Below are 65,595 nucleotides of genomic sequence, written 5' to 3'. Positions count from 1 at the left end.
TATCACAAAATTATAAAAATAGGAACCTGTGTACAATATAAGTGGGCGCTTTTCGTTATTAAACCAAAGATTTTTCTAAAATTAGTAGTGTTTTTTAAAAATAGAATTATGAAATTGGCAATCTTATAAACAAACACAGCATATGGGAGTAAACAAATGTGATTATAAAACATAAAGATAAACATAACACAAACATACTATGAACATAACATAAACATATCATAACATAACATGCACATAACATGAACATAACATATCATAAACATAAACCTACCATAAACATAACATGGGTGTAACATAAACATAACTTAACAAAAACAATACAGAGCTGGTAATAATGGGTAATTACAAAATTATAAAAATAGGAACCTGTGCACAATAGTAGTGGGCATTTTTTGTTATTTAAAAGAACAGATTTTTCCAAAATTAGAAGCATTATTTTTTTTAAAACAGTTCAATGATATGAATATAAACAAATACAATAAAAGAATCAAGAAAAATATACACATGCATAAAGAATAGTGTTTTAACTCAGTCAAAATATGCAGAGTTGGGATTAGTGAAAATAGATGAAAATAGGAACCTGAACAAGTGAATACAAATGAAAGTGAAAGAAATTTGGTTTATATTTATTATTATGGTCAGATATTAAGGCCATTTTTATAAATAAATTTTGCCAACAAATGGTAAATTTCAGGAGTGTTTAAACTAAGAAGGCAGGGAATACTGGTAGGCAATTTAATATCAAGTTTTACCAATTCATGCATGAAGTTTGGAAATTGGTCATTGATAGGACACTCAAAAAAATTATGGTCCAGAGTATCCTCTGACCCACAATCACAGTACGGCGAACTGACTATGTGGAACCTGGCAAGATGGCTAAGACAACAAGTGTGACCCAGCCGCATTCGGGTTAAGGAAGAAATATATTTTTTAGGCATGGTAGTGTATTTGTGAAACCAGGGCTTAACAGGAATAGAAGGTTGAATTAATGAGTACTGGTGACCTTTTATCAGAGAAGATTTTTTCCATTCAGAAGACCATTGGAGTTGGTACTTAATTTTTAGAATAGGGAAATGGTCTCTAACCGGAATAGGGATATCACTTAACGGACCATGGGCAGTGGCTTCCTTAGCAATATGATCAGCCATGTCATTCCCAGTAATACCGAGGTGTCCCGGTATCCAGGCTAGGACCACTGATGCATGAACCAGTGACATGGAATGCAGTAGGTTCCTGATCGAGCAGATTAGAGAGTCGCTACTGGAATTGAGTGGGGATGCGCTTATTTTTTGTAGTGAGCTAAGCGAGTCTGAAAGGATGAGTGCGTTTTTAATATTTAATGATTTGACGAGTTGAAGAGCTTCTATGATAGCTATGCATTCAGCAGAGAAAATGGAGCATTCTTTGGGAAGTTTGTGTGGGAAACACAATTTTCTGTGAGGAACATAGACACTGGCCCCGCAATGGGAGTCCTGACTGAGTTTGGAGCCATCTGTGAAAAATCTTATGTAATTTGGCCAGTTGTTTTCAATAATTGTGTTAAATTCTGCATTATTTAATTGAGTTGAGTTACGTTAGCTTCTATGTTTGAATAAAATAATAAAAAGAAACGAATTTGGTGTCAAGAATGGTACAAGTTAAGGTACCGCTTTACCCATGAGCATTTGCAAAGTGTATTACAGGCTACAGCTATTTTTTGTCTGAATATCTTGTGCGGTATTCATACAAAAATATGTTTTCTCCATTGAAAATTCAGAAAATTATTTATTCTACAGTTTGATTATTAATGACCTTGAAAACCGCTGTCATAATTATTAAAAAATACTAAAATACTTCCAGAATTTTTAAATTAGATGGATTTCTACAAATTGAACACAAAAACAATAACTAAGTACCTATTTTATAACAATTTTATTCAATTTATATCATTGTTTATGATACGTGATATTTATTTGTCTATTGTCGTTTGTCTATTCCCACAAAAATATAAATTCGCATCAAGCCCCGCGGCCAGCACGTAGAATTGCGCAATGCTTGCAAGCAATACCTCCTAGAACAACTATCTAGGAGGTTTTGTTGCAAGCCAGCTTCGGTACACGGTCAAAATGCTTGTCACAAAGTGCCATAGACAATAAACTACGTGCTTGCGATCAAGCCGCTTGACCGTGTCCCAGTCCCATTTTTTAGACGTCATCGGTTATGTCATCGGCAATCGGTGGACAAAATTTCGATTGGTTTATTTATGATTTCTCCCTACTAAAGGCCGTGATTGGTTTATTTATGTAAAGGCCACTCCCGTTGATTTATGTCACTCCCTACACTTTATTTATGCCAATTTATGCTAAAGGCCGAAGTTATCAATCTAGTAATTGGTTAATTTATGCATCCAATTGTTTTTGCAATTCGTTAAATTCAATTTGAATTACGGCATTCTGTTCCAGGGTTTTTTTTGTCATTTTTTTTTCTAGAGTTAATATTTTATTTTTTAACTCTTCGATTTCTTTATTATATAAAACACTCCACTATTATAAACTTATTAAAATATAGATATTTAGATTTTAGCTACGACTTTTGTTTTATTTTGTGAAATTTCTAGAGAGCAATGAAAAACACGACAGCTGTCATTGAATATTATTGTTCTATTGATAATTGATTTTAATATTATTATTTTTAGTTACACAATGGGCTTAACTTCTGAGCTGTGCTGATTACGGAATATAAATTTGTCGGAGAATCTTGATTTGTGTAATTATAAAATGAGAAGATAAAACTAACATAAAATTGTACAGAACAGTTTTATAAATTCCCGATTGCTCTTCATATCACTAGAAAACATTAATAGAGAAATGTAAACCTCCAGCAAGAGTTAGATATTTACAGTTTTTTTTTATTCCAGCAGAACAGAGAGGAAAATAACTTAAGGCGATGCACTACGTAGTAATGCTGAATCACGTGTTTTTGGTTTGAATATTTATTTGGTCGCCTAGAAATGTTTCAGATGCTTTAATTAAATACTGCGAGTAGAATACATCTTGGCCTCTGAAATAATAGAGTATTTTTTAGATAAGTCTTTTTATAAGCCCAGAAAAAATAATGTATAAGGCCTATGGCCTGCTTTTAAGTTCAAAATCTCCTGCTTACGAACCAATTTTAGGTTATGGTTTTATTGTATAATGTGGCAAATTAAGTTATTTATAAAATGATCGAAAAACATTTAAATATTTGTGCCTGAACATTTACAAAATAAAATAAAAGGCACTTTTTGGCCATGTTTTTTTCTTGCATAAATCACAACAGGTGGATGGTGTTAAGCGGGAATTTAAGCCTTATCGCCATCTACGTAAGGTGTGTTATTGATAGCGGTTCGATTCAAATTATTACACGACGTAGTGCATCGCCTTAAATAGAATTTTAATGTTTACTTTGAAATTTGACGAATTGTTTCAATTCTGTAAAACAATCTGACATAAGAAAAAGTCGTTCGTGCCTAGATTTAGGCCTCCACTAAAGAAGAAAAAAACGTTAACTATGTCTGAAGCACGCGCTGTGAATTATTCAAATTTTGTGAAACAGCCCTTCCCAAGAAAAAGTCGTTTGTGCCTACATTTAGGCCTCCACTGAAGAAGAAAAAAACGTTAACTATGTCTGAAGCAGGCGCTGTGAATTATTCAAATTCTGTGAAACAGCCCGTCCCCAGAAAAAGTCATACGTGCCTACATTTAGGCCTCCACTAAGGAAGAAAAAAACGTCAATTATCTGTGAAGCAGGCGCTGACAATGTGTTTCAGCCAATATAGTTTGCGGACAGTGTAATTTATGGAGTTGATAAATACGGAATACGAGGTAGGTTCATACATTTATTTTGGTGGGTAAATAAATTATTCTTAATAGTTATCACTGCAGAGCACTGAACATGCACTGAAGCTGCAAATAATTCTACGTTCACCCGCTGATATCGAAGCAAACTTATTAGTGTGAAGCTGCAATGTTAATACTCACCGCATTCGAAGCTGCCACAGAAGTATTTTGGGGAGTATTTACAGCAGCGCGAGGAAAACATAATTTTTTAGGTACCTACAAATATTTTGACGAGGAACATGAAATAAAACACTTGGTAAAAATAAATTTCTTCTTTAATAGGTACCAAATAAAAGTAATCAATAGAGGGTAAGACACCATCACTTCGCTGGCAATATTCGAGTGAGATCATAAAAAGTGTATATCGTTCAATTTTTAAAATTTAAATTCATACATAATTTTTAAATAAAAAAGTAAATGAAATTAGTATAGCTACATAGAATAAATTATTAAATAATATTGCAAATTTTTTATACAATAATTTATTCTGCAAAAAATTATATTTGGACAATTGCAGAGCCGATAAACTTCTGTTTTTGTAGCCAAAATTGTCTCAACCATAAATTGAAATATGTATATAATTACCTATAAAATTTTATGCTTTGTGACTTTGTAGCTTTTTAAGCTCTTTAGCTCTGGGCTCAAATTTCGCAGGTTCACAACTGGCGTCAACATTTTCATTTATATTGATTTTTCCATATATGAAACTGAAATAAATTAAAATACAGTATATCGTTGTTGCGCTTGCAAAGACGGCTATGTGCCAGATTTCAGCAGAGTTATTTAGATCAATTTTTTATTTTTTAAATCAAGTTATCGGGCCCAATCTTCGGCTATGTGTTACCGTTATCACAAAGTTCATTCAAACATTGTTTGTTGATACATCTGAATACAAAAATATCACTTACAGACAGTTCAGCAAATATCTTTTGGGATATCTATATCACAAAATAGTAAAACTGCACCCATGACCTTTTATACTTATGTGTACCTCAAATTTGTGATCTTCTCCATATTATATTGGTGCATAACCGTCTTATGGAGAAAATGAATGGATAAATAAATAAAACTGGGAAGTTTTTGCTTCCCCTGTAAAATTTGGTAAAACTCTCATAGCCGGTCTTGCATTGCGCTTCGATGATATTTGCACCTTGTTCCGGAGTGGCTGATGCTCTGAGCATCACCCCGGTAACAGACCACCATTAAGAATTGAAACCTCGTACAAATTAGTAAGCAGATCTGAATGTAATAGGTATTTCCCAATCTCTTTCTCCTCCCCCACTTGCTACGTCCTTAAGACTTTGCCCAAATGGAGATTTCATAGTTGTTCTTGCTTACGGTGACTGGATAACTCATCAAAATGACAATTCAAAAAACTTTTAAAATGTGATATAAAATCATGAAAAGTGATGAAACAAAAATCTAGGTTAGGTTTATAGATTACCTTTTTTCATCACTTGTCAATACAATACTTTGTATCGCTTTTTAAAAGTGTGTTGTCATTGTGTTATCACGAAACCCTTGCTTACATCCGCAGTATATAGTTGTTGTCTAATGATGATGAAATAAATAAATAATAAAAACATGTATAAAAAAATCTTTATTACTTATATTGGTAATTATACAAAATGTTATCATTAATCTGCAATTGGTATTAATAATAATAATAATATGTAATGTATTTTAGGAGAGCAATTTATCATTATCATCTCCATTCGCACAGTTTTGTTCGGTTTATGGTTGTAGTAAACGTAAATACCCCTTGCAAGCTTTTGGTAGAGGACGGACCATCAAGATTGGAATACAACCATCTTTAGTAGTTTAAAATTAACATACACACATTTAAATAAATGTTACTCAACTTACACTGACGCAAAATACAACCATGAAAAAATCAACCCGTAAAAAAACAAAGTTTTTTTACTATTTACGAATATATTTTTTTTGGTTTGGAATTAGGTTACACAGACATTTATTTTGTATATTGACTGCTGTAATGTTATCCAATTTCAGAGATATGCGTATACGTGAAGACATATACACATACTGGTGTGCACGCATGATAGTCACCAAAAGTTGATAGTTTGCATTGCCATTGAAAACGAGTTTATCTACCGAGTTTCAGCTCGATCGGATGTCGGGAAGTGGTTTAATTTACACTTCCAAGATTTGTATCCATTGATCCACGAAAACAAAATCGAAATTCAAATATAGGTATTTAAAAAAATGCAAGTTCGACATGTTGATAATGGCATTATGCATGTCACCCTCTACCTAACCTACCCAACAGCATTCCTCTCCTTTTTGTATTACTTCTTCTGCTTTTATAAATCTGTTGGGTTGGGTTAGGTCAATACAGCCAAGCAAAAACTTGGGACTTTTTTTTCTATTGTATTTTGCATCTGTATAACAAGCAGGTACCGAATAAATAGTTGGAAGTACAATAGCACACAGTAAATTGATTCAACCATTTCACTATGAAATTGTAAATGAACAGAGAGAAGTTGATTTTATAAAATCATGAAGTAAACTTAAGTTAATAATATGTTGACGTAAAAAAGATTTGGTCTGTCTGTTATATTTCATATTAACGGTGTCTGGAAATTCATACTTCAAGCGCGAAACTTGTGAATGAATCTATATCACATTTTGAGTCGATTTTGCAGTGTAACTTTTTTGAATTGTGCTTACGTTTTCGAGTAAATGGAGTTGAAAGTTGAATTTTTTTAGGTCAAATTTGTAGGAAATCGGTCCGGATTTTCAAAACAAAGGAGAGTTAAAAAAAAAAAAGAAATCCTCAGATACTTGCACTACGAGTTTCCAGACACCGTGTAATTTGTTTGTTTATTATTTCATATCATAAAAGTATTGTAATTTGTATACTGAGTTCATAAAAACATTTTAAAGTAATAAAATATTTCATTTGGTTCGTAATTTTTTTTTTAACAATCTCTTTATTTACAAACCATGCATTCCCCTTCAAAATTCAACAAACATTTAATATGTAATATAATTTATAGATTTTTGGATTTATTACTAACAATAGATAATGCGCACTTGAGTGATTTTTCACAAAAACGACGCTATACAAATTATCCAATTATTATTATTATGTTTCGGTGTTCTAATAAAAAAAGATAAGGAATTCTAAAGAGATTTTTTTTTTGGATGAAATTAACAAAGCTCATTATTATTCGACTTATTTATCCCAATGAGTTTAATAAGAAAATTCCGACCACACACCATACACTTTAAAAATATTAATTCTGAAGAAAATTATGCTATATAAAATGATAATATAATGCTGCTGAAAGATTCGTCGTAACCTTTCACTCTTTCTCATAAATGACGCATTTAACAAAAGAGAGATAGCATGAGAGAGATGGTACAACCATAAATAAACCTTTCACTAGATCGATATCTTCGGGCTTTTTGTATGAAACAAATTGGTCCTAAAAAAACCATAGATATGCCAAAATATAGATAGAAAAATTATCATTTGGAGCCTACTTATTATACTATACACCAATGAAAAAAATGTGAAAGTTTATTCCATAAACTTTCAGAGTTTTTCATTGGTGGATAAAGTTGGGCAATTATACGACGTCACAATATTTTGGTTCCAATTTTCGATCGGAGTTATACCACCCCTTGGTACAACAGAGTACAGTGGCAAGGCCACTGAGAGCTCCAGACCAGGTCTACATGCTTTCCAATAATTCAATGGAAGTTATAAATAGAATACTGAACATTGATTATAGAACTAAGAATTTAAATATTTTTGTTGAGAGTTACCAGCTAAATAAAGATGAAGTCTAAGTAGCTACTTATTAAATGTGAAGGCAAGAACAATAAACATTGTCGTAACCCTATTACAAGTTTATTAAAAATAAATGCTTTTCAGAGTATAGCGTTCTTGCAATTGCATTTAGCTTTAAAGAATGCAAATGAATTTTTGATTATCATTTCACCCATTAGCCTAAATGCTTGTAATGAAAATGCTGTTAAACAAAGCTATGCATTAGACAGGGATAGAGTTAAGAAAAATAATTTAAAACTATATATAATGAAGGTTTTCTCTTAGCAAATAATGTACATATTTTCGATTAATTTGCTAAAAGCATTGATATAGAACAACCCAGATAGGGCTTTGAAAATTATTATCTTACTCCAGCCAGATATTAACTGTGTCTTGTGTTATTTTTTTTACCATAAAATAGATATTTTAAAACACAGCTCATTGCCTAAAATACATTGTGACTCGAAAATAGTTGGGTTGACTTAGAAATTCCAAACAGAAAAAGGTGTTCAAATTTCATTATGCCAGAGCGCACTGTTCAAGAGATTTTGCTGATATCTCTAGTTAATGATTTCACCTCAGGCAATCTATTCACCTGTCAGAAAGACGTGCCAATCTAGAAATCCTATGTCAATGGATTGCGAGTAGTAAGACAGCCCACAGATGAGAGACTTTAGTTGGTATTTCATCGCAGTCACCGTCTTTAAATTGAGTTTGCACACAAGAGATTTTAGTTGCGGCAACTATTTAATTGCATTCGCTATCTTCAAATTGTGTGCGCACACAACCGTCTTTGAAACTAAAATCTCATATATGCGGGCGCCATTATTAAACTAATAAAGCGAATAAACCAATAAGGACGGGTTGTTCCACAAGTTCTGTGAAGGTTCTATTCAAGTTCTGATATTATTTAATTATTGGCTAGTTGTTTTACAAAACTGAAATAATAACATAACTTAAATAGAGCCTTCACAGAATTTGAAAATCAACTTTGAAACTTGATGAATTGTTCAAATACTGTGAGACAACCCGTCCTAAACGTACACTGGGAAAATGAAATTTCATTTGTAAAAAATCGAATTTTAAAATTAATTAATCCTATTATCAAACATAAATTATTATTAAAAAATGTACAAAAAATAAATAAAATGCGTATGCTGTTGGGATCAAGGTCAATTCATCGATAACTTGATATGCCTATTCAAACTTCTGCAATTATTTTGGTAACATCCGCCTGTAAGATGCGCACAATGAAAATTAAGTAAAATAAGTATTTACCTTATAAAAACAACCACCAAAAAATATAATTAAAAGGCAAATATATTATATTTATGTACACATTTGAGTAAAATTAATATTTACAATATTTAATTACGAAAAAGAATACTTTAAACATCAATTTGTCAATTCACAATGAAATCAGATGCTCCGAAAATTTTTACAAAAAAAATAAGATATGGATTTAAATGATTTTGAACTAAAAATTAAGATGATTTTAATATTAAAAAAAAATAAATAGGTTAGAGAGAAAGAATGCATTGTTACATAATCTCTCGTAAGAAATAGGTAGAAAGGTTGAAGCACCATGTTTATCTGTCCTAACCAAAAATAATAATACATTGTTTTTTTTAAACCAAACCTATAGTTACAGACACAAACGTCTGTTGCCTGCAACACCTCGTGTCCAAGTGAAATTGTAATACATAGATATAAAGCCCATGGATAATGAAAGGGAAAATCAACCATCGTAGTATTAGCTCTAATACACGTCAAAGTAGATTTTCGCATTCACCAGCAAGTGACTTCAAACATTTCAAAGATATTTAATCTATAAAGGTTAGTATACTCACAAAAATATTTCCTTCAAACAATTATTTAAGCGTATTTTTCTTGATAATTACAAATTAAACCATTTTAGGACATATCTCACCGATTTGTATTTAAAATCACAAAAGTGTGTATATTTTTAACTAGATAATTAATCATTCCGAATGGAAATTTAGCAACGAGTTAAAGACAAACAGAGATTTAACATTTATACAAAACAGGTCGAAGCGTAATAAACTGGAAGGCATCAAAGCAAATTCATCGATAACTTTAAGACATTTATGTTTCGTGGAAGTTAAACTATTCAAGACGTATTATGTATAATTATCAACGTAATACGCCAACTAAGTAGTATGTGAAGGGCCGTGTAAACGTTCAAAGATATTTGTCAATTTTTACGTTTGCTCGTCACAGATTTGACAAACAAGGCCGAAGACGTTCGAACGAAGTTTGACAAACATCAGATTAACAGTTTTTGCAGGGGATTGTTGTATCCTGTCTGAAGTGTAGTGAAGAGTGAAGTATTTTGCATTTGTATGTTGTATGTAATTTTTTCACAAGCTCTTCACTGATGTTTGGACGGTGTATTTTTAATAAATTTGTAACTTTTTTCATAGCAGTGTTTTCTTTATTTTTATCCATATTATGTTCTTTAGATTTAAATAAAAAAGAAATTCTTTCTCGCTCAAATTAGACGATGTCGCAGTGCCCTCCACGGCGGTGTCAAAACACTTTTGTTTGACAAACATTCACGTAAACCTTCAAACATGGTCAAACTTGCCAACAATCAAAATTTCCGACAAACACATAGTTTGTTTGACACACACTTCAAACAAAGCCGCAGAAGTTCAAATAATTTGATCGTCTACAGGGCCCTTCAGACACATTGAAGATTTGAACTTCGTACTAAAAGAAATAATATTACTAGCCTATACAGACTCATATAAAAAATACATCAACGCCGCAATATGTTTTATGTTGGTTAGTTTTTGGATTCCGCTCTCTCATTCTTGAGTCAACGTTTCGGACAACCTAGCAATATCCATCATCAAGGTCGTTAAGTTGTGTTGAATTAGCCTTTCCGTTAACGAGACACATTTCAATCTTCGTTTCCTTTTAGTGGCATTCAATAAAAATTGACAAATCTGCCCTGATGATCGACAATGCGAAGAAGAGATAAAATGAAAAATAATCAACATAAGACTGTATTGGCCGTGGAAATCTTAAATAAATAAAATATTAACTTAAATACTTTTCAATTACGATGTCATGTTGTCGTAAGGCTCTCATTTACAAAACTGTGATACATATAACATTTCATAAAGTTGTAAACAGCAGATCACTTAGGCCCAGTTGTTTCACAGAAATTGAAATGGCCACTCAACGCCATTTTTATGACATTTGAAAGGTCCCCCTTAAACGCCGATTCTAGGTGCGTTTCAGCTTTGTATCAAATTGTAATAAGCTGACAAGCTTAACAACATGATAGCCGTACTCTTCAGCTGGTTAAATTTTGTTCAAAAGCTGAAACGGACTTAGAATCGGAATTTAACGGGAACCTTTAAACTTTCAAAAAAACCGTTAGATGACTTTGTCGCATGTGAATTTTTGCGAAACAACTGGGCATTATTAATATTTATGAAAATAGAATCGTTGAACAAGAAAATCTTTTATCTTTTTTCTTTATTGTAGGATTGCATGGGCATGCCGTGATATTTAAAAAAATCAGTATTCTAGAAAATAAGTTTTGTTTGGTATTTTTGGTTGACTTCTTCTAGGAGGTTTTTAAAAGAGACAAAAGTGATAATTTTTCCCACTTTTTTCTTTAGAAAAAAAATGCTAACCGCTTCATGCTTTTAAACGAGTCACGCTTGCGTGCTAAATGCGTTCCAATTTGTGCTAGCCCGAGTGACACTCGCCGGTTTCGACTTGCAGCGTTCTATTTTTAGCTAACACGAGTAACGCTCGTGAAAGTTAGCCATGTATTTTACTCAGTATGAATTTGCCTGCAGTTGAGATCGGTCGTGTTTTTGAGCTGCTTATTTCGTTCTTATTTATATTTAAATTGAAAAATGTATCAACTTTGAATAAAACATTTTTAAAAACCTGTTTTAAAAAAACTTTTTATTAAAAAAACCCTAGCATTAATTAAGTGGTTAAAATACCTGCCAAATATTTTCTTTTTAAAAATTACTTACTTACATAAAGTAAGTAATTTTGACTTACTTACTATTATAAGTAAGTCGAAATAGATGACTTACTATCATAAGTCATCTATTTTGACATCATCAAATGAGATGACTTATGGATAGTTCAAGATAATATCATAAGTCAGAAGAAATATCACAGCATGCTTGTGAGTTTGAAACAAAATTAATTATTTTGAATGAGGTACACGACAAAACAGACTTCCCGTTGTAAAATTTTCGCAAAACCGGAAAGCGGAAGACGATCCAGGAAGATTATCATCTTATTGTGTAAAAGATCAATGGCAAAATGTACATAAGTATTATGAATCTAAATTTGTCTCAAAAATATATACACATTTCGAGATTGTAGCATTACTAAAACAGCTTTACTGTGTGCCTCAAAATAGTTCTACAGAACTTAAAACCGAACACAAAACAAGTAGTAGGTACATACTTTTTATGGATACATAATATATTATTATAATGTCCAAAATTTATACAAACCATTTGCTGATGAAAGATTTTCATTAGTAGATTATTATTGCTGATTTTACAATCACAGTTTCAAGATAGCACCGATTCCATCGGAGCAGAAAACGGCACAACAAATGACACCAATCAATTGGCAATAAGTCACATCACACAAAGTGTCACTAGCCCTTTGAACACTGTCTTCGCCATCTTGCTTCATATTTTCAGTTTTCCTCTTCTTATTGTGCCTTTGCCTTTCGGAGTTTGATTTTAATACAATTGCTGGCAAGTTGTGAATCTACACCTCTTCCTGTATTGTGCCATTGTGAGTTTGCATTTCGAAATAATTTGCTTTTCATACATTTTTAAGGCATGAATTTGTATCCACCAAGAATCAACATGGATCTTTTCAAAGTCATGGCTCTCAATCCTCCTCAGAAAAGAGGAAGAAACGAAAGCTAGTAACTTTTATACGCTTCATCATACTTCATAGTAGGTATGATCACCCAAAGAGCAGTTTCTCTTGTGCCTTGAGATCAGGTCGCAATGGAAACAAGATATCCGCTTCCAGTTCAGGATAACGAAAACCCTCAGCCACGAGAATACAGAATGCCCATCAGAAGACCAACAGAGAAGAAAGAACAGCGGTGTCAGATCTAGCAATGGTCAATGCTTTCATATTGTTTCTCCTGTGCCTTGATATCAGACCGAAATAGAAACGAGATGAAATAGCCGAATCCAGTCCAAGAAGATGAAAACCCTTAGCCGTGAAGACAGGAGATGCCGGCAAGGTGTTCGATCTAGCAATGGTCAATGGCTTCTATGTAGCGCATGAGCCTATCCTAGGACTGCGGTTGCTGCTGGTCCCCGTTGGCCTGCTGGCTACGGTTCTGCTGCTGGGAGACCAGCTGCTGCAGCAGCATCTCCTCCATACCAGGCTTGATGGTGATCTGGTGGGCGGACCCGTTGTTGCTGTTGGCCATGGAGACTATGTGGTGCGGCACGCTGATCTGCACGGGGACGGGGATGTTGCTTGTGGGCACCTAGAGATTAAAAAAAATTAGAAGAAATTATAAATATGAAGGATACAATACAATTTATGAATCCTAATGTTGCAATTTTAATCTTATCAAATCTCAATGAACGTGTTTCGTTAGAGAAAAATGAATTGCTGAAGCATCAAATGATTATTTTATTCTGATCATAGACAAAAATTATGCAATTGTTGACATAATTGGTAAGCAATTATTTGCTTTGGTTTTTTAGAATTGTATTTAATTTGTTGTTCTGGGGATTTTTCTTCTTTTGTTTAGAATGATGGTGTATGTTTACAATTTGTACCATAATTGAACTGACTTTCATATTTATATTTCACACTTCTGTATCAATGTTGTAACTATTTTTTTTTTCACCACAACGCTCCTGCTGACAAACTAGTTGAAACAGATTAGCAATATTCACTTTTATTTTCCATACTAAACTATCACAATTTTGCTTGCTGTTAATAATATAATGTCAATTGGTCTAATTTTATACGATAAATAATAAGTAAAAAAAAAAAGTATAATTCCAACGTGAAATTGTAGCATGTTTGGAATAAGGAATTAGAGTCCATTAAAAAAAATAATTATAACCTTTTATCATGTAAGGAAGATCAGCGTACCTACACAAAACTGTTTGGTAACCTTTCCCTCTTATTTGCAAAGTACGCATGTAACAGAAAGAGATGCACAGAGAGGTGTTGGTATCATATTATACAAACTTAACACAAGTACATTCGTTCGACCAATCATGGAGCGTTTAATAATTTATTAACTCAAAGAATAGTAATATAAAAATGTATATTCAAACACACTGTGTTTTTTTAAAAATCTATATGCACATATTTTATAAAAGTCAAAATATGTTTCTTAATTAAACATAATCAACTCAAAGGCCAAGTGTTTTTCAGAAATTCACATGTGACAAAGTCATCAAATGGCGCTTTGTTTTTTTCACAGTTAAACGCCAATTCTGAGTATTTTTTCAGCTTTTGAACAAATTGTGATCACCAGAATTATTACCTTATTACTATTTGATAGAAAGCTAAAACACACCTAGAATCGGCTTTTAAAGGGGACTCTTCAAATGTCAAAAAAACAAAATAGCGCAGAATGGCCATTTCGTCTGACACGTTTTGTAAGCAATGCTCACAATATTTATTTAAAAAAGAAGTGAGCATTGCTTACGATACATGCATTTAAACAATAAAAGTGGTTAAAACTAAGGATGGATTGTTTTACAGAATTTTAATAATTCATAAAAATTATAAGTTCTGTGAAAGTCATACTTCAAGTTTTATTACTGTCCAAGTACTGTGAAACAATCGGCCCTTGACGAAATAATAACAGAACTTAAATTTTAGTCTTGAAATTTGATGAATTATTCAAATTCTAAGGACGGGTTGTTTCGCAGAATTTGAACAATTCTCAAAATCAAATTTCAAAGTTGATTTCAGTGAAGAATACCTTCAAGTTCTATTATTATATCATTATTGGCCAGGGGCTTCACAAAACTGAAATAATAACAGAGCTTTAATAGAACCTTCACAGAACTTGAAATCATTGTTGAAATTTGATGAATTGTTCAAATTCTGTGAAATGACTCATCCTAAGAAACAGCCTGTTCTAAGTGTTAATTAAAATGGTGCCACAAAATAAGTTTGCTGTGTTTGAAGTGAACATATTTTTCACCCAAATTCCTTATTTGAGTGCTGGAAGAACAAGACCAAAAATTGACAAATTGATTTCAAGATTAGTGTATAACATTTTTTATAAATAGTTGTTTAATGTGTGGTAACCGGATAAAGAACAACAGTGACAATACAGAACATGATAAAAAAAATAGGTCAGATTAGGTGTTTTTTTCCCTTCACTTCACTTTTCTCCTTTTCTTCAAAGTTCTGTTTTGTCATGGAACCATTTAAGTCACCTTAACATGTATAGTGATCTCCGACTCCAACATGCTGGGGTTGGGGGTGAGAGGGGGTGGGGGGGGTAGGCGCGCGCCGGGCGCCGCCGTACCCGGCACGTGCTGCTGCTGCTGCTGCTCCTCGCGTGCGCGGCGCGTGGCGTGCGAGCGCGCGTGTTTGCGCAGGTGGTCTTTGCGGTAGAATCCTGCATGAAATAATGGCATTGAATAAGTATTTTTTGTTTTAATGATGTTTTAAATAAATTACTAGTAAAGCGTTAAACCTATCTGTTTATCAAATAATGTTTTTTTTTTAAACTAACTCTAACCAACTTGCTGTTTCACAGGGGCAGGCAGGGAGGATGGACTGCCACACAACTGTCTTGGCCTTGCTTTATTTACATTCATACAATATTGCCGTGTTAAGTAAAAACACAGTGTCTTCTTTGAGAGTCTAAAGAAAAATGCTGTGTTTTTACTTACCATGGCAAAATACTCTAGTTATTTTGTACTCTTGACATGGCCTGACTTCTTCTTTTAAATACATCTATTTGAATTACACTTTCGTTTTTGTGACTGAATGAATGCAAACCTTGGATGTGGAAATTAACCCACTTCCCGGCATCAGATTGAGCTGAAACTCGGCAGATAAACTCGTTGTCGATGACAATGCATTGAATCAACTTTTAGTGGCAACATATATGACATTACAGCAGTTAACATACAACATGAATATCAGTCCTATCCAATCAGGATTTGGCGCGGTTTTTAGCGCAGTTGACTCCAGTCCCTGGGGAGGAAGGTTTAATCCTCAGTCAAACCATTTTATTTTTTTTAGTTTTAATCTGAGGAGAGCCGCAACAGAAAATCATCTGCATACACTCGATTGCTGGACGAAAATACGCAAGAGTAATGTCAAAACTACCTTGACGAGTTTTGCTCAAAAATCTGACTAAAATTTTTTTTTTTTTTTTTCTCCATTTTTTTCTGTTTACCAGATAATGTATCTTATTATTAAAATACATTTCATGTTTATACCGAAATGTGTTTCCCCAGAATAGCAAACTTTATTAAAAAAATTTAAAAACCCTCGAGAGTCTCCTGTCAGGGACAATAATTTTTTTTTTATAACAATATGTGGTTTTATTATTTCTACATAAACCTGAATATGTACGTGCTCTACACGAAAAACATTAATCATAAGTTATTTTCAAAGAAATAATGACCTTGTATACTACTTTCAAAACTCAAATATTTTCATTTTCGCGAAGTCATTTTACGAAACAAATTTTGACATTCGTAGACAATTTATTTCCTGAGCAGTCACAGAGGGCTACATTCATGCAATCAACAACAGAATCAACAGTGATATTAGCGAAAGCGATTCTGATTTTTTCCTGTGTACGAAAAGCATAAAGGTTAAAGTTACTTAGGAAAAAATTCGATAATGACACCAGCCAATAATTCTAATCTCGAATACCAATCAATTAGAGAGGGCACATGTGCGAGCGCAGAGCACAGTCTTAACAACTGGTTAAGTCAGGTAAGGCGGGATATTAATTATGTACCAATACAACCTGTATATAAGGGAATATACATACTATCCATTCCTGTTTCCATCCTTGTTCTCAACAGGAATGCTCGATTTCAATACATTAGAAGCCCGCAGAAAAATATTTTTAGGCAAACACTTTTTTAAGTTAATCTCTGGTACAATACACAATCTGCCTATGTTGAAAGAGGTTAACTTTTATGTCCCTGACAATTATACTCGAGGGAGATCCCATGCACTCTTATATGCTCCGAAAGCGAGGACTTCTGCATATCAGAACGCACCAATAAACAGAGCGACTCAACTGCTTAACGATTCTGCATTAGCCATCGACATTTTCAATGTCACCTACAGACAATTCAGTAACTATCTTAAAACACATGTCACAAAATAGTAAAACTGCCTGTGTAAACCTTTTAATTTGTAATCTTCTCCATAATATATTGGTGTATAACTGTTTTATGGAGAACATGAAAAAAAAAAAAAAATAAATAAACAAGTGTATAGCGTTTGGAGTGTGGCGCTCAGGGAATGGAAACAAGGCCTGCAATAGCCATTCCAAGCCAAGGTGTGAGCCACCACACTCAGACTGAATGACCTGGAAAAAAATGTCACAAACGATGCCTCCAGGAAACAGGGGCGCATCTACGTGAACTCTTCCGTCGTGGGGCCTTCAGAGAACCAAGGAGAAGTGGAGGGTAGAGATGAGGCCCTCTTCCCTCGTGGTGCTTTCAGGGAGCCAAGGGGGGTGGAGAGGAAAGATGAGACCTGGGAAGACACACTGTGGAACCAGAAGACAAAGCCTCATATACAATGACAATCCTGGTGAACTTTATAAAAGGGACCGGGTTACTGTTAAAGGAATACGGTTAAATAGGAGCTAGCACAATGGACCTATGACCTAAGTACTCGTGGGAACTATATGTATCGGCTCTATAATACAAATAAATACAAGTGTATGACAATCAGGTTATGAACTTACCCTTCCCGCATTCTTGGCATATCTCGGTCTTCTCTCCAGAGTGTATGACGTAGTGCAGGTTGAGGTGCTCCTTCCGCTTGAAGCCCTTCAGGCACACGGAGCACACAAAGGGTCTGTCGGGGTTGTGGCCCAGCTTGTGCCTTTCCAGGTGTTCTCTCCTCTTCAGCCTAAATACCCAAACAACAAAGTTACATATTATTTTTAGTAGTAAACATTTTACATCTGAATATGTGTAGATTTATGTACGGTTGTTTACGATAAAGAAAGATTACAAACAATTAATGAACTAAAATTAACAATGAAGCAATGCCTGTAATATGATTCCTAGTTGTGACCATTATCTTTTTATTTTTCTGTATCTAGTTCTGTTTCATTTAGATTTATTAGAGTTATCTTCTTCTTCAATAATATGTAACTACAATTTTAAAAAATATGTGAAATGCTTTTTTGTACTTACAAAGAACTTTCTTTCGGTGCCATTAAAAATGCATTGTATAAGAGAGTTTCAAAATGAATTGGTATTGACGTTATTGTTGCAGTGAAAGATTTTTTAGTTCACGTGTATCTATTAGGAACATGAAATTAAATTAGTTGCAATAATGCAGGGCTAACAACAAGAGAATCAATGATTTTAAAAAGATTTTTTTTAAATTTTCTCTTATGGTCTAAATGTGCGGTGTTCAACATAATATGGACAAGTACAATATAGGGAGTGCTTACCCCGCTCCGCATATGCCGCAGATATAGCGCCGTTCAATCTTGTGCCCCACGAGATGCTGCTCTAGCTGCTCCTTGTCGCAGTAGGCCATGTGGCATTCGGGGCAGCAGTAGAGCGTGGTGCCGTCCAGAGAGGTGGCTATCACCACCTGCCCGGGCTTCGGCTTCTTCGGCTTGGGTGGCTTCTTCTTGTACTTCTTCTTCTTCTTGGTCTTCATGGGGACCTCTCCTGCGCAAAGTAAAACATCATCAGTCATCTGTTATTAACAAACTTCATTCAGAATCACTAGTACTATACTAGATAGATATTGATAGATTTATTTAACACATCACTTAAAAGGAAGAGAGTCATGGCACCTCCCCGCTTCGCACAATTTGGTTTGTTCCCCTTTCCCTCATGGGCAATAGAGGCTCGTGACTTTTGAGTGTGAAGAGTGCTAAAATTTTGAAAAATTCAACAATATTGATGTTGTTTAGTTCAAAAGAATTTTTTTTTTTTTTTTTAAATTTGTATTGTGTATGAAGATTTTCAGGAAATTACAGTTTGGCCACGCGCCGCACTGATTTCCTGAAAATCTTCATACGAAAAACCGAATTATCGAACCGAACTCACGGCCAAAAGCATTTTTGTTGTTTGTTTTTGGGGTGTTATGCCGTGTTGCGCTAACTCCTTCTTTAGCCGACGTTTCGGACAGCGTTGCAGTGTATACGAAGATGTGTTCGGATCTACCGGATCTGCCCTGATGATGGACACTGCAATGCTGTCCGAAACGTCGGCTAAAGAAGGAGTTAGCGCAACACGGCATAACACCCCAAAAACAAACAACAAAAATTTTCAGTTATTTCTAGTACATCCAAAAGTCATGAGCCGCCACTGCTCATGGGTGGGTCTATTGTTTTTTGTGTCTATGGAATCCGACATGATGAATTATTGTAATCTGAAGGTGACATATTCATGTGAAATAAAATAATTTTTGGTTAGAGAGTACAAAAATGGCGCTACAAAGTCCCCCATTAAAAATGGAATATACATTGTTCTATGGGATTATTTATTGGACATACCTGTCTCGGTCTGCTGCAGCATGTCCTCCATACTGCTGTCCTTGAGGTCATCATCGCAGCCATCCTCCTCCATCCCGTCACCCTCCCCACCCGCACCCCCCTCCGACATCTCGCTGCCGCCCGCCCCGCTGCCGCTGCTGCTGCCCACGCTCACTGAGCCCCCCTGCGACACCTCGCGCTTTATGTTGTTCATGTCTGCGTTTAATCTGAAATTTAAGAACATTTATGAATACTTCTGTTGGGAGTACCACGGTTAATCTCGATTCCATACCCTACTGAAGAATACGTTGTTTGTAATTTGCTGAATCCGAGACAGAACATCAGCAATTCTGATGAGTAGAGAAATGACAACACAACGATGGCTCGTTTAGGGATGATTAGATGATCACCAGGTTAATTTATCCTTTGATTCGTGTTAGGTAGTAATAAATACTCGTGTGGTTAGAAAATATATACTATAAGTTATCTACGTAAAAGACAAGAGACAAAGCAGACATGCCCATTTATACATTCTGCATAATCTCGCTATCTCATGCGTACATGAATGTCTCTGTCATACCTTTAGACACACATTCCATACACTAACTAACCATCATGCCATTTCTCATCATGCAGGTCGGGAGGCAGAGAGGATAGACCGCTACACAACTCTATCTTGGCACACACTCCTGGTCTCATTCATACTCTTCTGTTAATCTCATTCTTGACAGTTCAATTTATCCCTATAAATTATACCTGAGGAACTGTTGGAGGGAGACTGGGATCTGGCCACCTGAACCTGAGACTCTGTTGATGTACTCTGCTAATTCCACTCCGGGAGCAATGGACCACTGGGGGGTAGACACGTTACTCTGAAAAATAATTATACATACATACTTATACTATTTCAATTACAGAAAAGATCAAATAGAATCGATCGGCTTTTGAAGGTTAGCCTCCTCTGCTATGGTAGATTTGATGATTGAAATAAGTATTGGTAAAAGGAACAATGGTCTAAAAAGGGCAGAGCAAGTACAATAAATCTGAAATGTAGTGACGCAAAGTAAGATGCACATAAAGTGTACTACCATTTCACATATCGTCAATGTCCAATACTGCGGAAGAACCATTTGTACAGGAAGGACTAAAAATTATCTAGGCATATAACATGCAAGCACCAATCGATGCGGCTATTACTGTTCAACTGAAAGCGCCAGACTCATGCGCGGTACTAGATATATACGTAGACGATATATTACGTACTTTTCTTTTGATTATCTTTAGCACAGTGATTTGATAAAACAGAACATGATAAATTAATAGGTTAGGTTTGATGTTCGTTTGTTATTTCTATTCACTTTTCTTCGATGTTCAGTTTTGTCATGAAACACTTTAGAACTATGCTGTTATTCACTCGAGCTATTTTTGGCACGTTATGGCAGGTTTGCAAAAATATTTTGAGCGATCACTTGTCATAATGTGCCAAATTTATAGAACCTAAAAATATGGGACAGACGGCAAAATCTAGGTGGATTCATTGGCTTTAAATCGTAGTTCATATGATTCCATATTAATATTTTGAGGAAAGATATTAATTAAATAATATGGTAAATGTACATATATATACAACCGATCGCTAGAGTGGATATGCATTATGCTAGTAACGGGATAGAACGCACTCTACTTTGGTATTCTACTACTAAAACTAACAATGTAAACTAGGCGTTAACTAGGGTTGGCCCTATGCGGGCAAAATTGCAGCAGTTTGCTCTAGGTGCCGAATTGCCAAGGCGCCGATAAAATGAAGCTACACAAAATATAAATATCATTGATTACAGTGATCACCTACCTAGGCGTCTATTGGTTTTGAAAAAAGGGCGCCACAATTTTACTAGCGCCAGGCACCGTTTGGCTCAGGGCCGACCCTGATTAAGTATTATTATGTATAAGATATTAAAATACAAGTCAAAATAATCTTACCTCCGTCGTGGCGGGTTCTTCTACATTAGGAATCTCCTGCTTTATTCTAAACTGCGCGGCCGGGGAGTTGTTGTTATTATTATTAATAATTATATTCTTCTTGCTGTCCTCGTTCATCATGTTGACCACCTGCTGTCCGGACATAATGGAGTTGATCTGGATGCCCTGGGAACCCGCGTTGTCTGTGTTGTTGCCCTGGGATTTGTTGTGTTGCTCAGTGGACAGGTGCGCGCTGAGCATTTGCTGCATGTCCTGCGGCTGGATTGCTGCCACCACTTGGATACCTGTGAACAAATTTAAGGTTAGTTTAAAATAATCACAATCATAGCCTACAATGGATACATATCCTGCAAAACCTAAGCTAGAAAATGGGGGCTTCAGCACAGGAAGAATGCCTAGTGAGGGTAACATCAGTAGGTGCTCTTCCTTAGCATGGCGGGCTAAATAATACTAGCCTTAATCTCATGAATCTTGAATCCTACCAACTGTGCCGATATTATTTAGAGGTTAGAGTGTAGGATTTATAAAATAGTCTTCAGGCCACAAAATGATACTAGGTAAAAGTGGAATATTGTGATGGTAATGTCTGAGCTGGAGGAGTTCTGAGTATCAAAGAGACTGAGCGAGCATGTACTACTGTATATAAAGCAATATCTATTGACATCTCACTCTAACTCTGCAGTAGTCAAACTAACAATATTACTATCCCATATATTGTGTATTAATAATTAAATTGAAATTAATAAAACGTCAGAAATAAAAGATAATTTCCATGTCAGGGTAGTCTGTATAAAATTAAAGGGTGCAGTATGTATTCCAGTAAAAATTAAACAATAATTTTAGTACTTTACAGAAATGCAGTTATTAAGGAAATACTAGTACATAACAGTGACTTGAAAATTCAACATTATTGTTGTTATTTACTCCAAAACCATATTGTATTTTTTTGGAAAATTATATATTTTGTATGAATATTTTCAGTAAATTTCAGTTTGGCAGTGTGTTGCTCCCATTTCCGAAATAAATACGTTTTCGGCTAAAACAAAATCAATAATGGCATTTAAAAAATATTTATCAGCACTCTAATACACCCAAAAGTCACGAACCGTCACTGGTACATATGTAATATCATTTGTTGACAGAAAACATAAGAACACATTTGTTTGGAAAGACAATTTAGTAACATTAATATTATTGGATTACTTACTAGTATCACCGCCATCTTTATTAATACAGGCCAAGTCGTAGAAATTGCACTGACACTTAAAGAGACCTGCTTTCAGACTTCTTGCACTCCGTTTAGCAGGGTTTAGTACTAAAATCTGCTAAACACAGAGCGAGAGTCCTAAAATAGGTCTATAACTGTCAGTGCAGTTTCTACAGCATGGCCTGTATTAATAAAGATGCTAGTATGTATTGTATAATATTGTATAATATTGTAACTGACATTGTAGTTGTTTAATTTTTTAACAATAATAAATTAAAAAATGGCGGAGATAAAATCAACTTAAGTATATACATAATATAAAAAGAAAGAATGTATTATTATAACATAAATAAAGAGCAATTTAGTCTTAAATAAGAAAATAAAGAAAAGATGAAACGTATTTTGTGAAGGTGCATTTCAACACAAAAAAATGTAAATCACTGATGTCAGAAGAGTTAGACATGCCCTGAAGTAAAATCTGGATGTCATTTCGACGAGCTGGAGGTAAACCACGTAATCCTTTCAGCACCAGGAGGGTTCTGCATGTCTCATATAAACTAGGACAACTTTCGTACATTGACTACTGACGAATGCACATCAAAAAAACCAGACTCTTCGCGGAAAAGTAAAGTTTCCTAAAGTAAGGTAACGGTTTTTAGCGCAGTCCGTCAGGCGTATTTACTGCGGTGAATAAATTATAACCATATATAAAAGATTCTGACTAAGTAATGTAACAAAATATTCAATTTGATTGGCCACAATAATATCGACTGTTGAAAGATAAGAGGGAATAACCAATATCTTGTGGCAAATATATACATAACCCTTTTCCAAAAGGAAATAATAAGTTTCAAATTCCATGAAGTAGGAAGTAAATTACATTTATAACTATGTAATACAAGATAAAGAGTTAATCCAGAAAATTTGTATTCCACGACAAGGCAAAAGGATTTAAAAAAGATACATCACAAAAATCTAAGATTACACCTCATGATTATATAAGCTTAAAATAAAAATATCATAAACAGAATTAAAATGTTTCAGTAAGATTTATGATTGTAGGCTAGTATGCACAATGTACGCAACGCATTAAGATATCCGGACAACTTACAATCCATACATTTTCTATGTAAGTAGATACTTCAGAAACATACTTGATACACGTAATGCAATCCTACACTTTCCACCCAACATTTGCAGTCCAGATCGGCGTGGGACGTATGAAAGAAAAATTGCATTGGTGAAAGCCTTTCAACAAGTTGATTTCACCTTTAAGGTTACACTTGATTTGGTTTTAGGCGTTTTTTGACATTTGTTGCTTGTTTTGTTGTTAAAATATGAAATGGACAACAAATTGAATTAACCTTTCCTGGAATAAGTTACGTAATTTTGGATGTGCTCTGGGGAGTGAGTTTTTTTTACATAAATAAAGATATATATTTTTTGATTAAATTTTATGATAGTATGCAAAATAAATAACAGCCGATATCTCTGTGGATAATGATGTAAAATGTTTAAAATTGGTGTTTTGTAAGTCACAGGAATATGCCCATAGATGGCAATACAATGCATATTTACAGAATATGCATCGAATATGAATATGCGACCCCTGTCGTCCATACTCCTTTGGCCAAAGTGTGTACCGTCGTTCATTCGCGTCCATACTCCCGGAAAGGTTAAGTAAGATGTTACAGAGTATTATAACGTGAAATCAATTGAATATCACAATACTAAGATTGAAATTTGCGTTGGGTGCCTAGGACAAGTGTGCATGTTGGCCTGGGAACGTACTAATGCACAGGTTAACTCTAACCTCTATTCTTTTCAGTCGACATTATACAAACTTTTCAGGGATCTTAAGAGATTAGTATAATAATATAAATATTACAATATAAAATACATACATAGGATAACATAAGGCTTGGTATTGCCAGCCTTTCCATGGGCATTCCTTTAAAGTAATGTAAAGTTTACTAACCGTTGGAAGTGGTGAATTGTTGTAACATACCTTCTGGTAAGCCGCTATTGCCTATAATCTGTACCCCCTCACTGCCGTCCTGTTGCGTATACGCTACAGTCACTACCGTTGTACCTGCCGAATGTCAATTCATAAATACATATTACTGCCATTATTAAAGAGATACTTAAGCAATTCTTCTGAAATAAATTTGCTGGAATACAATGCATAAATGATTGAATAAATGGGAAAGATATAAGAAATTTAATCTACAAAATTATCATATTGATACGAAAGTAACCGTATTACATAATTTCAAAGGTGAAATTATTCACGTTCCATGAACTCAAATTTGCTTAGAATTTAAGTGAGGTTTTCAAGTGACAAGCGATAAAGTAGGTACCTGCCTATAGTAATATTTTAACAGAAAATGAATTTAATTGGTCTTTTTTCAAAATAGGAATTATAAAATCCCATAGTTTTCACAGGTTTGCGGTAGCAATAAATTTCTATTTATATGAAGAAAATTGTCTGTGGTGGCCGGCGTTTGTTAGTTAGGTATTTACACAAATTTATAGTTTAATTACGAGATTGATGAACTTTGGCACACTTGACCATAAGGACAAGAGAAATGTTACTGTCTAAGTCTGATTTCGTAAAACTCTGTGTAAAGCCCTTCAGGGACTTCATCTAGTAATTAATACATTATTTTGGTAAGGGCAAACTTGAGATGATTTTTAAAAGTTTGAAGTTAAAACTTATTTTACAGCTATCTTTAGAGATATTTTTGGCCTAATAATTTTGTTTTTTACATTTTTGTCCTTTACATGCAATTGTTATTTGATTAATCAAAAAGTTAGTTCACCTAATTCTCCCTGTTGAAACGCCTGTATGGGGATCTGTGTCATCTGATATTTGGGTTGATTCATACCTCCCTGGGTATTCATATTGCCCATATTAGGGTTCATCACCTGAATCTGAACTGTCTGCTGGGGATCACCTGAAACACACCAATAAATCAGTTAAACATCATTCACAGAACTACTAGTTAGTCACAACTGTTAAAGAAATAAGGTGAAACAAGGGGTGGATTGATTTAATGAAAATAATTCATGTTCATTAAATCAATCCATCGGCATATCCAATTAATAAAACAAGTTTGCCAATTATTTTATTATCGGTTATTAATCAGAAGAAAATTTATTGCACTTGAAACAGAACATGACAATAAGGTAGTAAGTCACTGCAAGTTTTGCAAAATCAGCAAAAATACATTATTGATTACATTTCTACAACATGTGTCGCTTTCTCCTCACAACTCATAACAAGTTGAACTTCCGCAATTTGAACAAAGACTGTGTTCTAGAATGTGTTTGAAATGAGATGCTAATCAATCTGTTTGCATTTTATAAAATCTATGCATAACTTTCTATGAATTCATAAGTTCGCAAGTTTTTAACCCCAGGCTACATCTAATGCAGGAGAAAAAAGATCTATTTCATAGAACAAACTGGGTTGTTTCGGAGAATCTGAACAATTCATCAAATTTCAACGTTCATTTTCGAGTTCTGTGAAAGACTTGTTCAAGTTCTGTTTTTATATCATTGTAGGCTAGTTGCTTGACAAAACCGAAATAAAAAAAGAACTTGAAAAAATCTTTCACAGAACTTGAAAATGAACGTTGAAATTTGATGAATTGTTCAGATTCTCCGAAACAACCCGTCCTTAGAAAGGAATTGTTGTGCTATCACACTTGCACTATTCTATTTCGTTCACACATGCCCTATTCTATTTCAATCAAACTCTATTCTACGGTTGAATCTATGTATAAAGAATAGAACGAAAGTTGAAGTCGATTCAACATTCCTTAACCTCTCAGACAAAGACTTTTATTTACTATGTGTTCCTTTGCGAACTGTCAAAACGTGATAATTTTTGTGTTATTTACGAGTTTTGCTAGTTAAGCTTCATAACTCACGTTTTGGGAAACGTAGCCTCATTCTAAAAAATGTTTTGGAAAGATTATGAAATCCACTATCGCATTGTGTTGTTATACGTAAATATTTGCGTTTCTAAATATACATTTTATGAAAACGTCAAAAATATGTAAAAATCGCTTACCATTATTTCAAAGCCGTGAAAAATGTACTTTTTTCTGAGTATCATAAAGAAATAACACTTTATATGTGGAAGAAATATAATAAAAAACTATTAGTCACCTCAAAATATTAACCGTCCAAACTAAAATATTTTTAATAAATTATTTAGAAACGCAATAAATTATGAACGTACAAGATGACAGATCCAATCGGCTTAGATAATGCACCTCTACGTTCCATAGATATTCTTGAATACAGACGCATAGCGTTATTCATTATCGATAATCTGTTTTTTAAATCATGGCAATCCGTATACTAGTGATGGAAATAAATCGATTTTTGTAAAATCTCGCGCGTTTACGTGAAAAGACGTTCTAATGTCTTGACCGCTATTATCATATTTACGTCTTTTGACGTTCTAATGTTCTAAGTGGTTAAATCTGTTCTCACTGATCTATTTTATAGAATGGAAGAGGTGGGAATGCGCCATTACATTGCTATAAAATTGAAAGCTGTAGACATTGATATAGTAGGTAAGTACCTAAAAAAATTAGGGTATAGCTTTTCAGGAATATTTACATGTGTTCCATTTTTTAAATGCAGTATTCGAAATTTAATGAGTTTTTTTAAAATTATAGATTGCTCTTGAGTTTATGAAGAGGAGTTAGTTGGAGGGAAAATATATTGTGGAAATATGTGCAATCTGTGTACAGTGAAATACTATGGATAATAATGTAAAAATTGAATGGTTTAAAGGGTATATTGAGCTAACGGGACAGAGAGAATGTAGAAAGCAAGTAAAAATTTACCTGGCTTAGCGCCTGGCATGGTGATGGGCAGCGTGATGAGCTGCTGCTGCTGGTGCTGAAAGCCAGCGCCCCCCTCCACCGGCCGCAGGTAGTGTACACCCCCCTCCCCGCCTGATAGCACCCCCACCACCTGCAAACAAACAAATAATATCTATGTAACCTGTGGCATATTGACAGTTATATTTCTTAAAGACGCTGTAAAAAGGGCGGACAATTTTTGTGTATTTCCACTTTGTAATAAAATCCAAATCAATGGCATATTTCTGAATGTATCTGAAAACTAAAAACTGTTTTCGAAAAGTGATAAAATACGCTTCAAACTTTTATTAAAAAACATACAATTAATAAAACTCTTTATATTCAAATTTAGAAGATAACCACATAATAATTAAAATGTATTCCTCTATGAAATCAGAGGTTCGGACCGCAATTTGAGAAAGTTTTATGAAACTTGGTGAATTTTTTTAAAATTTTATATGAAATAACAAAAAAGTGAGGTGCCAACAATTGTGACAGTAATTTTAGTTCGATGTTATGAAAAAACGTAAGGTGAGCCATTTTTAAAACTTTATGTTCGCATTCAAAATTTTATTATTTCATAAAAATTGTATGTTAAATTCTAAAAATAAAATTTGAGTAATAACTTTCGAAAACCCTTTTTAGTTTCTGATACGTTCATAAATATTCCATTTATTTGGATTTTAGTGAGAAGCGGAAATAAACACAAATTCCCCGGATTTCTTACGGCTTCTTTATGAAACATAATGGTCAATATGTCATAGGCCTGAAGGTTAATAAACTGGGTTAATAAACTGTGAAAGTGTATTTCATCACCTTTCAAAAACTGTTTTTGGATATACATATTCAGAAATATTTCATTTATTTGGATTTTATTGGAAAGCAGAAATACTCTGACCTTCTGACCGAATAAGCCAGAGGCTTATTACATTGAATACAAGCTTTCAATTAACCCTGTCGTGCGACGAGTCGGTAAGCAATCGACATAAACTGAATGCCGCAAGACCCTGCACAGAAAATTAAGTTTGTTATTGTATAGAATTATATTAAAATTATAGTATAGAACTTTTCGTTTATATCGATTAACGGTAGAGGGCAAGAATTTGGGTAGTGATTAGAGTAGATTTACATAATTATTTCACTAGATAACTCGTTACACCTGCTTGCTATCTATTTTCGCCACTTGAACGCTATTACCCTTGGCCCAAAAATTCATCCATGTTTCAAAATAAAGTTAGTAAATATAAAAAATCAAATCCTGAGAGCTTCGCCAAGAAAGTCACCGTTTGACTGAATGATTGATGTGCACAATTTTGAAGTGACTGTAATTTCATAACACAAAAACATTTACCTTTGATTGAATCCATTTGATTCTGATGAACGTAGTTCGGTATGTCTTCATTAAACAATGATGTGAAACTATAATCAAATTGGACAAACATGGTGCAAGATATTTTGTTATAAAAATTGAAATTATAACATGCTTGTGCAAATAGTTTGTTGTGTAAACAAACATTCAAAAAAAACATTCAACAAACCAACATATCGTTAACCTAATTAGAATAACACTAATTATAAAACAATAAAAAAGTTTTTTTACTATAATATTTCAATTTTCGACCTGGTTGCACCATAAAAAACCGGTATACAAACTAAGCGGAATTGACTGTATGTTTATATTTATGTTAAAGGAATTAAAGTTTGATGCTTTACCTGTCCCATTTGTGTTCCATTGGAGGCGGCGGTGATGTTCTGAGCGAACTTGGCCGTGGTGAACTGATGCATGGCGGCCGCTGGGATTGAGCCGGCAAACTGACTACTGAACGGAGTGAAGTTCATCTTGCTCGAGTCCCTTTAACCGACTAGACCCAATGTCCCTTGCTGACACCCTGGAAAGATAAAAATATTAAGGTAAGAAAATAATTGATGTTTTAACTTTTATCCCCTTATTATGCCTCTGGTACAGTTGCGTGAGTGATTATTTACGTTTACGATGTACGATGTCGGCATGTAGCGAAGAAATTTTGAAATTTATAGATTTGTACCAAAATTAACCAATAATATGAAATATTATTCATTCCCCCAGATGTAAATAGTTGGCTTTTATAGGAGTAAGTTGAATTAAAGTTTTATTTCATAAAAAATCTTCTTATTAAGCGTGGCCAGCGATCCTAAAAGATTACCGAAATGACTATTTCCATAAAATAGTGCTATTTAATATTAATTTCGTGAATATTAATATATGCTTAAAATCCGTCATATTTGACATAACATGGCCAAGAGCATTGGCGCCAACTGCGTTCACACGTGTTGGCTCCAACATTGACCCAATGCGTTGGGCCGAAGTGTACAAGGGGCATTACATATTATGCGTCAATAACCCGTGTTTACAGCATTAGGGGCAAAAGAAAATAATTTTGACTGTCAATCTTAACTGCAGAGCACCTAGGATATGATAACTGGATTATGTGTGAATTTGGGCTCCGCTAGCTGCTTCACTGAATATTGTAACCTTATTAAATTGTGCAGGAAGTAATATACTACAAACGGGCGAAAACACGTTCCCGTCAGAGAAAAGGGATTTTGCTTTAAACCGCCATATCTTTGAAAATAACACACTTATTTTAATGATTTTTTTTCTTTACATAGATGTCACCACACTCCAACTATAAAAGTACCGTATAAAATTAAAGCCTACTTTGTAATACAAAAAAAATGGATTTTCTCTTTTGCACAAATCTTTACAAAAAAAAAGAACGATTTCCGCTACTCCAGTGCCATAACTGCAACGATTTATTTACCCAATCTGAATTAGTGTAGTTTCCTTTTGATTAAATATTTTAAGTGGGAGACTTATATCAAATTTTTCATGCATATCGATTATGGTTGGGACCCTTACAAAAAGGTTGGTGCACAATATTCATATAGAATTATCGGACAGCAACACCTTTACAGCCATTTAAGTAGGACCGGATTAAAAGGTAGAACTACCCGCTGTGTGTTTATGTAATTTATATTTTATCCATACAAAATAGAAGCATTTATATTAATAACTAGTTGTACCCCGCCACACGTTGCTGTGGCTCATTATCTCTGTGCAGATAGAGAAACAATAGCGCATTTTGCTTTTACATCCTACAGATAGCGCTGTTTTTAAAAAAAAAAGCATGTTTTTACCTGTCACAGGGGACACATATATATAGTATAGGTATATAAAAACACACGCGTATGCGAATGCAACGTTGTGTCAAAAATTCAAAGCAATCGGTGAAGAACTTTAGAAGATTTAATATTTTGAACAAACAAACATTTACATTTTTATTTATATATAGAAGATAGATTAGCACAAATGCAATATGTATATTTGAGCAGAGACGATTTTCTCTTAAGTGTGTTTGCGCATTGAACTTCCGTCAAATAATAAGACAAATTTGTATTATAATTTTACCACGCTTTAAACAGCGCCACCATTCAAATGTCGTGCTAAAAAATCCATCCATCCGGATGATGCTGCCCAAGAGCGAATTCGAAATTAATCCCATATGTGCATTATGAATACGTATCAGCACCTATGGAACTATCCGTTATATTTCTTAGGTTTAAACAAAACAATAGTGGCGCCAGAGTGATAGTCCTACAAACCTCGAGAATTTACTAGCTGCCTGAGTTCGCACCACCTAAGAGATTTGTTAACAGATTTTTTTTTTATCTGTGATTATTGTGTTTTAAGTTGTTAATAAAATAAGTTAATTACACACTGAATATGTTACTTTTTATCACCTACGACATTACATTATTTCGCCACAGACTGGACATGAATCGTTGAATTGTATTTTGTTACTAGGTCGCTAATTTCTGGTGCAGTGAGGTGATTAAACACCTTTAGATCTAGGGAAAAAATATATATTATGGAAAAGACCAACACAGAATTTTTAGATTTATATCTGTTTGTATCTCAAAGAAAACAAATAAATGAAGAAGCAAATCATTGTATTGAAGCAGCGAAAACTCAACGTTGGCTTCATGAAACCAATTTCAGTTTGCAATGTCGTTTCCCTTATTCGATGGGTATATTAATGGCTAAATACGATAACAGGTTCACCAAAAATAAGTTAAATACCATAATCAGTTTTGGTAGTTTATTGGTAAACTGTTAAAGTCCTCGTACACAGAGATTCTTACAAGTTAAGTGACTGTGATGCAATCACAAGTAGTCTACTGATGTGCTACTGTTTAAAGCTGGGTTCCATACACGGCGCTAACCGACGATACTGAACTTGATCATTTTTTCTTGTGCAGCTGTGGAGTTAACACGATGTCAAGTGAAGACAATTCTTCTGTACATTTATTACATAAACATAAAAGACGAACTAAATGATTTTGTGTTCACCCATACGACGAAATAAATATTAATAGTAGGGCATTCTTTGCCGCCAAAGAATTACATGAAAATTATGTCAAATTGACTTTTCTCCAACTCTTCTCCTTTTTTAAGTATTCCGGTAAATTATAGTTACATAAATATATTTTGCCATAACATTCAATCATGCTCGAACACCATTTCTGTCAAACGAGTCGTAGATACGTATGCAACTCCTGTAGCGTACTACCAGCACTGTCAGTAGCGTGCAACTGGCATCAAACTCGTTGTAGACGCGTCGCATTGTGTATGAACACTTGCAAAATAGTATGACGTATACTCGCGAGCTACGCGTATGCTATGCGCACAAAACTCTAGTCGCTTGTGAGTATCTCCACGTATGAATGGCCTTAATGTATTCTATTTACATTATGGTTATGTCCCATATTTACGAGATGTCTTCGACAGTTTAGCGTTTTAGCTTGTATTGTTTCGGAGAGGGAGCTCATCAGCACTTGTTGGCACACCACCATAGATCCTTTAGATTTGGCTTACTTTAAAGTTCATATATTATGTAATAATCGTTTAAATTTTTTATGCAAATGATTTTGCAAGGAATATGACTCGGTTGTGGTGATTCAAAGTTCAGTTGTGGCCAAGGAATTTATCTCCAACAAGTCACAGTCGCAGATAGTCAAACCTCAAGCCTACTGAAAATTCCCAAATCAGACAGATTTTATCATTTCAAAATCTTTTTATAGAAAGTTGATTTGAAATAAATATGTTACTTATAATTATTTTTATCTAGCTGTAGTCCCCGGCATTGTCCGGGCTTAAGGTGGAATTTTTTAAAATCTTGACAGTGACCTTCTTCTTGTTTTGATGGTCAAGTGTGCAAAATTTCATCAACCTCGGAATAAAACTGTAGGTTTGTATAAAAAACAAATCCACGCCGCCCACCACGGACACTCTACTTTATATATTATTTTAATGCCAGTTCTGCCATCTTTGTTCAAAACATCTAACAATTAATAAATCCTGGTTAAATAATTACATATTTTTTCATGCACAATATCAAAAATTCTATAGTAATAAAAGTTATTGCAGAGGTTGATTAAAAAGGTCAGAATTTTTGTCCAAAGTAGGACGATTTGTGCATAATATTATGTATGCTTTGCTTTTAATCATAAATAAATAAGATTATGTATCTGAAATACTGCTTAACAGTTCCTAATTATAGCTATTTATGGATTTATAACGTCCTTCAGTGTTCAATTCCAGCATCGTTATTTTCCTTATAAAACAAAATAGAAAGTGTGGACTAACGATACAATCATTATTTCACAGAGATATAACTATTTCCATTGTTTCTGTTCCTACATGCAAGAAATATTAAAAAAAACATGTTTCAACAAATAATATTTCTTACACAATTCAAAATGCAGCGCAGATTTTACACGAGACGATGTAAAATTCCTATTTAAAACTTTATCTACAAGAAAACAATCAACCCTTTTAAAATCTGATAAAATATAAGATTTTAGAGCCGATTATTTTGCCATTTTATTGGCTTTTGAGCAAGAGTTGCGCTTCCTCTTTCTGAATGTCAGCATTGATCGTGGACTCTGCAAAGCTGTATAAGGAAGACCACCTCCATACTGATAGTGATCTACACATTTGACATCCACTCGAGCTTTTTTTGGTATATTATGGTAAGTTTGCAAAAACGTTTTGAGCAAATTATAGGTGGATTCATTAAACCACAGTACTTCATGTTTCCATATTAATATTTTGAGAAATTATATTAATATATATATACACCCAATCGCTAGAGTGGTCAGACGGCTGCCCGTATCATGCAAAAATATATAAGTTTGGTAAACCTCCTATAAATGTCTACACAGCTGTGATAATATAAATAAATATTATCTCAGAACAAAAATTAATGTAGAAATCTATTTTAACAACAATTAGTAGTTAACTTTCAACTCGGGGTTAACTAACTATAAGTAAACATGCAACCATTTCACTTTTACTTTGAAAAATTCACTATTTTGCACTAATTTAACTATAGAAAACCTAAAAGAACGAAGAATAAATCTATATCAAATCACCATTAATTATATTTGCAAAAAAAAACCGTAAAATATCATATTTTTATGGAAACAAAAAAAATTGAAAATGGAGTACGCTGAAAAATCAATAATATTAAATAATCGGTAATTAAAAATAAACCCTACTCACATAAACACCCTCTCTCAAAACTTTCACTGTCGCTAAACTGATAACAGTACATCAACTGTAACTCATCACCATCCCACCACTTGTTCACTGCTCGGGGTGTGAGAGAGGGACTTGATGGGAGGAAAAAATCACAGGAGTAGGGTTAAAGAGAGGCAATGTGGTGATACCGCCAAAATACAAGAGAGAGATTGGTAGGAGTGAACTGTGACTGCTGGAGTCTAGTAAGAGGCGATTCCTTGCCATGGAAAGTAGGCTACAGAAAAGAAAGTTTAGTTGGGAAGTTGAATTTGCTCGCGGTGATGCCGAGTAGCAAGAATATTATTTAAACAATAATTTACAATTGTATTTATTCATTTTGGAGTAGTATAATGCAGTCTATTCTCCGTACCAACCAATGCTACAGAGGATAGACTGCATTATATATTATTGTAATATTTTTGTACTATTATTGTATATGTTTTATGGGATGTGTAGGATTGCACACACCTCCCCACTCGTTATTTTTTTGTATTATTATATTTTTACAATATAATTAGTAGCAGAACTTTTTAAACGTTATTCTATAAAATTATGCATACCGTCCTGTTTGGTGATTTAGAAGTAAATTAGGTCGGTACAGAGGATAGATAGTATTATGTTGCTTATAACGTATGCTTAATAATGCTTTAGAGCGCGATTTTTAGCAGATTTCTGCACAATTTGGGTATAATATTATTGGTAATGGTCCTATCAACTATGCATTATAACAAAATTAAGTATTTTAAAGCAAATTTAAAAAAAAATCTAGCTTCGTGAAGCACATTTGATAAAGCTCAGTTAATCTAGTATTGTCGTTTTGAGTTATTCTCACTAATTTAAAAGTGACCTTGAAGTGATATTTCACAATAATGTCACTGTAAAGTTATTCTGTTGAAAATATTTTAATGAAATGTTGTTTTAGAAAATCAGGCTAATTTGTATTTCAAAGTAAATTAACAATTCACGCAAATATATTTATTTATATCTCTATTACCTTTAAAGTTAAATTAATGCAATCATAATATAAGTTCGATTACAGCATAATATTTCATTATAAATATAGAATGTGTATAATATTGTCACGTGTGTGTATCAAGTAAGAATGCTGTAAATGATTTACGCAATATTTATCATAGTGTTTCGTGAACATCTCATTAGGATTGTGCCTATTAGATGTTGATGATATAATAAATATGATATATCAGTTTTCTTTTTGATATAATTTAGAAATAAAACTTTACACACAAATTTGGGAATTTCTAAAATTAGGGGTTTGGTGTAGGCAATATAAATATCTCTCTCCAGAACCCAAAACAATGTAGAGGCTGTATGAAAAATGTTTAACTTAATCATCGACGTTACAATGTATTATAACACCATTGAACACAATATACAGGTTGTCCTGGGATAAAGTATGCGATGGTAGAAGTAAAAGAGACAACTTAATAACAATTTTTCGAAATTCAATTGTTTTCTTTTTCATAGAAGAATATTTATTATTCCACACAAACAATTCAACATTTTTTTACCTGAAAACTACCAAAATGTTGAAATTTCGAAAAAATATTTATCTTTTTTTCTCGTATTGTCGTGTAGAATCACATCCAGAAGTTAGTGCACTTTATCCCGGACATCTTTTGTTTATTTGGCTAGGTAGGAGTTTGTAAGTTGGGTGAAAAATCGTGCATTTTGCAATTCTCAGTAAATCGAAAACTAAAACAACTTTTCGCCAAAAATTTTATCTGTCAACATCAAATTTTTATTTCTTATTCGTAGCATTGTGGGCATTCTGCTTGACGCGACCGCGAGCTTTGTTGATCACGGATCACAGCGAGAAGAGAAAGTAAATGTCGGTTTTTGTAGCTCGCACGCAGATGCCAGTTTTATTATGTTTATTGAGAAACTAGTTTCAATAGATGTAGCTAATACACTAAAACACAAATAGTAGAGCACCCATTGAAAAACTTATTAGAAAAGCAAACATTTTATTTAATTTTTCAAACTTGTACATGTCATAATTTATCAAATAAATAATAAAACAGTAGTTGGCAAAAAATACGGTCACATTGAAGTAATAAACTCACCAAAACTAAAAAAGATGAGATTAGGCGAAGACATTGTATTTAGTAACATAATAATTGCTTCCCCTTGAACAGTTTCGAATGAGCCAGTCTATCGCCTATCCTTGAATCACAATAAACAAAGCAAGGTGATGTATTTCGCATACCAAGCACGTCGACTAACATAGGCTTGACTAACGGCATTTGTTCGAGAAACTTTGTAGGTTTTCACGAAAACATGAAGTTTATAGTATTGTTCGAAACATTTTCCTTTTGTCTAATTTAGCATGTAGGACGCCGTTAGTAGTTATTATGGCGTGCGTCAACGGAATTCCGCGAAACCTAACCTACCGGACAGTTAGAAGTTAGTTAATATAGCGTTATGTAAGGAAAGTCCACTCTAGGCGGAAGGAAATGTGAATGAAATGATGGCTAGTGGCTATGGTTAGGCTGGCTGCCGCTGGTTACAGGTTGTTCACCCCCTACCAGTGTCTGGTCAAGAAAGCGAGTTTCCATCACGACGCATCCCCACCAAGCTGCAAGATCCCCTCCATATGCGTAAACGTAAAGTGTCCCGTAACCAGGAGATGTCAGACTGCGGGAGGAGGGGTTGCGGGTTGCACTCTGCGGTCTGCACGGCTCGGACTGCAGAGCACCGGTCACTAGAGGGAGGTCAATTTCTCCCGCACTATATTTTACACATTATCCGATCTCGGGTAACGGTAACTGATTCTACGGACTAGAAAGCGCACTTCAATCAAATAGGGTCACGACGTATCAAACACTATTTTCCGATGTGTAAACAACAAAGTATCCACAATATTTACGAACCTGAGAAATCCTGTCAGCATGCGCGAATTTTGGAGACAAAACAATCCCGCGAAATCTATCAACATGGGCTTGAACACACAAATTTAGAGATTGAGCTGTTCACAGAGAGAACACCTGCGCGAAACTAAATCCGCCATGACAGTTGAAGAATTCATTCATTGGCCGCCAGAATGCACCGTTGGACACGAAACACATGGCGCTCATATTAAATTTACCAAAATGTCAAATTTATACATCCCTCTCGGCTCTTTTGTTCCCTGTTTCCTACCACTATTCCTAGTTCTTAAACAAATAACTAGATTTTCAAAAATAAATCAGCATAACAACTATTTACTAACAGAAAATACAAACAAAAGTATTCCAAATACTTTTTATATTAATAAAACAATATTTTTTTTTGCATGTAGGTATTTCTGACTAGACATTTTAATAAATAACAAGTGATGAATAAAACCGAAAACTAAAATAAACATTCAAGAGAAGAGTCATAAGTCAGTAGTTTTGTTGTCCGTTTCTTTGTGATCTTTCCAAATAAAGTTCATATAATAACTTGTTATCAAAATAGTAATTGCTTTGTGACGAGTTTACTCCTGGGTTATAAGGAGGTTGTAGCAGTAGGCTTTCAGGGACTTCTTCCCGGAACGTCTCCCGCAGGGGTATATGCTGCTGGTGTCCTTGGACTTGATTTGCAGCCATATTGACCACGTTATTGATGTGAAGGTTATTTATCCTCTTCGATAACGGCATGAAGTCGCAGTTATCATCTTCTCGTGATCTTTTCCTAAACAAAAACAATCACAAAAATTAGAAACAAAATACACATCCTAATACGGAAGGGATGTGTCAAACTAGTAGATTATGGCTTGTTTTCATTACCTGTTGTCTGTCACAGCTGTCATAATGTTAAGATGATATTTCTGGTAACATTTATGTGTTAAAAGGGTTGATATACATATAATTGTTAACGTAAATAATTGACTTTACATGATGATTCTAAAAATGTCATTACAGTGATCACAGAACATAAATATTTCAGATCGTGGTGGGGTGAAGATTTTTTCTGTTTTTGTTTCAGTTGCCATCTAGCGGCCGATTTGAACAATATCTACCAATAAACAGAAAACTGCTTTACCATATAAATAAACAGAACTGCCTTACCTTGTAAGTATGTTGTTTGTGAAATTATTCTTTAGATGTCAGTAGTTACCTGAAACAAACAAAAGTATTATTTTCTTTTAATTTCAAATTATTATTTCTCAACTTTAACAACGTGCCATTGAAAATAATATATTGTTACTTTTTGCAAATACCCTATAATATTAATAATACGTCCAACTTCAGTGAAATAGTGGCAATTCAATAACTCTCGCTCAAGAGCTAGTTTAGTATGTTGACTTTGGCACTGCTGCGACGCTCGTTATATTCTACGTGTTCATAGATGGCGTAATTAATTAATTTGATCAAAATTAACTTTTTGCAAGGTATTGCTTTAAAGTATTAAGACAAATTATTTGTTTGCGCCCGCATATACGCAATATGAATTTGAATAAATAGTTTTGTCCACATAAAAACTCAAATCTATCGAGAAAGGCATACGAATACAATATTGGATTGAATCATCGGTACAATATTGTATTTGTATGCCTTTCTCGAAAGAATTAAGTCTTTAAACGAACAAAACTATTGATTCATATTCATATTGCGTATATACGGGCGCAAACAAATGATTTGTCTTCATATTGTAAAGCAATACCTTGCAAAAGCGTATTTAAACAATTAATTAATTAACGCCATCTGTGAACACGTAGAATACAACGAGCGTTGCGTTTAACCTTAATGGCGGCAAATTGAATTTATTTAGTATTTTGTGGCGGTGTTTTTCAATTTCTAATCTGTATTTTGAGTGGGTTCCGTGGTTCAGTTTACCAACAAACAGCAAGAACACTCCCAAGTCGTTTTTAAAGATGCCAAAAAACGTTTACAGGTTATAAGCTGGTGAAATGATTTTGTTAAATCCTACCAAATAAAATGTTCTAGATTACGAAAAACGCAGATTAAACCATGAAAATACAATTTTAAGGATGATTCAGCAAAGCTTTGTTACTTCCATGTAGCATTGTGGGTTCAAGTTGATGTTATGTTCAATACACATTTTTGTATTTTTTATGTGACACCTCACAAGAGCGCCCATGTCTGTACAGTGTAAAGGCAGGGGAGATATGTTGCAACCCGTTTGAGCAGCTTTATAGGAAAGGATTTATTAATGCGGGTCTTGAAGAGGCCTGGATTATATGAAGTAAAAACATGATGTTGCATGCATGTGTTTTGTATTAATTTATTTATTTAGACGCCCATTGCGCTTTTTCTATACACAATTTATGTATTCATATTTTAAGATTATAAGTAATGTATTAAATATATTGAAATTTGTTATTTAATTATACATGCATTTTATTACCTTTCTAAACAATCAAAGACAGAGTCAATTCGAAATCGAGATTGACCAAGAAAACAGGAACAGACGAATCAACAATACTTGTTTGGAACTTCGAGGGCTTCCAGAATTCAAAGAGGAAACATCACAAACCTTAAAAGACATTATATTCAACACCAGTAAAATAGTAGACTGCCAACTAAATACAAATGATATTTATAATATATATAGAGTATCACAAAGAAACAAAAATATTCCTCCAACAGTTAAACCTAGGTCAGTGGTAATTAATTTTAATTCAATACCGTTAAAAGAGGAGCTCCTTAATGCTATAAAAAAATATAACAGGTCTTGCGAAAAGATTGGAGACAAACTAAACACGGGAACAATCGGATTGTCTGGCCCCATTACACCCATATACGTCTCAGAACTCCTCACGTCTAAAGGCAAACGGCTTTGGTATCTAGCTCGCCAACGTGCGACGGAATGTAAATATAGGTACGTCTGGACGAAAGCAGGTCTAATCTACATGAAAAAAGATGACTCTTCTCGACCTATATTAATAGACTCAGAACAAGCTATACCGAAGCTCTGACTACCTGCTCTTTATTCTGATTATCGTGATAAAACTACTGACTACCGCTTTATATCGCCATTTCATACTCTATTACATAACAGCACTATATTATATGAACACCTAGGTTTTTGCATAACTCCAATTTGTACTGGAACAATTTTAATCCTAATTTTAATTTTAATCTTTATTCTCTCTAGAATGGTAACTACACTTATTATAAGATTATTATTTGATTTATTAGTAATATTACTAATAATTCGGCAAAAGAGAACTCTAATCAACATATCTTATATAACCCAGATATTACTTATTTTTCATACTTATACTACTTTTTACTGTCTTTTGAAAGAGAAAATGCCACACACTAACTACATACGTTATTTATTTCCTGGATTTTATTTCAGATATTATTTCTTACTCATATATATTTTATTTTTCCTAATTACATCATTTTGTTTAAAGTTTTGTCGCTACATATTTCGTACTACAAGTATTTATATGATAATAAAATACTGTTTTAAAACTTTACCCAGAAAACAACAATTAATTTTTGAATTCTAATGGTAATAAACGATCTTCAACATGAAATCGATAGTATCTTAGTGCCAAATACTGAAATAATTTTTGAAAACATTAACAAAATTATGCAATTTAATTGGGAATCTAATAGGATTAATATTGTTCATCAAAATATTAGAACGATGGGAAACTTGGATGATTTTCTTATATTTTTGGAAGAAATAAAAGCTGTGGTAAAGTTCCATATACTAATTCTCACTGAATGCAGGTTAAATGATTCATACATAGCCAAACAAATTTCAGGCTATAACGAATACCATACAACATCGCATATTAACCAAAATAGCGGAGTAGTAGTATATATCGACAACACATTAAATTCCTTAGTACAAGAAATAAACATCAATCAGTGTAATTGTTTAAAAATCAAAATTAATGAAAATTTAGGTATCCTAGCTATCTACCGATCACCATCGTTCAATGACATCCAAGATTTCCTGGAAAATCTTATTGGTGAGTTAAAAAAAACTAAGGATTATGCACAATATGTACTGATCGGGGACATGAATATAAATACTATAGGAGAAGTATTGCATAGGCAGTCCGACGACTACTTATGTGCTATGGCTGAAAGTAACTTTATTTCCAATATTAATTCTCCAACTAGGGTACAAGGTAGCTCAAGCTCATGTTTGGATCATATATATACCAGAAATATAACAAATTCAAATGCATTTGTAATACATAATACAATCACTGATCATTACACCACTGCAATCAGTATCCCAAACTCAACACCCAAAAAACATAAAATTAATCACAAACAGATTATCGATTATGAGGCTTTATTAAATGATCTTAATAATAAAAATTGGAAATATGTTTATAAAGAGACTGAAGTTAACAATGCTCTAAACTATTTTATTAATGAAATCGATACATTCATAACAAAACACACAATAACTAAACGCATTCCATATAGTAAAATACATCTCACACCATGGATTACCAACGGCATTGTTAAATCTATACACAAAAGAAATCACCTTCATAAAATAGCTAAACGAGACCCATTGAACGATACTAAACAGCAAAACTATTACCGATACCGTAATATTTGCAAAACCGTTATTCGCAAATGTAAAGAGCGTTATTATAAATTCTTACTTGATAAGGATAATTCCAGCAAAAATATGTGGAATGTTGTCAGAGACATAACTAAAAGTAAAAGAAATACCAATGCATCTGTAACTGAATTAAATACCGGAAATTTGATTATAACTGACAATCAATCAATTGCATGTCATACTAATCAATATTTTGCATCTGTTGGATCAAATCTAGCAAAAAAAAATTTATTAGAAACCCAGAAAACGGAAGACTCTTTAGCATCGACAATTGAAACAAAGGAACAATCTTTTTCATTTAATATTAAACCAACTACTGTAGAAGAGGTCTTAAAAATAATCAACAGCCTTAATACTACACATGCAAAGGGTCCAGATAGTCTAAATACACAAATACTAAAAAAAATAAAAAAACAGATTTCTGCTCCGCTATCATATATTTACAACTTAAGTTTTGCATCAGGAATATTTCCTGATCACTTCAAAAAATCAATAATTGTCCCAATTCACAAAAGTGGACCTAAATCTCTTGTAGAAAACTATAGGCCAATATCACTATTAAGCGCGATATCCAAAGTCATTGAAAAGCTTTTCAAAACTAGGTTAAACGAATATGTGGAGAAACATAACATTCTAAGTCCTAACCAATACGGCTTTCGGTCGGGTAAGGGAACGGATGATGCCATCGCATGTCTCACTGAAACTATTGCAGGGAATATGAACCGTGGCAAGAAAACTATTGCCCTTTTCCTGGACCTGGCCAAGGCATTTGACACTATATCTCATAAAATTCTTTTACAGAGACTTAGAAACATAGGAATAAAGGAAAAAGCTTTTCAATGGATAGAAAGTTATATATCTAATAGATTTCAACAAACCAGAATTAACGAAGCTATTAGCACTTCACTAAAATACACTTTTGGGGTACCACAAGGAAGTACACTTGGGCCCCTTCTCTTTATTATATACATAAACGAACTTTGTAACCAACACATTGGTGGCAAAATTATCACGTTCGCTGACGATACAGTTATTTTGTTTGAAGGAGATGATTGGAAAGAAACACACCACCTTGCGAACACAGGTATAAACAGAGTAAAACAGTGGCTGGACAGTAATTTGCTTACACTAAACATACAAAAAACAAAATATCTCACATTTAGCGCTACCCTTGCAGGTCAACCCAAAACACCTCATCACCTCACAATACATAATATTAAGTGTAGCCTTGGAAATAATAACCATACTTGTAAATGCGAAACCCTTGAATGTGTTAAATCTGTTAAATATTTAGGTATAATAGTGGATAACCATCTTAAATGGAAACAACAAATTGAAAACACAGCTAATAAAGTGCGCAAGCTTATTTATATATTTATAGCATTGCGGGAAATTATAAAAACTCAAGACATTAAAAAAATATACTACGGGCTCTGTAACTCAGTCATAACCTACGGTTGCATTGGATGGGGTGGAACAGGATTAACAATATTATACCCGCTACTGAAGGCACAGAAATCCATTCTACGCGTCATTATGAAGAAACCCTTCAGATACTCGAGCGACGCTCTCTTCAAGGAGTTTAATGTGCTTGATGTTCGACAGTGTTACATAAAAAAAATAACAATCTGCGTCCACAAAAATAAAAACAAAACGATAACAGTCGATCATAATCATCAAACCAGAAGTAAGAGCAGAAACGACCTTTCTATTCCAACTAGTAATACTGCGGCTTATCAAAAAGTTTTCTCATACCTGGGACCAAAAATATACAACAAAATCCCCTATCAATTTAAACTGTGTGAATTATCAGCCTTCGGTACTAAAATTACTAAATGGTTATTAGACTTAGGTAGGACAGATTCCGAAAAATTATTAAAAAACGTAGTCTGAGTTGATTTCTTCGATTTTGTATTTTATATTTACCTAAAAAATATATTTTTATTTTTCTTTCTTACATTGATATATTATATTTTTATTTTATATTTTACATGTACCTATCTGGATTTTATTGTTTATTACTGCTAAATTGTATTTTCCTAAAAAAAATATTTTCTTTCTTACATTTATATGTTATATTTTAATTTTATTTTTATATTTTACATGTACCTACCTGGAATTATGTACACTCAACCTGCCAATTTGACTGTCCTAAAACGGGAAACTTCCTAGTTGGACAGTCAAAGCTTCCTTTTATATTTGTATATCTTGTATGTAATAAATGTAAAAATAAATAAATAAATAAATAGTTAATAGTGAGGATATCTATTTTTTTTCGGCTTCTATAATTTACTAACGCAAATTAAAGAATATTATTTTAAATTATTATAAGCAATAATTAGTCGCTTGAAATATCCTTACAAATTGAAAAAATTTCCCCAGTAAAAATAAATGCCGCCGACGGGAATTGTACCCGCACCTTCTGATGCCCGGTCAGGTGCTCTGAGACCACTGAGCTACGTTGGCTTATTTCCAACACGCCAAATAATTCAATATGTACTAGTACTTCAATCAACAATTACTGCTTATTATATATATATATTTTTTTTTTTAACCTGTAAACAACCAACTTTATTTTGTAGGAAAGGCTTTGTTAGTGCTAAATTTCCCACTAGATGGCGATTAAAAATTTTGTCTTATAAACATTAGTTTATGATTAAAAAAATAATAATAATATTTCACATAAAATCCATGAGAGAAAACCAAGATGCACAACTCATGCAGCTAGGAGACGCTAGTGAGTATAAATGAACCACCGACTTTAGCAGGTTTCCATCAGAATGTATGGGAAACGTCAGAAGTTGGAGGTATTTTTATTTTTTTAATCCAGGCAGCTCTTTTCCTGGAACATAGAATATTTTAATGTTACTTCTGATTCTTCTAACTAGGGTATCGACTATTCGGAGTTATTGATATTATGGCATTTTAATTTGGTTATGGAAGGTTTTGGTTAGGCTGCAGGAAGTTGGGAGGAGAAAAAAGTTTATTATTTCAAGAACATTATTGGTCAATCTAGTGATATACTTAATGAAGAACAACGCTTTGTTCATTTAAGGGAACTGAAATTTGAGAATGCAATATAAACCTTGTCTACTTTAGCGATCCTACTTTCATCTGCGTCTTCTCATTCATTCTCTAAAGAAAATATGCAATACAGGAAAATAAATAAGGCAACCTCCATAGTAAATTTGAACACAGAAACGGAAAATAGGTACCTACCTACATCATGCAATAATTAACAACGCTAGAATTTCATTGATATCGAGTGCATTGTTAGCCGTCATTGGTCATTGATCATTGCCAATCGTTGCCCATATTTGGTCAGAATATAGTGAATTGTACTACCAAACCAATACGCATTTGGATGAATGTACACTCCGATAACAATGCCTTATACAATGTGCACCAAACAACTAAACATCTGACTCAACCAACACTCCATATGCCTACTTCCTACTAGCTGTATCACTAGTTTAGTGTTTAGTGTCGTGTTTTGGTCAGCACAAAGTGCTGGCTGTATTTGGTTGATCCATAAACCATATTGTATTATTATACCTACCATCGTTTATTATCAAAGTATGCCGAAAGACATATAAGTACCTACATAACCTAATTCCCTTATATGAGTATAATTCACTGATAAAATGAACAAACAAAAATATTATTATTATTGAATTGACTTGACCCGAACCTTCGACTAATCTAAATACATAAATATAATGGTGGAAGAAATCGGGGCACCCGAAGAAGACATGGCACGATCAAGTTAACCAGATGCTTGAGTCGGGCTATGTCAAGAGTCGGAATAACAGAAGAGTATGAATGAGACGATGGATTAATTTGAATGAGGCACGGGTCCGTCCTCTCTGCCTACCCCTGCACGAAATACCGTGATGGTTAGTTAATTATATTATAGCACCTAAATATCGGTTGCTGCTCGCTGATATATGTATGCCTGTGTTGCTCTATGTTGAAAACCCTGCAGAAGATAAGCCGAATGATACCATTACTAAAAAATACTGTTGTATTATGTCTATTGTCTTTTGGAGTTTCAAATATTCAAAATATTTATGGTCAGAAATTTAAAAAAAAAACACACTAAGAAAACGCCTTTCACAATACAAGAGCTAACCAAAATGACACTATTCATATGAACACCCAGATTTAAAACGGCTTTTGGACAAAGAAACTATATATATCTACCTCCCCGCTAAGCTCTATAATTCACTTTCACCAGCAATAAAGAAAACGAATTATGCAAATGATTTAAAAAAAACTAATAAAACCTGGCAAAGAAATCAAAGAAAAGGAGTTACAGCCCATTTTGAAAAACGACATAGGATGTGAAACAAACAATATATGAACCCCTTGTGAGGAGGATCAAGGAAAACATTATGAATTATTAGCTTTATCATGTAAATAAAATGTGTCTTGAAACTAAATAAAAAAATAAAAATGCATTATTAGATGGAAGATATTTGGGGTTGCCATTTGCCTTAAGCGTCAGCTACACTACTCGCTTCGACGCTTCGACGAAGTCCTCGACGAAGTTAGCCGAAGTTCGAAGTGCGTGCCCACACTCGTGCAACTTCGCGAGTAACTCAGTCCAGTCCTTTGACTCGGGCGCATTTACCGACAACAATCGAAAGTCGGGCGAAGCGAAGCGAAGTTGCCCGAAGCGAAGTGAAGTTAGTGCCCACACTATCGTATTCGGTCAACTTCGATCAACTTCGCGAGTAGTGTAGCTGGGCTTATACGTTTCTTATTTTTTATCGAAGGTAGGTATGGACCATGTATGCACCGTAAACCCACCGTATGGCTACTCTATTCTCTCCCATATTTTCTTTCAAACTGCATTTATTCAAACAAATCACTAACGATGTATTATAATTTTTAAACGAAACTTTTATAAACCGTACCTCATTTTGTCGTTTTTTTAATTACCGCCTTTGTAATTGGATTTTATTTTATTTCAACTCCGTTTTATTTAATTTAATTTCAATTAATTATTTTATATTATATTTTTTATTGAATACTAGTTGAAGTGTACACGGCGTTGATCGAGGTTGTGAATGATTTGGAGTAAATTTTTAAGAATTAATTCTAGGATAAATATCGAATTTTCTCTACTTTCTATAAATGTTTTATGCATGCATTATAAATATAAACCTTTCGGAAGAAATTCTCTAAATGATTGTGAAAACTCCATCAAAATCCGTTGCTTCGTTTAGAAGAACTAAGCGCACAAACAGACAGATGCGGACCCAGTGAGGTCCACATTATCAAATAATGTTTTCAAAAATGTAAATATTGAATCTAATAAAAATTATAAAAGGGTTAAAAAAACATCAAATTGTCAACCCGAGGTGCCTATGGATTTAACTCGACCGTTTTGCATTTCGTCTGTACGCAAATTTGTTTGTACGTTCCGTTTCCGATTTAAGACGGTGGCCATTAATGGTTCAGTAATATCAACATTTATTAATAAAAAGATGGCGGTGGTAACATCTGAGCATAAATAAACCAATCACCATCTGAGTAATTCAAAAAGATTCTTTTTTCAAATGTGAAATCGTCGTGTTAACTTGGACTTTCTGACTAAGCGACTACGGTACCTACCTGCCTGACGTTTCTTTCAAATTGTACTATTATTCCTTAATTGAAATTTAAAAAAAACAAGGTTACATAAAATATTTAAATAATTCATAATTAAGTACCTTGATTTTAGAGGATATTATGCTTTTGATTTGGATAATAATAGAAACACACTTTTTAGAGAAGAACCTACCTATACCTGCTTATAATATTATCACAATTAATTCGCCCTAATAAGTGCTCCGATCATCAATTTCTTTCAGCGGTCTTCATAACCAATAGTTGATCTTTTATATGCACATTCAACGTTTAGTTAAATTAATGTTAATTTTTTGCAATCACGTATTTGCCAGAAATTCACGAACATTGGTTTCAATTGAAAAAAACCCGTTGCCAATTGATTTACAGTTTTCCAATTATTTATTTAATTCTGTAACAACACGCAACGGAGCTAAAATAACTTTCATTTAACGGTAAATAAATAATAAATAATAATGCTTTCATGTTTTTGGTTAATAACTATTCTACAACAACATGTTATCTAGTTATTGCTTCGTCTCCTGTTTTTCTCATCGTTTAATAAATTCCTACTCCTTCTGGGTTCGCGGATCAATAACACTAGTTCCTCGAAGCTACCTCGATTGAATTACCGGTAAAACAATGACAGCATTCTAGACGCCTGTGCTCTAAAGCTCGTCAGGTTATTTGTAATTCGGAAAAGAATATTGTCTTTTCGAATTTTAAGATACAGTAAACATTTTGTGAAACAATTCAGAGTTAAACACAAATGACCAATAATAATAATAATTCATTTTGCGAACTGGCCTCACTATGTTTATGCCTAAAAAAATTCAGTCAGCAGTTTTGATTCCGGTAACAATTAACAATGCAAATTTGAGGATATTTTGTGTTATTAAATTTGTCATCGTTTTTAATCATCAACTGCGGTGGTTACGGATTACTGGTCATTGGCTTGGAATGCACCATCAACATTTCCCAATAACTGTTCGAATGGGTGACCGGATAAATCATCAAAATGATATTTATTGTTTTTATTTTATTTATTGTTTTGGTGTTTAATTCGTAGAACTCCATTTAATTTTTTTAAATAAATTCAAAATAAATCAAATTTAATAATGTTATAATAATTATTAAGTTCTGCAAGTATTTCTGTTATTTTTACAGTTTTTTTAATGTGACAGCTGTTCCGGCTTTTGAGGTTTGATAATTGATAAATTGACAGTTTGATAATGGCCTCAAAAGCCGAAACAGCTGTCACATTAAAAAACTGTAAAAATAACAGAAATTCTTGCAGAACTCAATAATTATTATAACATTATTAAATTTGATTTATTTTAAATTTATTTAAAAAAAAATTAAAAAAATCAAAATGATAATTCATCACATCTTAAAGTTATATAAAGTCATGGAAAGTGATGAAACAAAAACTTTATTAATTGGGTTAAGTAGGTTAGGTTAGGTTAGGTGTTGAATAATCACTGTGTTGAGTTAGCATGGAACCGTTCGAATGTTTTTTTTTCAATGTGAAACCGCACAAGCTACCCAACCGTCCAGTGATACTATGGCATTCCCAATTAGGGTATATTGTGAAGCTGAAGGTAGTGGGGAGGAGAAAGAGATGGGTGAGAGGAAAGTGGAGAAGAACCTGGCAATTCAGATCTGGTCACCAAACACGGCTAAAGCAACGTTTCAATTCTGAATGGTGGTCTTACACCAGGGCGATATTGAGAGTATCTTTCACTTAATTTATAATAATTAGCTTATATTTAGTTATTGATTTCTCTTGGCACCAAATAAAAAGTTTAAACAAGTTATTTATTATTATTTAGTTAATATTTTAAAAAGGTAAAAACATAGTAGGTACCTACGGTATTTTGAAAATATCAAATGTTTCAGATATTGTATCACGCCCCGTTGATTGTAAGATTGGGGTGCCGACCAATTGATAATTCAGTAGACGATCCAGACCACTGACCTTGAAATCTTCTCGAAAGATGAAGTTAATTGGTCGTGGGCACTTTAATTGGTTTAAAACAGTTCTGCAGATTTAGTCTCGAATGCATCTACCACCTAATGTAATTAAATTAAACTAGCATAGCCGAAATTATTATGATAGCGGTACTTACCTTTGCAATGATACGTAAACATCTGCTAGCCGAACTGCCGAACTGAACCTCAACTTATAGGAAAGAAACGAAAGGCGCGAAACGCCGCATGCGGTGGATTCGTTTATTTCTTTCCTTTCCCGTAATTTTTGGGACGCTTCGCGTTTCGGTTCGCAAATGTATACGTAGCCATCGTTCGTTATATTTTAATAAATTTGTGATACACTCATTATTTAAAAGTAGGCAGTAAAAAATCACGGATTATTATAATTGTGATGTATGGTAATAAGTTGAGTATTTAAGCGATAGATGGCGCTAGTCATAAAGCTTACTCCAGAGTCCGACAGATGTCGCTAGAGTGTAACAATTACTTGTGAGATGAGATTGACAGGGAACAAGTTTGTCGAACCAGAGAATTACCAACCCTCGGGTAATGAACAGTGTAGCTGAATCCAGACATATTATTTGTAACGTAAATAAACACAATTATAAGTAGAACCTTTTACTTTTTAACAAAGAGTTCCCAACACAGCTGCAAAGTAAGGCAGATATAACAATAATAATTGTAGGGTTTGTGTAACTGAAAGTGTTTATATAAAAAAAACCCTTGCCTCGGGATCACTGCCGTTCAAAAACCAAAATTTGCCTCATGATCACTGCCTTTCACAAACAAACATTCGCCTCAGGATCACTGCCTTTCAAAACCAAACCGCACGCAGTTAATTCGTTCCATTCCCGTAATTCATGGTACGGTTCGCGTTTCGGTTCGCAAATGTATACGCACCCTTACACAAACAGAGAATTCACAACCTGAAAACTTTACCCTGAACCATTTATAAGTCCCCGAGCAACGCTGGATACACGTCAGCTAGTCACGTTGTTAAGTAAATCATTGTTAATAATTATACATATTATGTAATACCCACAGACATAGGAATTAATAGACGAGAAGATAAAGGCGAGGGGTAAAATCAACTGTTGAAGAACGAAGGGAGTGAAGATGACTGTGATTCGTCAATAAATCAATCTGACAGTAAATAGGCATCTCGCATTATAATATCACCATTTACTTCTTAAAAGTAAAATCTGCTTTGAATGAATAGACATTTTTACATGGGAGCGCAAATTACTCGCCACGTTATGAACAAATTTGCGAAGTCCAAATTCGGCAAAGTAAGGCAGCTTCTATATTCAGAGTCGTAGTTAGTCTCAGAGTATTTAGTTAAGACACTTTTATAAATGTTCATAATTTACTTCCCAGCAACCAACCAGCTTTGTGTTTCGCGTCCAGACGTTTCTCGATGTGATAGTAACAACTGATTCATATTATACGATGTGAATATGCTTAAAATAAAATAAAATAATGCTTATATATGGAATGTAATACGACAATTGGGTTTATTCTCTTTTTTCGCATCTATTTTTATCAGTTTTCATAGTACAAGTAAACATTTTGCCGTGTTATTTCGTAAAATGAACCGATGATGCCTCGACCATAGTTTGCACAAGAATGATGACGTCATGTTTTCAAATATCACTTGAGGCCGTACGCGAGCCCAGCCGGCTCAATGGAACCGGTATGGGGAGTGGGGATAATACGCTTTTAATCACTTAGGGCAGGTCTACTAATATTCATATGTCTATGGTAATACCTCTTGAATGTAATAAATATACTGTTAATCCCTAAATACAAGGTATTAGAATAATGAGGAAATCTATAATAGTTTTTTTTTTGTGTAAATTGCACCTGTATTAACCAACCACATTGTAAACCATAGATGTACAATGACCAATGTTGTAAACCATAGATGTACAATGACCAATGTTGTAAACCATAGATGTACAATTACCAATGTTTTAAACCATACATGTAAAATCACCAATGTTGTAAACTGTTCATTTTCCAAAAAATAAAATAAATATATAAGCATGTCTATATAAGCACGTATAAGCAAAATATACTTTTATATTATGTACCCACCACAGACATAGGAATTAATAGACGAGAAGATAATGGCGAGGGGTAAAATCAACTGTTGAAGAACGAAGGGAGTGAAGCTGACTGTGATTCGTCAATAAATCAATCTGACAGTAAATAGGCATCTCGCATTATAATATCACCATTTACTTCTTAAAAGTAAAATCTGCTTTTGAATGAATAGACATTTTTACATGGGAGCGCAAATTACTCGCCACGTTATGAACAAATTTGTTAAGTCCAAATTCGGCAAAAAAATTCGGTTCTATTTTCAGAGTCGAATATTTCGTTTAAGTATTCAGTTAAGACACTTTTATAAATGTTCATAATTTACTTCCCAGCAACCAACCAGCTTTGTGTTTCGCGTCCAGACGTTTCTCGATGTGATAGTAACAACTGATTCATATTATACGATGTGAATATGCTTAAAATAAAGTAAAATAATGCTTATATATGGAATGTAATACGACAATTGGGTTTATTCTCTTTTTCACATCTATTTTTACAAGTTTTCATAGTACAAGTCAACATTTTGCCGTGTTATTTCGTAAAATGAACCGATGATGCCTCGACCATAGTTCGCACTAGAATGATGACGTCACGTTTTCAAATTTCACTTGAGGCCATACGCGAGCACAGCCGGCTCCAATGGAACCGGTATGGGGAGTGGGGATAATAATAATACTTAGGGCAGGTCTACTAATATTCATATGTCTATGGTACCCACTCAATATCCCGTGAGAATAGAACATTATATTTTCACTGTAGCAGTATTGTGACTGAATTGGATAAGAGAATTTATAAATAAAACATTTTGTATTCAATATTAAAATTCAATACTTAATCTTGATTTAAGATGGCGAGATTTATCAAGTGCGTGCGTGTGAAGGTAAAGTCTGCTAATTGGTGTAGAAACATAATTTTTATTAATTATTGATGAATTGTGTATTGTAAATATCTATCAATCATTTCATCTGAATGTATCTCTAATAGTGAGTGAATACACGCACGTTTAAATTCTTACAGATAATATTATGTTACTAGGAATGTTGCCTACATTGATAATTCACTAATAATCTATGTATAAAAATAAATGTAAATGTTCGTTTGTTTAAAATCTTAAATCTCCGAATGTTCTCCACCGATTTGCTTTGAAATTTTGACACAACGCGCAACATTGCATTCGAATATGCGTCTGTTTTTATATACAGGGTTTTCCAATAAGAGGTGTTATTTTGATATTCAAAGAAAAATGCCATTTTTTAATATAAATGATCGAAGGTTTATTTCATTATAAAGAGGAAGGTATGCCGTTAATAGTGAAAAATAACATCAGTCAAATGACCACCACGACCACGCCTACAGGACCATATCCTTTTCATGAAATTTTACATAGCCAAATCGCAAAGTGGCTGCCTTATGTCCTCGATAGCCTCACGAATTCCATTTTTGAGGTCTTGAATCCACGCTGGGCTGTTGACGTAGACATTCTCTTTCACGTGGCCCTAAAGGAAGAAGTCGCAAGGTGTTAAATCACAAGATCTCAGTGGCCAATTGTGATCACCTCATCGAGAGATAACACGGTCCGGAAACTTTTCCCGTAAAACATCAATGGTTTCGTTGCTTGTGTGGCACGTAGCGCCGTCTTGTTGAAAGTAAACGTTGTCCAGATCAATACCATCCAATTCCGGCCATAAAAAATCATTAATCATCTCTCGATAGCTCTTTGAATATCAAAATAACACCTCTTATTGGAAAACCCTATATATAGATGTCACCTGTGACAGGTAAAAACAGGGTTTTTAAACCGCGCCATCTATTGGACGTAAAAGCAACACACGCTACCGTTTATCTATCTGCACAGACATAATGAGCCACAGCAATGCGTAGCGAGGTACAGCTAGTTAATTATTATAATTATTACACTAATCACAAATTAGTAACAGTACCTAGGTAATCACCAAGTCATCAATCTTTCATTATTATTGATCAATTAATAATTATTGTGTTATTTATATGGCAAGAAGATAATACGGTGGATGAATTAAATAAAAATTGTAAAAACAAAATAAATTTTCATTTAGGTTATTTTAAAATAGTTCGTAGCTATCCTACCAGAAGAGCAACGATTTTAGGCTTCCTAAGATAAATTTATCGGGTACACAAAACATATATTATAAAGGTATTAATGTTCAATTAACTTCCTTTGAACGTTAACCTCTACTGTGTGGCTGGCTACATTTGCAGTCCAGTGAAATTATGACTTTTGCAGTGTGTAGAGCTAAGTTTTTTTGTGCATTTCATTACTGTAGCTGTTACTAAGGGTGTCTATTATTTTAAACCTAATTTTTCATATTAAATTTGAAATTAGCTGTGTTCTATTTTATCGGTATATCGATGGTAATCAAGATTGCCAAAACTATAGGCAAAGAAATATTTAGAACGTATAATATTGCTTTCTTTTTTGCATATGTAGCAGAATATCGCAAGAAAATACGAAAATTCGCGATATGTTAGTCGGTTTGTCTGATTGACAATCTATTGTTAACAGACTGATCGCCATCTGTACAAACAAAATGTGAGCATTCAGAGTCTGTTCTACAGGTATTTTAATGGAGCCTCCTCTAAGGAGTTTACAGCATTGATCGGTCCGTCTGATTGACAATATATTGTTAACAGACCGATTGCCATCTCTAATGCACAAACGAAATGTGAGCATGCTGAGTCTGTTCTACAGGTATTTTAATGGAGCCTGATCTAAGGAACTTGCACCATTGATTTATGTAAAAATACCAAAATTCGCAAATAAATTCCGAATTTCGACAAATTTATTTGCGTTATTTATTCTAAAATGTATAAATAACATTTAAGGCGATGCCATACGTAGTAATGCAAAATCATGTGTTTTTGGTTTGAAAATTTGGTCGCCTAGAAATGTTTCAGGTGCTTTAATTAAATACTGCGAGTAGAATACATCTTGGCCTTTGAAACAATCGAGTATTTTTATGTCTTTTTATAAGCCCAGAAAAAAAATAATGTAAAGGCCTATGAAAACTGCTTTAAAGTTCAAAATCTCCTACTTACGAACCCATTTTCAGTTATGATTTTATTGTATAATGTGGAAATTAAGTTATTGATAAAATGATCGAAAAAAATTAAATATTTATGCAGGACATCCACAAAATAAAATAAAAGGCACTTTTTGGCCATGTTTTTTTCTTGCATAAATCAAAACAGGCGGATGGTGTTAAGTGGGAATTTAAACCTTATCGCCATCTACGTAAGGGTTGTTAGTTGTTATTGATAGCGGCTCAATTTAAAATATTAAACGACGTAGTGCATCGCCTTAAACGTTTTCAAATAATATCTAAAATGGTATGAAGAATCCCAATAAGTATACCGATCAACGAATATGACATGTGATAGAGATATAAAATATATGTATGTGAAGTCGACAGTGAGACTGCAGATGTTGTGTAAACAAAAAAGATATTGCAGATTTTATAGAATAGGTTTAGACAAACTTATTAACTGAATATGCCGTTCACATTCCAATCTGCAAAACAACACATAACTTGCCGCGTCAACATATCTCTACTCTCATATTTCTCACTTCTCTTATTAGACTAGTGAACAATACGAACAATGAAAGAATACTAGCTTTATTTATTCGCTCAAGATACAGTAATACCTTATTATAATTACTCATATTATTCATAAATAACCCTCGTTACTAATAAACGTGTTTCAAATTGTACACAACTGATAAACGACCATTTATCTCTGTGGTCGAGGGGTAAGGCTCTCGACTAGCAATCCGAAGGTTACGAGTTTAAATCCCAGTTGAATTAAATTAAATTAATACCACCTACTACCTACCGGCTTGTTTCAGGTCCGGCCCTGGCTAGAGAAGAATTGAGAAGAATCATAGAAAATCTACTTGTAGTATTAACCAAAATCCCAAGAAAAATGTGCCCGTGATCATATTTTCGTACGGCTTTAAAATTATAGAGACTGCTCCGTAAATTGTTAATTAATACCAAACACATTGCTTAACGCTGAACTGTTAATTCAATAGCTATAACAAACCAACACCGTTCTTCTACATAAGTTTACTGTTAGGTTTGGGTAAGCCATATTTTTGACTGTATCCAAAATTTATTAACGCAGCATTTATATTTTTATGAAATATAACTAGGTACCATGAATAATGATGTTGTATTGATATTATATACCCGTTAATGTGAATAACGTATGAACTGTGCAGATATTATTTTTAATTATAAACTAGGTTTTTATGCATAGCACAAAGCATAGTATAAGCAAATTACAACAATTTATATGTTTTACAAGTCAAAATATTTCACCGACAAATGAAGATATAATATGTCTCGACGCCATCTAGTGGGTAATTCAGCACTAACAAAGCCTTTCCTACAAAAATAAAAAATAAAGTTGGTTATATAAAATTTAAAAAAAACACTCTTTGTAAGATAATTATTAAAATTACACAAGTAATTACAGTTTAAGTTGGTTGTTTTCAGGTGAATAAATGTAATGAGCAATAATTGTTGAATGAAATACTAGAAAATATTTAATTATTTGGCGGGTTTGGAATAAGTCGACGTAGCTTAGTGGTTTAGAGCGGGTGCCCGGCAGTCAAAAGACTGCGGTTCGGGAGATGTTTTCAATATAAATGCTTTTAATAATTTGGCGAAACAATACAAGATAGATAAGTATTAAAGATTATGCATTTTCACTTCGTACCCCTTAGTGGACATGTTTCAATGGAACGAATAAATTATTATTAACGTCTGACATAATGAATTGTATAATTTGCCCAACTAACGACATGTTGATATAATATATCCGTAAAAGGGTGGGTACCTATATTCATACGCGAAACCACCAAGAAAAGCTATGCCCATATTGCCCATAGACTAAATTGTATTATGCCCTATATTATAATGTATATTCAAAAGAAAAAACGTATTCTCTCCAAATTTGGAATGTTCGCTTCATCGCAATCTGGCCAATCGCGGAGTTAGAATATGGCTACGTATTTTTAATACCTTAATTGGAGATGAAACGAACGTTGCTCCGTAACTAGGTAGTCGCCTGTGTGTGTGCGTGTCTCTTTATGGAAATCACCTAGTTAACTGTTGTTGGCTGGTATGTGCCTACTTGTTCATAAAATATATCTTTTTTGTAAAGTGTGCAACATTGACAATCCAAATGGCCACGGGCGAATGCAATTTATAACTAACTAACTAACCATCACGCCGTTTCGTGATCACAGGGGTAGGCCGAGGGGACTCGGTCTTGGCACACACTTCTTGCCTCATTCACATTCATACGTCGTCTCGTACATACTCTTCTATTATTCTGACTCTTGACATGGCCCGACTAGAGTATCTGATTCACTTGATCCTGCCATGTCTTCCTAGGGCGTCCCCGACTTTTGTTACCATTCGCATCTGCATCATATATCCTTCTTACACTTCTTTGGGGATTTATTTTACGCATACAAATCCCTTTACCATACCGCACACACTAATTCCTATATAGGACTTATTATCCACTCGAACGATTGGTTGTGTATATATAATAATATTAATAATAAGAATTTATTCCATAATGTATGCAGGGATAATGCCATGCAATACATTCCATATTTTGAATACATGTATATTTCACATACCTACATGTAGGTATGATTGTACATGTATACAAAATTTACATGTATAATTGTACATGTATACAAAATGTACATGTATTCACTTTTTTTATAGTATAAAACAGAAAAACTGTACTGTCATCCGCGTAACAATGGTGGTGTTTTTCATAAAAGCATCTTTTTTCCTGTCACAGGTGGCGTATATTTAATATAAGTATATAAAACCACACGCGTATTCGAATGCAAAGTTGTGTCAACATTTCAAAGCAATCGGTGAAGAACTTTAGGAGATTTAAGATTTTAAACAAACGAACACTTACATTTTTATTTATATAGATTACTGTTTGGATTATTTTTATATCGTTTGGTTTTTAGCCATAATACTTTTCGCTGGAGTTCTTTATAGATATTGATTACTCCAGTGTTCGAGGAAAATGAGTTCAAGAACCCTGGTGTAGAAAACGTGTAAATTATTGATGTAATTTGTCACTAGCTTTTCCGTTCAAAAACAAGTCCATAAAGATCTATATCTATTAAGTTGTGTTCGATGAACTCTGAACCTTGTCTAAAAGATTCTACCTTAACAAATTGGGACGATGCTGAAATAATATTAGCTGTAGGTACTATTTTATACGGATTAATCTTAAATAGATGGTTTTTTTGGTACAGCGAGAAATATTTTTTAAGAATCTCTTTAAATTATTGCCAATTCCGATGAAAATGGGATTACAAGCCTTACGAATTAATTAACAGGTTTCCTGATAAATTTTAGTAAATTACGAATATATTATCACGATGTTGGAACACCGAATATTTTCGCATTTCATCATGATACACGTGTTTCGAAATCGTGATAACATATTCGTAATCTACTAAAAGTTTATCAGGAAATCTGTTAATTAATTTGTTAGGTCTGGAATCCTGTTTTTAACCCGATTACCAATAATTTGAAGAGATTCTTAATAAATTTGCAATAGTAACTTGTTTTTTTCCGTGGCTGTTATGTATGCACTATACAGGCGCAATATAAAACTGCAAATTTTTATATGCTGTATCGACATGCTCACAAAGATCGCATTGTTCACCCTCTCTAACCTAACCTAACCTAACCTAACCCAACAGATGGAGAGTATGTGGGATCGAGTATAAGAGTAACGCTTTTGGGTTAGGTTAGGTTAGGAGGGGAATGCATTTATGCAGGTGATTTTATCATAAAACGGCTGTATAAAGTAGACCATTTTTGCACTATGCGATCGGGAATATGTCAATACAGTCATCCAAAAAATTTCAGTTATTTTTTTGACTGTATTTTACTTCTGTATAATTGTCGAATTAATCAAATTAATTTTTTGTCTTAATTGCTTACTATACAAGGTGTCAGGAAACTTGTGGTATTAACGGGAAACTACGTCATATTTGTAGTCGATTTTATCGCACGGAGAAAAATGTGTATTGCGAATTTATTAAGAATCTCTTAATTTTTTTCGTAATCCGGTTAAAAATGCGGTTGTAGGCCTTTAGAATAATGTGATAGGTTTCATGATAAACTTTTAATATTATCACAATGTCGTCGTTACCATGTTTGTAAAAATCATTATATTTCGCCTTTCATCAAGGCAAATGCAGGTGCATGAACACGTGTTCCGATATATTATAATTTCACTAAAAGAAACCGCCATTAATTCCGTTTTCAACCGGGTTACAAATAATTTGAATAGATTTTTAGTATATCATTGAAGAAGAACATAATACTCACAACTCTAACGATTACGATAAACCTGAAACAGAACAAGACACAGAATATAAAAAAGATTTTTTAATTCAGCAATACTTATTTTTCGCCGTGTAGGTTGGGTATCAAAAATCAGATGTATACTGTCTTTTAAAATGCGTCGAAACGTAGACCCGGCTTCAAAAAAAAATTAAACATTTTAGTTTGCGAAAAAAAACAACTAAATGCTCTTATACTACTGGTATGCTACTTCAAAGCGTAGGTTTTTCTTTATATGGGTATAGTTTGATGACGGAAGGATTAGTGGATATTATATTTACTTCATTTTCCATAAATTCAATAAGTGATGAGCGGGTACCATGGAAACCTATCAATGGGAAAGTGGCTTATTGAACTCTCTTCGCATGCGCCCAGTGATGAAGCGAAACCATAGAAACCTGCCACGTGAATTGGTTTGTGTAAATAGGTACCTTACTTTCCCTTTCCTATCTCCTTCCATTCCCATAATATTACTTGGTTTTGTAGTAGGTAGGTACAGCATCAGAAGAACGGAAGAAAAACCAATTACATCGACCCTTCATTTTTATTTTTTATTAAAAAGTTTGCAGTTTTCGCAATCTATATTCTGTTTTTATAATTACTAGCTATACCTCGCCACGCATTGCTATTGTTTAGTCTGTCTGCGCATATATAGAAACGATAGTGCATGTTGCTTTTACGTCCAACAGACGGCGCTGTTTAAAAAAATAGGTATATTTTTAACTGTCACAGGTGACATCTATATAAAATAGGTATTTAAAAACACATGCGTATTCAAATGAATAAATTTCGGAGATTTAAGATTTTGAATAAATATACATTTTTTTATAGATATGAAGAAGCGTGTCCGTGGCAGGCAGCGTGGATTTGATTTTTATACAAATCTACAGTTTTATTCCGAGATTGATGAAGTTTAGCACAATTGACAAAGGTCACTGTTTACATACATTTTTCTAAAAACCAGCCCATTCCCCTTTTCTCACCCCTTAAAGCAAAATTTTGATACTTCTTGATGAAAGTTTGCACACTTACCGTTCAAAATAAGAGGAAAATTACTGTCCTGCCCGGACAACGCCGGGGTCTACAAATAGCAAACAATAAAATCGCACATTGAAACATAGTCAAAGTTAGCCATCTAGTCAAGGTAAGGCTTGCTTAAATAATAAAATGGATGCAATGGATTTCAATCAAGATCTGCTACCGCGAAGGTGGAAAACGAGTTGTGAGGACAGATTTATTTTTAACCATGGATATTTAATAGCCGATTCATTAAAGCTTTCACGCTATTTCTTTTTCTATGGTTGCAAATGATTTTTACATATGGTAGACGTACGTTGTGAAGTTGTAGGTTCTATTTCAGTTGCAGCGTGGATCTCCAAAATGTTGTGTTTAAGGCTCCGTAGTAAGCGTTTAAAGATAGTTTGAAAGAGAGATATGTAAATACGAATGTTAGAGGGAGCGCGCTTATATTAAAAAAACGACAATAATTAAGCGAAAATATTTAATAAAACACTCGTTTGAAAAGGATCAAAATTCTCTCGAAAAATGCTTTAGTTTCATTTAAAGATACACTGTGAATTTTTTCATGCCTATAACATAGTAAATAAGAGAACAAAACGTGTTTTGAATCATTTTCGCAGCTTACTTCGCGATTTTTTTTATCGACGGAATTTCATTTAATTAACGTTTTGGCATAACAAATGTATAGATAATATCTTCAAAAATAACACTTTTATTTCGGAACTTAAAAACTTAAAGAGTTAACGAGAAACTTGTTATAAATCGGTAGAAATTGGTTATTCGGGGGATTTAAACAGTCAGTCTTAAAATGACCAGTGTTTTTTTTGCAGCTATCGTAAGAAACATTGATAAATACTCGTAAGTCGGTGGAAAGTCACGTCTAGGCCCAGGTGTAACGCGGGTATCCATCATACTCAATCATCGCCAATGTAATTAATGATAGTAGTTAATTTAGGTTATATTAAATTAGATAAATACCTATGAGACGTTGATTGACAATGATTGATTGACACCTAGGAACAATAATGTATCGATTTGAATTTCTAAAAGTTTTTAGGAGAAGCAAGAGACACCCTTGTTTACTGTAATTATTGACAAGTCACTTTCTGGTATTATAATTTATTGATGAAAATATTATACCCAAAAAGAGGGGTCTGATTTGTGGCACGAAAGTTGGAATTAGATTTAAAGGACGTTTGGGAATACCAAGCTTTTGAAAACAAACTTTTTGGTCTTGATATCACCAAAATCATTATAACATTCGTAAATATGAAAGAACATTAAAGCCTATAAAAGACCAGTAATGACTATAAAAGACTGTCAATGATTCTCTAGTGCAATTTGATGGATACACTCTCCCCAATAAAGAATCCATGGAAATGCTTGGAGTAAGTATATCAGACCCGACGGGTATCGGGGCTCTATAGAAGACCGAGTAAATCTGGCTTCCAAGAATCTGGGCGTCTTGTATAGAAAATAAAACTATGAAATATGACTATAAAAAACTATGAAAGACTATGAAAGAATATGAAAGATGACTATAGAAAGTATGAAAGATGACTATAAAAAAACCATGAAAGAATATGAAAGATGACCATAAATAACTATGAAAGAACATGAAATATGACCGTAAAAAAACTACGAAAGTCTATGAAAGAATATGAAAGATGACTATAAAAACTATGAGAGATGCCTTTAAAAACCATGAAAGAACATGAAAGATATAACATATTTGATACAGCAATATCATGCGATATTGAGAGTTCAATATTGCATTACTTTGCCGAGTAAGATACAACCTTGTTCCAGTCTATGAAACTCCATGAAAAACCTTTGAAAGAATGCAATAAAAATATTGAACATCAGATCACGTACGCATTGAAATATTATTTTGAATCTTAATTAATTATGAATGGATACAATATCATGATAAAATTCACCTACCCACACACTTTAACACTGTTTAATTACTTGTTCACCTGCTTTTATAACTTAATCATAAACAAAATATTCATAACAACAAATGGTTGATTCCACGAACGCGGTAAAAGCACCTTGTATGAAAACATTTTAATAATATTAATGAATTCCGTTGAATAAATTACCTTTTTTTTCGCTAACAAGCCGACACGTCTGGAGAGTTTTTGTATGAGATTAGATACGAGTAGGTGCTCTAGACACGCTGCCTTTCTCCCGCATTGTGTGAACGAACATTGATTGTAGACTGAGTAGGTACTTACTCTGCTCGAATCTTTCTTTCTTTCACTTTTTTTACTAGTGATGCTTTTTGTTGGTCCCCTTGTTTTCAATGATAGCCTAAAATTAAAGAAAGAATTTTATAAATTAAGGTTAAATTAAGATTCTTCACACAGGATCTTCACATCATCTTTCGGATGCTATGTGGAGGATCTTTTTGAGTAGAAGGATTAAACATGGGTCATGGAATATGTTCACTTCGTAGTCGTAGAAACGATTCTCATGTGAAAAATGTGAACCGTGTTTGTTGGGCGCGCGTTTGGCGTGTTTCCCGATAGTGCACCAGAGGTGGTAAAGAAATCAATGACGGTAGTTTCGAAGCATCTTCTATTGAAATACCGGCAGAAAAATAACAGCATTTCTACCTGACGCCTGTGCCAATCTGATTGCAATCGCTAATTTCAAACTACCGTTTCTGCACAAAGTCGAGGGTGTTTTCAAGAATTTTGGGGCTATTTGTACAGTTGTGTAGTATTAAAGTGATTGCGGGCCCTGTTTAGTTCCTACGCCCATATTACAGGTGCTTCAAAAATGTAATGGCCCCCTACAGCACCAACAAATCGATAAGGGTTTCAATTAAAGAATAAAAATAAAACAGGGATGATTCTATAATTTTTACAAAATTAAAGTATTTAAAGTTATCTGTTTAGTGAACTGCATTTTATATGATTTCAAGTTACAGTTGAAAATGTCTACATCTCGTAAGGTATTGTGAGTTTTACAGATACCTCCTAGAGTTTTGGACATATTTGATTTTCAGATATTTTTTACATTAACCCCACACAGTAGGCCCTGATGAAAATAATTCATGGCCTTTGCCATCTTTGGGGGCGCCAAAGGATTTGTCCTAAATTTTAGATTTCTCCCCAAACCAGCCTCTTCCGATCAGCCACGCTGCTGATTTTGTCATTGATTCGACTTCAGACCATAATTCTTGTAAGATTCAAAAATTTCAGTCAGTTCGTCGCAATAGAGCCTGAGAAAAGTGCTTTCTTTCTGAAAAATGTTGAGACTTGCATTTGTTCAAAAAACACTACTTTACACATTACACTACATCCACCGTCAAGATCTGCGCACACCTCACCCGAAAAACCCAAGTGTTATAAAAGAAAATGAAAAATGTTCTAAATAAGTCGTTCGATCTGGTATTGTATTCAGGGCAACGAAATGCAATATTTTCCAACAGATATGATGAATCAACAAGACAGTTCACGATTTCGTATAGGTACATAGGCATCGAAGATTTTTCTGCGTTTATATAAAGCGGTAGGTAACGCGATACTTGAGGTATACCGTATACCTATGTATTGGATATTTTCAATACGATCAATGTAATCTGTATGAATTTCAAATGACTGAGGCGAACTCAACTTGTGACAGCACATATGACATATATAGCAGAATTAGTGAGTGCACAACAGTAAAAGCTTTACTTGATCCATAGAGCCATTTGGATTTCACTTTTACTTATAATTACATTATATCGCGATCGTCCAGAGTTATGGAAGTTCTAAGATTATCACTGTATTTGCACATTTTAAGTTATGTTTCCGCAGACGTCCACAAAGTAACGGGGGCGAAAATGATGAAGTGTCGTCAGTCGCACTTTAATGTAAATTGTCAATATCGTAAGCACATTGACAATTGACATTGATCTCTGTAGACTCCATTACGGTTTCTAGCTGATTTAAAGTCACAGTGATCGTCTGTGGACAGATTTACGGTTTATAGCTGATTTTTTAAAGTGACAGTGATCGTCTGTGAACTCCATTACGGTTTCTAGCTGATTTTAAATTGACATTGACCTCTGTAGACTCCATTACGGTTTCTAGCTGATTTTAAATTGACATTGACCTCTGTAGACTCCATTACGGTTTCTAGCTGATTTTAAATTGACATTGCCTTCTGTAGACTCCATTACGGTTTCTAGCTGATTTTAAATTGACATTGATCATCTGTAGACTCTATTACGGTTTTAAGATGATTTAAAAAATACGTTAACTTGTGTTATTTTGCGAGAAAAGAAGTATGGAGATGTATTGCATCGAATGTGATGTGCAACAGTCGGCACACTGAGGTACAATGGAGATGGAGATGCAATTAATAGTTGATAGTAATTACTTGGCTCACCAACACACGCAGCATCCGGGCCGTTGTTGGACCAGAGACCGTGAAATTTTATGAACAATCTTTTTTTTAAGAGTCTACGTTCTCATTTTCTCCTTACGTTCTTAGATTAGCTTTGAAAAAGCTGTGATTCTCAATTCTTCGGAAGACGCTGCATTAAAAAAAATACATTAGCTATACATATGTATTATCTGACTAAGTGAGTTCATCGTCAAGGAACGAAATTCATGGCGCAAATATCGAGGGAAGGTTCAGATTTACTGAATCCTGTTTTGAGAAGAGAAAGAAAATTTCTAAATAATCTTGTATCCACTTTTTCTCCATGCATTTTTTCATATTTGTGTTTTTTTGTAAAGGTCACATTATATATGGATTTGTGTATGTATTATATTTTAGGCAAAGTTTTTTTGTAAAGTTCACATTGTATATAGATTTGTGTATGAATTATATATTATTTTACAAGCAATAATTATTAGCCTGAAACACTCATCCACATTGAAAAAAATAAATATCTCCTGATAAAAGATACATGACGCCAACGGGACTTGAACCCGTGTCCTTTCGATTTCCTCTGACCACTGAGCTATGGCGGCTTATCTCTTATCCGCGAAATAATTTAATATATACTAGTGTTTCATTCAAAAATTACTGCTTGTTACATTTTTTCACCTGAAAACAACCAACTTTATTTTATATGAGAAAGGCATTGTAAGTGCTAACTCTCTCACTAGATGGCGTCGATACAAATTTTCTACATTTTTGGTGAAGCTACTAGAACTTGTCAAATATTAATTATTATTTTTTTGGTAAACTAATGTTTAAGACAAGATTTTTTATGCATAGCACAAAGGAAACAATTATTTTATAAGAAATAAATTCACTCATCCAATTTTTATTGCTTGTAAAATAATTGTTACACTTTGTGCTATGCATAAAAAATCTTGTCTTAAACATTAGTTTACCAAAAAAATGATAATTAAATATTAGACGAAGTTTTTTTGTAAAGGTCACATTGTACATGGATTTGTGTATGAATTATATATTAGGTAAAGTTTTTTTGTAAAGGTCACATTGTACATGGATTTGTGTAAGAATTATATGTTAGATCAAGTTTTTTTGTAAGTATGTTTATTTTTTGAGATAGTTTTTGTAAATATGTTAAGATATTACAAGAGGTAAATTATAAAGCAGTATCTAGAAGAAAAACATAATATCTTTTTTAGGTTGCAACATTGTATACCTACATTGTCTTATGACATGTATCTTTATTCATTCCTAGATTCCTACCCACACCTCATACCTTTTTCCTTCTAAGAACTTCCTCCCTCATATCCTTAAAAATACCCTCCACACAGCATCCCCAAAGATATCATGTGTCTAAATTTTATAATTTAATACTTTTTTTGGGAAGAAATATT

General features: G+C 33.7%; 2 protein-coding genes across 4 annotated transcripts; both read right to left on the bottom strand.

The window, feature by feature from the left end:
* Window positions 1-5,442: 5,442 nt before the first annotated feature.
* On the bottom strand, window positions 5,443-37,105 carry LOC149419034 (uncharacterized). Of its 3 annotated transcripts, XM_089638060.1 has the most exons (13): window positions 36,971-37,105; window positions 29,171-29,346; window positions 27,440-27,569; window positions 25,397-25,531; window positions 24,553-24,666; window positions 21,368-21,651; window positions 20,144-20,259; window positions 19,409-19,614; window positions 18,350-18,575; window positions 17,630-17,796; window positions 15,117-15,301; window positions 13,810-13,839; window positions 13,172-13,189 (listed from the first exon to the last, which is right to left on the bottom strand). In XM_089638060.1, exons 2-12 carry the CDS (start codon window positions 29,294-29,296, stop codon window positions 13,810-13,812), a joined length of 1,719 nt encoding a protein of 572 aa, XP_089494186.1. In that variant the 5' UTR covers window positions 29,297-29,346; window positions 36,971-37,105; the 3' UTR covers window positions 13,172-13,189. The 3 variants fall into 3 exon arrangements, with proteins under 3 accessions (XP_089494184.1, XP_089494185.1, XP_089494186.1); XM_089638058.1 differs by lacking the exon at window positions 13,810-13,839 and having other exon boundaries at window positions 5,443-13,189; XM_089638059.1 differs by lacking the exon at window positions 13,810-13,839 and having other exon boundaries at window positions 5,443-13,189; window positions 24,583-24,666.
* A 220-nt stretch (window positions 37,106-37,325) lies between these two features.
* Window positions 37,326-38,011, bottom strand: LOC149419033 (uncharacterized). Its single transcript, XM_089638061.1, has 2 exons — window positions 37,847-38,011; window positions 37,326-37,751 (listed from the first exon to the last, which is right to left on the bottom strand). The coding sequence occupies exons 1-2, from the start codon at window positions 37,867-37,869 to the stop codon at window positions 37,463-37,465; spliced, it is 312 nt and encodes a 103-aa protein (XP_089494187.1). The 5' UTR covers window positions 37,870-38,011; the 3' UTR covers window positions 37,326-37,462.
* Window positions 38,012-65,595: the final 27,584 nt, after the last annotated feature.

The sequence above is a fragment of the Hesperophylax consimilis genome, chromosome 12, assembly GCF_061612785.1.
Source record: "Hesperophylax consimilis isolate HC1 chromosome 12, BYU_Hcon_1.0, whole genome shotgun sequence".
Classification (NCBI taxonomy): Eukaryota; Metazoa; Arthropoda; class Insecta; order Trichoptera; family Limnephilidae; genus Hesperophylax; species Hesperophylax consimilis.
The sequence above is the reverse complement of the archived record's forward strand: the minus strand, read 5'-3'. Positions and strand labels throughout refer to the sequence as shown.

Coding starts and splice junctions, on each gene's coding strand:
- LOC149419033 (XM_089638061.1), bottom strand. CDS start 37,869: ATGACAGCTGTGACAGACAACAG. Junction 37,752..37,846: donor ACAGCTGTGACAGACAACAG/GTAATGAAAACA, acceptor GTTTTTGTTTAG/GAAAAGATCACGAGAAGATG.
- LOC149419034 (XM_089638058.1), bottom strand. CDS start 29,296: ATGAACTTCACTCCGTTCAGTAGTCAGTTTGCCGGCTCAATCCCAGCG. Junction 15,302..17,629: donor ATGCCAAGAATGCGGGAAGG/GTAAGTTCATAA, acceptor TATTTCATGCAG/GATTCTACCGCAAAGACCAC. Junction 13,190..15,116: donor AGATCACTATACATGTTAAG/GTGACTTAAATG, acceptor TTTAATCTCTAG/GTGCCCACAAGCAACATCCC.